The sequence below is a fragment of the Eretmochelys imbricata genome, chromosome 24 (genome assembly GCF_965152235.1).
Source record: "Eretmochelys imbricata isolate rEreImb1 chromosome 24, rEreImb1.hap1, whole genome shotgun sequence".
NCBI classification, from domain to species: Eukaryota; Metazoa; Chordata; order Testudines; family Cheloniidae; genus Eretmochelys; species Eretmochelys imbricata.
Window position 1 is genome coordinate 6,207,044 of NC_135595.1, and position 68,505 is coordinate 6,275,548.

General features: G+C 53.7%; 4 protein-coding genes across 5 annotated transcripts; 2 read left to right on the forward strand and 2 right to left on the reverse strand.

Moving 5' to 3' along the window:
• Positions 1 to 3,911: 3,911 nt before the first annotated feature.
• On the forward strand, positions 3,912 to 9,199 carry RBM8A (RNA binding motif protein 8A). Its single transcript, XM_077841399.1, has 6 exons — positions 3,912 to 4,059; positions 5,165 to 5,224; positions 5,840 to 5,917; positions 6,520 to 6,656; positions 7,649 to 7,785; positions 8,806 to 9,199. The coding sequence occupies exons 1-6, from the start codon at positions 3,993 to 3,995 to the stop codon at positions 8,849 to 8,851; spliced, it is 525 nt and encodes a 174-aa protein (XP_077697525.1). The 5' UTR covers positions 3,912 to 3,992; the 3' UTR covers positions 8,852 to 9,199.
• Positions 9,200 to 10,984: 1,785 nt separating this feature from the next.
• Positions 10,985 to 13,876, reverse strand: LOC144279698 (gonadotropin-releasing hormone II receptor-like). The gene is made up of 3 exons (XM_077841296.1): positions 13,301 to 13,876; positions 12,569 to 12,773; positions 10,985 to 11,475 (listed from the first exon to the last, which is right to left on the reverse strand). The coding sequence occupies exons 1-3, from the start codon at positions 13,874 to 13,876 to the stop codon at positions 10,985 to 10,987; spliced, it is 1,272 nt and encodes a 423-aa protein (XP_077697422.1).
• A 23,534-nt stretch (positions 13,877 to 37,410) lies between these two features.
• Positions 37,411 to 39,000, reverse strand: ANKRD34A (ankyrin repeat domain 34A). Its single transcript, XM_077841551.1, has one exon. The coding sequence runs from the start codon at positions 38,998 to 39,000 to the stop codon at positions 37,411 to 37,413; it is 1,590 nt and encodes a 529-aa protein (XP_077697677.1).
• Positions 39,001 to 56,676: 17,676 nt separating this feature from the next.
• Positions 56,677 to 64,109, forward strand: POLR3GL (RNA polymerase III subunit GL). 2 transcript variants are annotated; one of them, XM_077841394.1, is made up of 9 exons: positions 56,677 to 56,731; positions 57,341 to 57,454; positions 57,839 to 58,016; positions 59,251 to 59,380; positions 60,157 to 60,225; positions 60,848 to 60,904; positions 61,482 to 61,555; positions 62,035 to 62,148; positions 62,743 to 64,109. In XM_077841394.1, the coding sequence occupies exons 3-9, from the start codon at positions 57,894 to 57,896 to the stop codon at positions 62,827 to 62,829; spliced, it is 654 nt and encodes a 217-aa protein (XP_077697520.1). In that variant the 5' UTR covers positions 56,677 to 56,731; positions 57,341 to 57,454; positions 57,839 to 57,893; the 3' UTR covers positions 62,830 to 64,109. The 2 variants fall into 2 exon arrangements, with proteins under 2 accessions (XP_077697520.1, XP_077697521.1); XM_077841395.1 differs by lacking the exon at positions 56,677 to 56,731 and having other exon boundaries at positions 56,942 to 57,454.
• Positions 64,110 to 68,505: the final 4,396 nt, after the last annotated feature.

Sequence of the window (68,505 nt, forward strand, 5' to 3'; positions counted from 1 at the left end):
CTTACTACCTCATATCCCAGTCACTTGTAAATCAAAAGCAGCTGTCTTCTGGTTCTAGCACTCAGCTTGGACACAGTCAGTAGGGCTTGCATTGAAGGATGAAGGCCTGCTCTTGGTGTTGCTAAACCAGCCTTGGTGTAAATCTTTCTGAAAAGAGAATGTTTGCTTTGCATTGCCCTCACTGGCATTGTTCAGTTAGAATTGGGGAGTGGCGAGTTAGCTAGATATCTCCAGACCACTTCCTCTCTTCTTTCCCCTCACCCTGCTTCACAAGGACTTTCTGCACAGTACTATATTCTGTTTAAATGGACCAGAACAGGATCAGCTACCCTAATCAGTGGGTACATAAAACCAAATTTTGCAAAGGGTAACTTAACTTTTGTATTTCTATTGCTCTGACCATTCTCCATGAATTAGAAATAATTCTTGGTAAGGGCTGTCATGCTTGTTCCTACTCTGAGTATCTTCCAAGTGCTTTAAAAACACTAACCACCTGCATTGTGGGCTAGGCAGGTATTAGCCCAAGCTTTACAGATGGGGAAACTGAGGCATGGAGGCGTTAAGGGATGGATCTAAGAGAATTCAGATCTCCTAACTGCTCATGCAATGCCCTGTCTCCTGCCACATGCAGTGTAAAGGGAGAGCAGGCAAGAAGCTTTGGCTGAGGGAGGAAGCTTAAAAGAAAGCAACTCCTTGGCCTAAATTGAATAAGGAGAAATGGGTTTCTTCTTTATCTGTGACTGCATATGGGGGTAGCATATTTCATTCATGAGGGGAGCTGCAGGGCCTAGCCTTCAGAGGAGCTTCGTAGACAGTTAGCGACTATAGCGTGGGCTGGGAGTATCTATAGCAGACGCTGGAAACATTACCTTGGTTTAGTTTCCAAGTATGTGTTCTCTCTCCCAGTCTCATCGGCTGTTACTTTCTGCCTGTTGCTTCGCGCTGTGGCTGCATCATTTCAAGTCCACGGCCTTTGGGGATAACTTATTTAGAAAAACTTGAACAAAGCAGTTTTATGCTGCACTTTCTTGGGGGTGGGAAGGAGGTAAAGTACCTTATTCCCTGATAACCAGAAACTTCTATGCCTAAACTCTGTACTGTTTTCTTTTCACTTCAACATTATCTTAATAAAATTATTAAATCTGTCACAACGTGCCTGCCTGCTGAAAAGGCAGGTGACAAGCCGCTCCAAGTGAGACATATGGTAAACCTCCACTCTTTAAAATAGGTGAAGTGGCAGCGTTTGATTCCCTAATGAGGCTTTGTTTTTAATCTGGAAAAAGGGGACAAGGCTCATCCCACTGGCAGACAGCATCTGCTGCACGTCGAGCAGAAGCTGTCCAAAACCACTTGGCCTTTGTGAGCTGTTTGAGAAACGATTGCAACTTGGCAGTCCCCTGTGTTAGGGATCAGAGGAGATCTCCATACGTGCCCGTTTCAGACAAGAGTTGAGACATGAAACTGGGCTAATGTACAATAGTGGGTGAAGTTTGCTTCACCTGTAAATGGCTGGTTTGAATTTAGTGAATGGCAGTAGTGATGTCATTGGATGGCTGTTTGCTGGCTTCTGTGGAATCAGTTGGGGGGTCTCATCCTAGTTTCCCCCGAAAATGGTGTCCCTATCAACAAAACTCTACTGCAATTAGCACTTAGTTGTTACCTCTGCCCATGCAGTGAATGGCTGGGGGAGATTGGACTTGATCAGAGAGGGATCCTCCAGGCCAGTGGTTCTCAGCCAGGGGTACGTAGAGGTCTTGTAGGGCATACATCAACTCATCTACATAAAAAGCATCGGCAAAGTCAGTACAAACTAAAATTTCATGCAGATGATGACTTGTTTATACAGCTGTATACACTACACACTGAAATGTAAGTACAATACACCGCACCCTCGCTAGAACGCGTGTCTATATAGCACGAATTTGCATATAATGTGGTCGCAGCCATGGATCCCAAATTTAATTAATGGCAGTTCATTTTAACACGGTACCGCGCATGGATCCCAAATCCCTTATTCTAGCGAGGGTCTGGTATTTGTATTCCGATTGATTTATTTTATAATTACGTGGTAAAAAATTGAGGAAGTCGGCAATTTTTCAGTACTAGTGAGCTGTGACACTTTTGTGTTTTTATGTCTGATTTTGTAAGCAAGTCATTTTTAAGTAAGGTGAAACTTGGGAGTGTGCAAGACAAATCAGACTCCTGAAAGGGGTACAGTCGTCTGGAAAGGCTGAGAGTCACTGCTCCAGGGAACGGGGGATGCATGTTATGGTGAAATAGTGCATTGGGGAAGCTTGTCCTGATGTTGCCTTGACTGTCCTTGATCTGTGGATGGTGGGGAGACCTCCGTATCTGAGCTGCTATTTTAGGGATTCTCCCTCTGTTTGTATTTATTTGGTGGAGGGAGGGGATGTGAATTTAGTGTCGGGTGCCCCTTGCCCCACCAATGATTTTATTACAATTTTTGTTTTAAGTTGATGCTTTTTCTCAAAGCCCCACCTCCTGGAGTCATGTGACCAGGGGACAATCTCCGCTTTCATTTAAAAACAAACAAAAAAAATCACACTCTAAAAAGTAAGTTTCTAGCACACATGGCTACAGAAGTAAACTTGAAAATGTGACCTCCCCTCCTCCCCCCGGCTCAAAAAGGCAAATAAAAAGAATGCCCACATTTATAATTTTAAAAAACCCCTCTCCTGATGTGTAAGGCAGATTGAATTAGTGCAGCATCTTAGCAATTAGTTTTTAAGGCAGTTTCATGATTTGTTGGGGGCCTAGCTCCTGCTTTGTAATCAGGTGAGGATGGCAACACTGGAAAAGTGCCTGGAGATCCGCCAAGCAGGCTGGAGCTATGTGCTTTATGTGATGCAGATGGTTGGGGAATATAAATAATGTGGGGATAGGAAGTTAGTGTCTCCCACCACTATCCCCCCCCGACCCTACCCCATAGAGCCCCAGGTGCTACCCCACTGGGGAGGGAGTATCAATTTCAAGCCAGGAGGGTGGGAAGAGTCCCAGGGCCAGAAGTGTGTGTGGAAACCTAGGGCCCAGCCTCAGGAGTGAGGGGGGGATCCCGAGCCCCCGAAAGGGGGATGGGGTGCAGGACGCAGCACGGGGGGTAGGGTTACCACCTGGCTGGTATTTGACCAGCCTGGCTGGGTTTTTTTATGGAGTTGTCAGTTGCCAGAAAAATAATCTGCCCGTTTCTTTGTTTTAAGTGCATCTAAAGATTTGCATTATCACTATACAGTGGGATAATTATCCACTGTTAAAAGGGGGGTGTCCAGCTAAAGACACGGCCCTTTTCCCACTTCCCCAGCTAAGCGACAGCCGATCACAACTGGTGAAAATACAGCAGCTGTCTGCCCGTCCCCGCACACACGTGTGAGAGAGTCACGCGTGTGTGAGGAGAGGGGGATGCTATCAATCTTAGCAAAATGTGTTATCTTGCTAGCTACTATAAGTGATGTTGGGGGGCGGGTACGAGGGGGTGTGGCGGGCTTGCCGGGGTGGGGGCGAGGGAGTTAACATTTCAAAGGTGGTAACCCCAGTGGGGGTCGGTGGGAGGAGGGGAGTGGGGGAGAAGGAAGGACATAGTCTCATGGGGCAGGGAGGAGAATCCCAAGGCCCAGCTGAGGAGGAGGGAATTGGCTGGTTGCTCTGAGAAAGCAGCTGGCTGTAACTGGAGGTGGGGGGAACCTGGCGCCTGCCCTCCCCAAGAGGGCGACCGCAGAGGGACTAGGCAATATTGACCTTCTCAAGATGGCGGCCATCAGCGCACTGGGGCGAGGGCACGTGACTCTATCAAGATGGTGGCCGCCAGCGAGGAAAAACGCTTGCCCTTCCCAAGATGGCGGCGCCCGCGCTATTCACAGAGGATTGGAGAGGTACTTCCGCCCCACTTCCCGGCGTGCAGCGCGGTCCCCGACCCGGCAAGCTGCCCGTCCCCTCCTCAGCAGCAGCCGCGGCGCAGCCAGGCGCACAGGGGGAAGATGGCGGACGTGCTGGATCTTCACGAGGCGGGGGGCGAGGACTTCGCCATGGACGAGGATGGGGACGGTAAGGGGGGCCCGGGCCGAGCCCCGCCCCACGGCCCCCTCCCCGCTGGGCCTTGTCCGGTTCCGGAGCCCTAGACCGGGCTGGTTCTGGCCCGTCCTCCCCGCAGCCAGATGAGGTCGGAGCCCAGAATTGCTGCCCCCCCCCCCGGCTCTGACCACCCCCCGAACCGGGCTTAGTGCGGTTCTGACCCGGCCTCCCCCTGCGTGCGGCGCGCCCGGTCCCGCCCCCGAGTCCGGTCCCCACCCCCGACAGGTTCTGACCCGGCCTCCCCCTGTGCCCGGCTCGCCCGGTCCCGCCCCCCGAGTCCGGTCCCCGCCCCCGACAGGTTCTGACCCGGCTCCCCCTGTGCCCTGCTCGCCCGGTCCCGCCCCCTGTGTCCGGTCCCCGCCCCCGACAGGTTCTGACCCGGCCTCCCCCTGTGCCCTGCTCGCCCGGTCCCGCCCCCGAGTCCGGTCCCCGCCCCCGACAGGTTCTGACCCAGCTCCCCCTGTGCCCGGCTCGCCCGGTCCCGCCCCCTGAGTCCGGTCCCCGCCCCCGACAGGTTCTGACCCGGCCTCCCCCTGTGCCCGGCTCGCCCGGTCCCGCCCCCCGAGTCCGGTCCCCGCCCCCGCCAGGTTCTGACCCGGCTCCCCCTGTGCCCTGCTCGCCCGGTCCCGCCCCCCGAGTCCGGTCCCCGCCCCCGACAGGTTCTGACCCGGCTCCCCCTGTGCCCGGCTCGCCCGGTCCCGCCCCCTGAGTCCGGTCCCCGCCCCCGACAGGTTCTGACCGGGCCTCCCCCTGTGCCCGGCTCGCCCGGTCCCACCTCCGAGTCTGGTCCCCGCCCCCGACAGGTTCTGACCGGGCCTCCCCCTGTGCCCGGCTCGCCCGGTCCCGCCCCCGAGTCCGGTCCGCGCCCCCGCCAGGTTCTGACCCGGCCTCCCCCTGTGCCCGGCTCGCCCGGCTCTGACCCTGAGTTCCTCCCTGCCCTGGGGTTGTTCTGAGGCCTGCACCATCTAGGTCGAGCCTCGTTCTGATCCGATAACGTTGCCCCCCCTTCCCTTCTACCCCAAATGGCCTGCTTCAGACTTCCCTCCAGTTGAAATTAACACATTGAACTTCTCTGCAGAAAGCATCCACAAACTGAAGGAGAAAGCAAAGAAGAGGAAAGGCCGAGGATTTGGTTCAGGTGATAATCTTGTCGTGAATGATGGAGTTACCCTGTGTGTGAATCACGAGGGGTCTCCTGTGCCATGTAGCTAACTGGAATGGTCTGGCTACTTACTGGAGTCATCTGGCTGCTTCTAAACAGAAACTGCCCAATGGCTTACGCCGCAGGAGTGTGTTTTAGGATGGGAATCGGGACTCCAGGGTTCCATCTGGGATTCTGTCACTGACTTGCTCTGTCCTTTGGCAAGTCACTTCACCTCCCTTTGCCTCAGTTTCCCCAGTCTGTAAAATAGACCCCTCCAGCTTATATACATGGGTGACACAACTTGACCAAGGTCACCAGGAATCTGATGCTTATCACTGTTTTAACTACTAGGCTTGTGTCTCTCTACAGTATTTTATGTGCTGTAAAGCTTAAATGCAGGGACATATGTGTGTGCCCAGGAGTGCTTAGAACAGCTAGAATACATGTTTAAGAGTATTTAGACCGGAAACCCTTCAGGACAGGAATGGTCTGCCACTGTGTGTACAGTGCTTAGCACAATGGGGCTGCATTCTTGGCTGGTCCCTAAGCACTAGCATAATGTTTCAAGTCATCTCAAACAATCTTTGTCTCCCCCCATCGTGTGCCCAGAGGAAGGTTCGAGGGCCAGAGTACGTGAGGACTATGACAGCGTGGAACAAGATGGGGATGAACCTGGGCCTCAGAGATGTGAGTATCTGCTAGAGATGTTTGGTTTAGCATGTGTGGACACCCAGCCTTGGCCGCGTGGGGTTGCTTTAAAGATGGGGGGAAACCAATTCTATTCTGAGAGATCATGAGGTGTAGTGGATAGAGCACTGGACTGGGATTCAGGAGCCCTAGGTTCTATTTCCCAGCTCTGCCACTGGTCTGTGAGATGACCTTGGGCAAGTCACTTCAACTCTTTGCATTTCAGTTTCCTCATCCGTAAAAATTTTTTGAGATCAACTGATGAAAAGCAACATATATGAGCTAGGGATTATCATTATAATGACATGTACACTGTGCACAGACCATCCACACTGTGTGGATAACAGAGCGACTGTCTCCAGGGCTGTCAAGCTGCCTTTTTACCAGTGCTAGATTCAGTCCTCCATCCATTCCGCATCCGTTTTCACTTAGCCCCCTGCTGCCAACGGGTTCCAAGCTAAGCAGTGGGAGGATCCCTTTCCATCCTGCGTGTGTAGATGCAGGCGTTGTGTGTGGGCAGTGGGGTTTGCGTACCAAGCAGAGGAGCGCGTCTTGCCTTCTGTGTAACGAGCATTGTTTTTCCTTGCATGCCGTGGCTACAGCGGTGGAGGGCTGGATTCTCTTTGTCACCGGAGTTCATGAGGAGGCCACTGAAGAGGATATTCATGACAAGTTTGCAGAGTATGGCGAGATAAAGAACATCCACTTGAATCTAGACAGACGAACGGGCTACCTGAAGGTAGGACGGGGTGGAGAGTCTAGTGGTTAGGGCATTCCCCTTTAGCTCAATTTCCTGCTCTGCTGCAGACTTGGTATGTGACCTTGGACAGGTCACTTAGGCTCAGATCCACAAAAGTATGTAGGCTCTTAACTCCCATTGGTTTCAATAGGTGGAAGGCACCAGAACACCTTTGAGGATGTGAGCCTTAGTGTCTTTGTGCTTCATCTGCATAATGGGGATAGCAACACTGCCCTTCTTCGGGGTCGGGGGAGGGAAGTGTGAGGATAAATACCTTACAGATTGCATGGTGCTCAGATACTGTGGTAATGGGGACCAGGTAAGCTAGAGAGCTATGCCGATGAAATTGCCCCCATGCAGTTGGGAGAGGAAAAGAAACTGAGCACAGGGCTGGGAGCCAGGAGCTCTGGGGTTGTGTTCCCAGCTTTGAGGGGGGCAGTGTAATCTATTGGTTAGAGCAGGAAGGGACTGGAGATGGGATTCTTGAATCCAGCCTGGACACTGAATTGCTGTGTGATCTGGGGTAGGTCACTTCAGCTCTCTGGGCCTCTGTCTCTAAATTGAGAATACTGCTAACAAAGGCCTGTGAGGCAAATGAATCTGCTTAGTCTTAACTAATGTGCTTTGAGCTCGCCGGGGAGGCGAAGGGGCAAGGAACATATCAGTGTAATAGTTAATGCCCCCTTCTCTATTAAATCCTGTTAAAACTAACAGTTCAAGGCACGAGTTCAGGCAGCTTGTGTGTGTGTGTGTTTAATTGAAAATCTCTATTTATGGTAGGGCGCACTCTATTTACTCCACTTACTGCCAAGTCAGTATTTCTCCTGCCATTGTTGGCAGCATTCTTGATGCCAACAGTGGAGCCGAGTGTCCTGGCGGCGCTCAATGGTTTCTGTGATCTGCTCTCAAGGCTGGCCCAGTCTCTGGCGTGTTCGCTAAACTCCCCTACTGGGCCACTCACTGGCTGAGGATTGTCTCCTTGCACCCCACAGGGATACACACTAGTAGAATACGAAACGTACAAAGAAGCCCAGGCAGCGATGGAAGGTCTTAACGGACAGGATCTGATGGGGCAGCCGATCAGCGTGGACTGGTGCTTTGTCAGGGGGCCTCCAAAAGGAAAGAGAAGGTAAGATGCTGCCAGTGTTGAGGGCTGCATCCCAGCTGACACCAGGTTGGTCCTCAGCTTGGCATCTCATCAGAGATATTGAGGATTGAGTGAGTCATGGAGTCTGAGCTAGCCTCATGCTCTCTCACAAAGGGAGACCCTCCACAGCAGTGTGGAGAACACTTGCTTTCTAGTGTTGGTGGAACATGATGGATTGAGAGCCCTGAAGCCACTGAATAATGAACAGGATTTTAAGTTAGACCAACTGGAAATTCTTTCCCATGGAGTGACTCTCTCCCTCTTTTACCTGGAGCTGCTGCGTAAAACTCTTGAGTTCCTGCATTCAGTCCATGTGCATGTTCTAGGGGCTTTCACCTTAGCCTCTGTGCTTTTCATCCAGAGATGCTGGGAACTCCCAGAGGAAAATGGTCTTTGTCCTACAGACAAAGGAACTGCCTGAAGCAGGGCAGGAAATGTCACCAAGTCTGTGCTGCCTGCTTCCAGGAACAGCTCTCTGGAAAACACCCTGTAGTAAAACGATGCTTTAGAGCTCTTTTGTGGTTTAGGATGCTGCTGTTTCTGCTGAAGGGGTGAAACTGAAGGCCTGACCTCTTGAGATCATGAGAAGTTCAAGAGCAGGAATGTTAACCCTGGGCTAAATTTCTAGTGGATCATGAATAATTCTTGCCAGTTGGGAATGCTGTTGGATTGTGTTCTTCAGTTATTTAATGGTCTGAGCAGGAGGTTAGCAGTCAAGAGATCTTACTAGTCGGGACCCAGTCATTGACGCATGTAACTTTGAGCAAGTTGTTTAATGGCTCTGTGCCTCAGATTCTGTAAAACAGGGACCCGACATACCTAGCGTTAGTGAAGCGCACTGAGATCTGTTCATGAGTTTTAAGAGAATATTTTCCTGTTGCGCTGCATTTCTTTGGCAAGGAACGTGGTCCTTGTGCATAGAAGTCGTCGATAGCTTTCAAATCTTTCGAGATGTTAGCTCAGGCTAGCATATATATAACTCTGTCCCTGTCTGTGTTCCAGGGGCGGGCGTAGGCGGAGCAGGAGTCCGGACAGGAGACGACGCTGATCTCACATTTCTCCATTTCCTTTTGATGGTTCCTAGGTGTAAATTCTCCCTGCACAGCTCTGGAAGCAGGAAGCCTCTCGTAAGCTGGATGTGCAGACTCCTGCCTCAATCTCTTTCTGGGTTTTTAATTGTGCTGTATTTTTACCTATGAGTTTTTGGTCATATTTTTAACAGTATCTGTAAAGTTCTTGATTTGTGTTTAAGCTAGCATAAGACTCTGAATCTTCTTTTGTCCTCCGACACCTCAAATGAGAGAACTCATCCAGTGGTGCTGTAGGGGACTCTCATTTGGAAGGAGAAATGTTGCCCATAAATACTGAATAAAAGTCTGCTTTTTTTTTTTTTTTTTTTTAAAGTCCTCTTCCCTTGACATCTGCCTGTATCTGTAAGGGAGACTGTGTGTTCCAGTGGCCTGGGTTTCGTTCTCAAGCAGAGCTTAGTCTTTGGTCCAGCCTATGGGTAGAGCATATGGTTTTAGATTTTAACCAATAAGCACCCCCAATACAATCAAAATTGATGTTTATCTGGTAAACACTGGAAATGGTTTTCAGTATTGTCTGCACCCCTTGTCCAATGCAGTTTGTACAGGTAACATCCCTGCTCCCTGGCTTGTATCAAGGACTTGTCTAACAGAGCCGTAGTGTGGACTACAGCGAGTGTGATTTCCAAGGCACACTAACGTGTTACAAATTAATTGGTGGCGATCTTGCTGGTGTGCACTAAAGGGTCCCTGATTTGCTTTAATTTAATGCTCTTTGAAACAGTACTTTATATACCTACAGAGCGAGAACCCTGAAAAATCTACGTAGAGCTCAAAAATTGCTAAAAAAAAAATAACCCTCCAAAAATGAAATTAAGAAACCCCAAAAAAGAAAAGCCCAACCTCTAGGACATGGAGACTTATAGGTTCTATCTAAGGTCCTTATCTGGCTTCTATCACTATAACATCTAAAAACCTTCAATATGTGTCTTTTCACAACCCTCCTGGGAGGTAGGCTAGGACTATTAGTTCCTATGTACAGAAGGGCTAAGTGAGCTGCACAAGCACACACAGGAAGTCTGTGGCAGAACAAGGATATGAATCCTAGACTTGTGCCTTAACCACTAGACTATCCTGCTTGTCAGTTGCTGGGTTGCTCTGCCTGGGGCAAACAGTTTCTTTGCTACCATGAGCGCCCATCAGTTTCCTGCTGCATTAGACTTAAGAATGGGAAAAGACCGAGGCCGCACAGCCAGGGTACGTCTACACTACAGTGAAAGATGCATGCCACAGCTTGCGTGGGTCAGCTGACTTGGGCTCGCGGGGCTATAAAATTGCAGTGTAGACATCCATCTCTGTCACTAAGGGTGTCTAGAACCCAGGAGTCCTGTCGTCCTCCTGACCACTAGTTCACACTGACTGACGGGAGTTATTGGGTGGGGGAACCCCTTGGAAAAGTATCAAGACCCAAACCCACCTTCCCTGTTTCTGTTGGGGGAGCAGAGGCTTTCTGCACTCAGGGACCAACTGATGTATTTGGTGGGGGACAGTATCATGGAAGTGCAAACTTGGGGATCCCCTCTGGAGAACAGGAGCCCAGGTTCCTTCGTGCGTGTTTGAGTGGGGAGGTGGATCTGGAAAATAACAATACTCCCTAGCTCTTGTCTTCAGTAGATCTGAAAGTACTTTCCAAAGGAGGTCAGGATCCTTCTCCCCATTTCACAGATGGAGAAACTGAGGCACAGAGAGGGCAAAGTGACTTGCTCAAGGTCACCCAGCAGCCTAGCTGGGAATAAACCCTGGCTCTCCTGAGTTAGGGCTCTGTCCACTAGGCCATACTGCTAGCAGACTTTTAGTGGCGACCTTTCCAAACAGCCGAGGCCCATGGCAGCCTGCTCTCTGCGTCCACCTCCGCCCATGCCAGCTAGGGAGTGTGCAGCCTGGCGCAGCTCTGGGTAGTGAGAGACGGATGGGCACAAAGGGAGGAGATCAAGGAGAAGCCACTGGCTGAGAAAATAATTTGGATTTATTGGTGGGTGCTTGAGTGAAGGAACAACTGCCCAGTAGCCCCCACTGGACACATTATGGGGTTCCCATCGAGCTCTCCCCTTTGCTGGGAAGTGGAGGTGAGTCCAGGCGTGGCAAAGGTCCACTCATATGAAACTCTCCACTATTTTCTTCTTGCACAATTCGCACCTCCCAGCAGGCAGGGCCATGTTAGCCGTCACCTCCAGTTCGTACTTGCCCATGCCCCCCTGGTCCTCCCCAGCACTCCTGATGGGTGCAGCCGTGGTGGAGGCCCGGAAGGAGCTAATCAGCGCGGAGGCCTGCTCCTTCCTGCGGTGGGTGCAGCGGCAGACGCACCGGATCTCCCTGTGGAAGTGCATGGTGAAGAGGCCGTAGATGAGGGGGTCTAGGCACGCGTTGAAGAGGCCGAAGAGGAAGAGGATGTGGCTGAGGGATGGAGGCACCTTCTTCCGGCTCAGCATCTCCGGGGAGAACCAGTACCAGAGGCCCAGGAGGTAGTAGGGGGTCCAGCACAGGACGAAGGTCAGCACGATGACAATGGACATCTTCAGGGTGCGCATCCTGGCCCTGGGGATGTTGTTGTAGGAGCGGCGGAGGTGGACCTCCTTGGAGGAGACTGCAGGGCAGAAGGGGGAGAACAATGAGAGGGGAGACAGAGGGAGGGGAGAGGGAAGTTCTGCAGGGTGAAGCAGAGTGCTTGGAGGAGCATGAGGAAAGGGAGAGCAGGAGACTGAGAACAAGAAAGAAACTGAGCAGAGGGAGGAGGGGAAATAGAATTTGAAAGACAGGGGAAAAAAAGAGTGAGGGTCCCCATGTTTCAAGCCAGTGTATGTGAGCATTGGCACAGGTCCTCGCAGCCTTCCAGAGCTGAAGAAATGCCCATGGTGGAGGGCAGCTGGGGACTGGTTGCTGGCTGCCTGGGTTAATGGGCCGTGGCAAACCAGACATGGCAGCGGGTAGCACCCAGGGGGAGGCGGGGTGTTCTGCACGTGGCACCAAGCCAGGGCCTGCCACAGCCGGAGTGCGGGGGGACAAGAAGCGGACGGTTCTCTGCTGCTAGGGGCTGGGATTGATTTTCCAGTCAGGAGAGGCAGAGGAGGAAGATGGATGGAAAGATATGTGTGGGGTGGATGGATAGGTAGAGGTAGGAAGAGAGAGAAGAGACACAGAGGAAGAAAAGGAGGAGAGAGAGAGACCAAGGAAGGAAGGTGACAGAGTGGGAGAGAAATGGGGGAAAGAGGAGGGAAAAGAGTGCTGGTTGAGAGGAAGAGCGAGAGATTCAGGAGAAACAGAAAAAAAGGCAGAGAGGATGGAGAAAAAAAATCAAGGCAAGAAGGATGCAGAGAGAAAGGCAAAGGAGATACAAATGTATGCACACGCTCGCACCTATGTACACGCTTCCACGTACACACACATGCTCCCATGTACACACCTGCACGCATATGCTTACATACAGATGCTCATACAGGTACATGCATGTGCTCCCACATACATGCGTGCTCACAGGCATGCATTCCCACATATACACACACACGCACTTGCTCCCACACACACGCATGCGCTTCCACATACACATGCTCTCACACACCCCACACAGACTGGTCCCCCCATGCAGACCCCCTGCTGCAGTGAATGGGAGGGGTGGGGTCCATGCACTCTGGGAGCTCACGGGCGAGGGCCGGGGGACGCAAGAGGCGGGCCGGGCTCACCGCAAGCTCTCTTCATCTTGCCAGAGATCTCGATGAGGATGCGGGAGTAGCACAGCACCATGATGAGCAAGGGCAGCAGGAAGAGGCAGGAGAAGGTGAACATGTTGTAGAGGGTCTCCTGCCAGTGGGCTTGGAAGCTGCCCACCGTGGCGCACTGGATGAAGTAGATGGGCTGGGAGCGGCTCACTGCGTGGAAGACAAACATCTGGAAGAGACACCCCACCCCGGAGAAACAGTTAGATCTCGGCACCCCCACAGGAGCCACACCATGGACACAACACTGGCCATCCAGCCTCGTATTCCTACCCATTGTTCCAGTGCTCCAGCATCCCTGCTTCTGACCCATACCAGATCCATCTATTTAGGCCACTTCCAGTCCATGCTGTATCTGGCAACTGGTCCATCTAGCTCATCCTCTGCCCATCCCAGATCCATTGCCCGCAGGCTGGTGTCCTGGCTGTACAGCATCAAACCATTGGCCTGTCTCGACTTGTATCCCTATAGCTGGTCCATCTAGTTTAGTACCCCTGTATCCTGCTCATACTACATCAGGTCATTGGCCCATCCAGTCTATTACCCCCACACCACAGTGCATCAGAGGCCTGTTCTACCTAAACTAGACCCTGGCAGTATCAGAAATGCCATGGCAAAAGGAGGCTGTGCCATGGGAAGCCTGCCCAGGGGTCCATTCCACAGTCCCTCCCTACCTGCACCATTGCCATGATGACTTACCTGAGGTAGTGCCAGAAGCACGCTCAGGGCCCAGGCCACGCACAGCATGGCCTTGTTCTTCTTCTTGGCGTCACCCATGCTCAGTGGGTGCAAGATGGCTGCCTGGCGGTCCAGGCTGATCACCACAGTGATGAAGGCTGAGGCATACATGGCCACCAGCTTGAGGAACATGAGGGCCCGGCAGGCCAGGTCACCCGCATACCACTGCACCGTGATGTTCCAGGCTGCATCCAAGGGCATCACCACAAAGGTCACCAGCAGATCGGCCGCAGCCAGGTTAACAATGAGGATGCGGACATGCGGCCTCTTGCGGTACTTCTGGGTGACGGTCCACAGCACGGCGATGTTGAAGCAGGCCGAGGAGAGGAAGAGGAAGAAGGTGATGGCCACCCGGACCTTGGCGGCGGTGGAGAACGTGGGCAGCAGGAAGACCTCCTCGCTAGGCAGACTGGCGTTGGCTCCACCACCAGGCGAGACCTCTACCTCCTCCCAGGGCTGCCCACGGCTCTGGTTGCCCACGGCGGGCGACCCCGGCTCGAGCAGCTCACTGTCCTTCATGCGAAAAGTGGCATTCATATCGGAGGCTTGGGTATTCCTACCCGGAATCTGCACAGCCTTACAGAGACGTGAGCAGCCGGGATCCAGGAGGCTGAATCCAGCTCGTTCCCGGGAAGCCAAGCTCCTCCTAGACTGTGGCAGGGCTCGGAGACCCTGAGCATGTTTTGCTGCTTGGATGGAGACTCCACTAAACTGGAGCTGCCCGGCTTCTGCTCTGGATTTAACGAGAACCAACTTCTTCTGGCTCAGGGAACTTTATTCCTTCTTTGCAGAGCAGCAGTTAACTCCCTCGTGGCTTGTGCTGCTGAGACTCAATAGGGAAGGCTCCTCTGGTTCCACTAGCCCCAGAGGTGGGCCAGATTCACAGGCGTGAACAGGCACCTGTGAATCTTTGATCGGCCAATCAGGATTGGTTCTGACGAGGTAACAACTCTAGCTTGCATCTCATTGGCCGGCTCAATTTGGTGGCCGTCACCTCCCCAGATGGGAGAAGTGCTCCTCTAGTTGAATTCAGCTCTTAAGGACAATCCGTTGCTGGGGTGGGTGGAAGTTTAATACGGAGCCGCCAAGCTCTTCCGGGCCGTGCCTCCGAACGCAGGTGCTCTCTGGGGTGCAGATTAGGCCTTAGCCACGGCTGTTACAGGGTAAGAGTCCCCCCGAGCGCTTTTCACTCCCTGGCAGCCAGCAACATCTAAGGATACTGCCTCTCTTGCATAGTATCAGTGTCGTCTCGGGTGGATGCGCGTGGGCGAATTCCAGCCCACCCTGGCGCTTGCAGAGCAATGTGTAGACACACCTGTGCGGGGCGAGCTGTGCTTTACATGGTGTGTGTCAGTCTCTCGCTCCCACCCCTGGGATGTGACAGAACAGCCAGTGGCCTGAAGATCTGGCCTCTGTTTCCAGGAATCTGTGAATGGACCAAAAGAGACCAGTGTGTTAGATAGCTGCTATTTTTCTACCTGCCACAAAGGGGCAAAAGTCCCCAAAGCCCATTCGATTGGGCCCTCTGCAGAGGGTACCAACCACTGAGTCATAAGCTGGCCCCCAGGCAGTCAACGCTCCTGTTGGGTACGGGGTCAGAGCATGAGCGCCCTGTGGCAGAGCTCTGTGCCCGGGACCAGCCCTCTGGGACTGACGGGAACAGGGGCCGGTGGTGGCTTTGGTGAGGTGGGAACTGGTGTGGGATCAGTGTCCCCAAGGCTGAGCAACCCTGGGCTAGGGACTGGAGTGCCAGAGAGAACCACAGGGCGAGGCTAAGGCCAGACCCTGCTCTGGTATGGGTCCATCTCAGCCCCGGCTTGTCTCTTTCCTACCCTGAGGGATACTTCAGGCACCTGGGCACAGGTCTGAGACCCACCAAACTCCTCTCATGCGGCCCGCCCGATGGGTTCATCCTCCAGCCACTGCTAACCTGGATGGGAATGGGTGCTCTAAGGACAAAAGGCTCCAGACCCTAGAGTGGTTTTCGGAGCATGGGCCTGTTCCCTGAGGACTGCTCTTCTGATGGCTGAGAAGTCACTGACCACCCTACCGCGTCCAGATCCTGGTGATCTATAGGTGAGATCAATCCAGCATCCATCGGAGCCGAGAGACTGTCTCAGAGTGACAAAGATTCCTGTTATGCCCTGGCTGTTGCTGGCTCATTAATCAATTATTGCCCTGTGCTGGGGATCTTCTGTGGCTCCCAGGGAACACGGCTCCTCTAACACTCTCGCTCTGTGCCCATCCACGGCTCCTCATGCCTGCCAGCAGCACCCTAATATCTTGTGCCCCATCCTCTGCTCCCCGGCTGCCAGCAGCTCCCCATCTCTCATGGCCCAGGGTTCTCGCATGGGTGCAGCTCCTCAGAGATTGCCAAACAGATGGCACTGCTCAGTGTTGGCAGGAGGTGCCAGCCTGAGCCTCGAAGACCGCAGGTCAGCCCGGGCAGCAGCAGGACAAGACATATCGTGTGGGAACGGTGCCCACATGGACTGAGAATCGGACAAACCCTGAGCTACGCTAGCCATGCAGGCAGCAGTGTCGGGCCTGGCTGTCTCATGGGGCTTGAAGCCTGCCTCACCCAGAGCTAGGGGAGCAGCAGCAGGGTCGATCCGAGCCCAGATGGGATGCCCGTCTCCTGGCAGATTCCAAGCCGGACCCCGGTGCAGGCCCTGTGCATGCCAGCCTGCTTCCGAGCATGTCCCAATATGCCTACCACAGCCACCTCACTGTGACCTGTCCTAGCCACTTTATTTTTAGTTCAGCTGCTGGGAGGCTTTGCTGGCAGCTGATTTATTAGTTGCTGGCAGGGAAGAATAAAGAGGAGCCAGTGATAAGAGGCAGAGGGCTGCAGCTATTTTCAGCAGCCTGGAGAAGGGAATGCAGCTGCCTACCAGGGGCCTGGCACAGAGATCTGTCCCACATTCTCATGGCTGCGCTGTCGCCAGGGGGTTTCCCCAGTGGAATCCCCTGGGATTTCCCTTGGAATTAGAGCCACTAACTAGGGCATGTTTCAGAGTAACAGCCGTGTTAGTCTGTATTCGCAAAAAGAAAAGGAGTACTTGTGGCACCTTAGAGACTAACCAATTTATTTGAGCATGAGCTTTCGTGAGCTACAGCATCCGATGAAGTGAGCTGTAGCTCACGAAAGCTCATGCTCAAATAAATTGGTTAGTCTCTAAGGTGCCACAAGTACTCCTTTTCTTTTTAACTAGGGCATGTGTCAAGATGGGGGAGAGGGGCTGATTCTCCATTACACTCAGGCCCCTTGGGATGATGCTGGAGTAGAGCGGGGGGGGGTGATATTTCTGATGCCAGGATGCCCCCCACCCCCCAAAATTTAGCTGGGCAGCTCGGTCTTCTCAGGGAGCCCGACCTGTGGTGTGGATTCAGGCTACGTTTCATCTGTAGATCTCAAAGCGCTTGACAAAGGAGGGCAAGATTATTATCCCCATTTCACACATGGGGAAACTGAGGCACAGGGAGGGGAAATGACTTGCCCACGGTCATCCAGCAGGCCATGGGCAGGGCTGGGAATTAATCCGGGTCTCCTGAGTCCCACTTTGGTGCCCTATCCGCTAGGTTACACTGCCCCACAGGGTGAGGGTGTAAACCACAACCCCATCCACCACCTCAGCTTGTAGCTTGCATTCACATTGATTTGCTGGTGTGCATCTTAGACCTGGTCTGTTTGAGGCAGCTGCGCCGGTAAACTACAATTGTTCCTTAAACCTGAGTCAGACCAGTGCAGGCCTCTCTCTGGATGCTCTTATTTTAAGTTAACAGTCGCTTATTTCAGTTTAGCTTCAACCTGTTCCTCAATCGAGTTAGCTAACCTGATACCGTCCTGCACTGGGACCTCAGCAGATGCCACCCCACCGAGGACACCTGTCATGGTAGCTCTGCCTACCTAGTTCCTGCCTCCCCTGTGTCTCCTTCTGGTGTTTAGAAGAAGGAATTGCCGTGGACTCACTGCTGCTCTGTTCAGCAGGCATCAGACTCCAGCAAAATTTATAGCCCTTTCCCAGGGCTGCCACCTGTCCGGGTTGTCTCAGGATCATCCCTTGTTTGAGGTCGCTGTCCCAGGAAATCTGGAAGGTGGCCTGCTACCTTGCCAGCTGGCCCGTTTTATGGGCTCAGGGTCACCCCAGCTGTCCTGGGGGTCTTTTGTACCTCAGAGGGAGCAGATCCTGAGCCTCCTGATTGGGATTTGGTTCTCCTGGGAGCCCCCCACCTCCCCTGATGGGAGTGCAGCCGAGGCCCAGGAAAGCAGGGCAAGCATTTGGTTCCACCCTCCCAGCGGTTATATATCTAACACCCAGCTCCTCCCCCGTACCTCGCTACAGCCATTGAATAATGCTGGGATTAGGGGGAAACAGCTGCAATCTTGGAGGGAAGGCAGTGTTGCCTAGCGGAAAGCGCAGTGGTCTGGGTCTTGGGGGACCTGGGTTCTAGTCCTGACTTTGCTAGTGACCTTGGGGAAGTCACTGCCCCTCTCTGTGCCTCGGTTTCCCTTGTATATATAGACGGTAAGCTCTTTGGGGCAGGGGCTATCTCCTGCTATGTGTACATACAGCACCTAGCACCATGGGGCCCTGATCTTGGTATGAAGCCTCTAGGTGCCACTCCAATATAAATAATAGCAACCACGGACCAATTTGGGAGGCTAATACTTTAAGCCACTAGTCAGGTGCAAAATTGTCTGTAGCTTCTCTTTGGCTCTTGGTGTTGGCCCCGAGGGGCAGAGCCCAGGAGGGCTGCTGAGTAATTCGGCTCCAAAGGGTGTTTGGGGTTGGTTTTATTTTTACTGGTACCTGGTGCATTTTTTTTGCCTCATCCGGTCTTGGGAGGAGGAGAACATGACAGCTGGCAAGCCTGGCTTTCTCAGAGCTGGACAAACTTCCCCTCCAGCCCCTGTCCTGCTCTGAACCTCCCGCTGCTTTACAGAGTGGGTGGGTGGGGGGGGGGGGGCTGGGAGTCTGGGCTCTTGGAGCTTCTACTCCAAGCTGTAGGGGAGGGGAGTGGGATCTCGAACAAAGGGGACTGGGGCATCAGGACTCCTGGGTTCTGTGCCCAGCCCTGGGAGGGGAGTGGGATGGACCGCACTGACTCCCCTCCCTTGGGCGGGGGGGGGGCATGTCCTCAGCTCCCCCCGCCCCACTCTGCCCTGAGCCACGGCCCCCCTGTGGCACTTCAGGAGGGGAGCCCAATTCCTTGATTCCTGGGGGGCGGGGGCTGCCACTGAGAATAAGGGAAGTTGGCAGCTGGGGTTGGGGATCTGCCCTGGGTCCCCCCTCTCTGCTCCGGGAGGAAGGTACCAGCGGCAAAGCAAGGAAGTCATTAAACAGCGAGGGCGCCCAGCGGACAGCCGAGCGAGGTCCGCCGTTTAACCCCTTCCCCTCCGGCAGCATCGCTGCACCCCCTTGCCTCTCCCCCCCCCCACCCCCAGGCCCAGATCTAGCCCTGTGGGTCGCACCTGCTGGAGAACCCAGCCCGGACGTGGCCAGGCTAACGCACACACGGCCACGGCCCCCGATCGCAGCCCGGTCCCCTCCATCCCACTGCCGTCCGTCTGTGTTATACGAGGAGGGGGTCAGACTAGGTGGCCCCCATGGGCCCGTCTGGCACTGGATTCAATAACCCCATGGATCCATTACCCCTGTCCCGTCTCCTGCCCCCCCCCCCCCGGGATGACGGGCTCAATCCATCACAGAGGGAACGGTGGGGTCTTTGCCGGAGAGGTCTCTGCACCCCCCCTCCTTGCTGTCTTTCGCTGCCACACACTAACCCACTGGCCGGTCCCAGGAGCTAGTCTGGACCTGGCTTTAGCCGGCTTTTGGAAGACCCAAGGGCCATTTCCCAGGGGCCGAGTCTCTGCCATCTGGCACCTGAGGCGGTGGGTCAGGAGGGGGGGAGCTGGTCCCGTGCTGGCCTGGCCTGATGGTGTTTCACCCCCCCGCCCCTTGCTGCGGTGATGTAGAGGAAGGCACAGGGCAAGCCGGAGGGGACCAGTCCCCAAGGGCTTGTCCTGGGCTAATTTGAAAAGTCCCATCAGGTGATGGGGGCTCTGACGGGGACATAAGGCCACATCCTCGGAAACAGATCTCTCCATTCAAATGTGCAGCTTGCCTCTAACCCCTCCCCCCCCCCCAAACACCTGCTCCCGCTTCCCCCGGGCTCGGAGCACAGCGCGATCCATTTGTGCCTCCTTCCTTTGCCCGGCTTCCCTCTGCCCTGTCTCGGAGCCGCCCTGCACCCCCCCCCCCCCCCGGCGCGGGTGGCGCTTCCCTTACCATCCCTGGGCGCTTGCCGCCCCTGCAGCCCCCGGCACGCTGCAGAAAGATCCTTCCAGCGGGGGCGGGGGAAGAGAGTTCCCCGCGCTGCTTGGCTCCTTCCCAGCGCCGCCCCCCGGCTCCTTGGCAAAGCCCTGCGCCGCGAGGCTGGACCTCCCCTCTCCGGATAATGGCCCAGCGCTCCGGACCCGCTCCTGCGGCTCCTGGAGGTCACTGCGGTGCCAGGTTGTCTTCCGTCGCTGCTTCACCCCTCCCCTCCTCCACCTTCCCCTCTCCCGGCTATTTAAAGGTGCACCGCTCCCCAGCCGGCTACGCGGGGCGGGAGGCTGTTACCCCCCGAGAGATGCCCGCTGAGCGGCGCTTGGGTGGATGGAAATCGCAGGGCCCGGGCCCGCTGCAGAGGCTGAGCTGGAAAGCGGCGCTCGGGACGTTATTTATCGATGGGCTGGCAGGGCCCCGTGCAATGGGGACGTGCTTCTTGGCTCAAGGAGTCTGGAGCTAAGGGGGGGCATCCAAGCACCAAAGGAATTCCCAGACTGGACCCACTGCTTCAGAGGCAGGTGCAAGAAATGCCCCCGGGGGATAGTTATGGGGCAACAGCCCCTCGGTTAGTGAGTTATAAACGAGAGGGAATTCAGCAGGGCTCTAAATCCATCTACTTCAGAAAATAAACTAACCTCTAGGGTAGAGAGCACTAGGCTATGATTCAAGAGAGATGGGTTCTATTCCTGGCTCTGCTGCTGGGGTAAGTCACTTCCCTGTTCTGTGCCTCAGTTTCCCCATCTGTAAAGTGGAGGTAAGAATGCTGCCCTCCTTTGTAAAGTGCTTTGACAAATGCTAGATCAGGGCTCTTCACTTCCTCCCAGAGAGATTTTTCTGCAACAGCTACATTTGTTGTGCAGGATCATTGTTAACATTTGGACTTTTCCATACATCCCCAGCTCCTGGAGTCATGTGATGATGTGAGACTGTGATGTGACGTGCAGCATGAGCTTTTGCTAAAACATAAACATTTCTAGTTGTGAGAGTTGCAGAGAAACGCTTGCAAACCTGACCCCTAAATGCTCCAAATCCAGAAGGCGAATTAAAAAAAACCAAGAAGGTTAGTGAAAATGAATGATTTTTTTTTAAGGGTCCTGAATCATGATGTTGGAATGTCTGAAGCTGGTGATGCGAATGCAGCATTCTCTTCACCTGTCTCTGCTGGTCTAAAAATGGGTAATGTATTGCTGGGGGGAAGGTTTTGAAAATTTCAAAATCTGCCTGTTGTTTTAAAAAGACAGAGTTGTTCGTCTGGTGGAAATCTGGCACCAAAAGTGCAGTTGACATTTCAGGCATATCTTTTTCTAGGACATTTTCAGTTTCAAAAAGGGGCGAGGAGGTTAGATTTTATTCTTTCCTGTCTCTCTGCCCCGCTCCATCCTGCACCTCCATTTTGGCACTGAGAAATGAAGGCGGAGGAAGAAAAAAATGATTTTTTTAAATTTGTTCCGGGGATTTGCCCAAAAAAATTTGAGAAGTTAAAAAAAAAAAATGAAAAAAACCCAGCACAGTTTCACTTCTGTAAAAAGGCCATTTTTAAAAAATGAAAATTTGGTTTTGCTTGTAAAATTGCAACCAGCGCTCCTCAGAAGCAGCTGGCCCCAGGCCCCGGGTGTTGGGCCAGATGCACCATTGATCTGACAGCATCTCCCTTCCTAGTATTTCTGCCTTATTTTCCACTGGCTTTTTAAAAAGTGTTTTTATTATTAATACTAAAAAAAATAATAATAATTAATAGTTGGGTGCTGCACAGCCACATAGGCGGGCGATTTTATTATTATTTATTATTTGTCTTACTGTAGCACCTAGGAGTCATGGGCCGGGCCCCTTTACGCTAGGCACTGTACAATCACAGAACAAAAAGACGGCCCCTGCTTAGGAGCTGCCAATTCTTGCATGGGGCGAGCCTGAGGCCATGCTAAGGGGTCATGTTAGTGGCTGACGCAGCAAGTTCGCTCCCCGTAGGCCCGATGCTGCTGGTCGTGCTGGCTAATTCGTCGGCTGAGCGCCACCGCAGCCCAGGGAGGGGTTTGCAGAACAATTCAAGCTCAGAGATGCTGCGTATTTGTCAGAGGGAGGGTAACTCGCGGCTGGATTCCCAAAAGACACGGTGGATGGGCCAGCACTTGGAGGCTTTAACTCAGGACCAGGTGACTGTCAGTAAGAAACCCGTGAGCCAGGGGCTTGATGCAGGAATCGCTGGGCGAGGTTCTCAGGCAGCAGGTCAGACGGAGGATCTGCTGAGCCCGGCTGGCCTTAAAGCCAGAACGGTTCAAAGGGGACACAGCCAGCAGCAGCCTGCCTCCGAGCCCAGCTTGCCAGATTGGGGCTCCTGCTAAAAGCAGCTGCCTAGCCAGTGCTTTGAAGGCACAGCTCATGCTCCAAAGCGGGACCTCAAGCTGCAGCATCTGCATGGCCGTGTGAGCCCGTTGGCTTGCTGCCATGGGCTGAGGAGATGCACCCTTAGAGCTCAAGGTCAGAAGGGCCTGTTAGCTCACTTAGTCTGATCTGCATAGCACAGGCTTTGAATTGCACCCAGTTACCCCTTTGGGGAACCCATCAGGAGGGTTAGACTGAAGCATTTCGGTCCTTGGGAGGCTAAACAGTTACATGCCAAAAATAATCTTTCGACTTCACCCGCATTTGAACCAGCAACCGACAGGATCCCAATCCCCTGAGGTACCAAACACAGCTCGCCATAGCCTGCTGCTCACCCTGGGTTCTCCCTGGTGGTGCTCAGTGCTGTCTTAATTAGCAGGATTGATTTTTTTTTGTCTCTGCCCTTCGGCCCCTGTTTCTGGCAGATTAAACCTCCCGTGTTAGCATCGGCAGCCAGTCTTCCTGTCCACAAGCATCGTGGGACACGGGACGCTATCCGATCAGCTGTCGGGAAGAGGCCAGAGAACCTGCATGTGCTAAGACAAATGGTTCATGACTCTTTGCCCTTCAGTACAGCAGTCTCAAAGTACTTTACAAACACTGAGGAATTAAGCCTCATGGTTTGAGCATCATCCCTGTTCTTAAATCTGGGGAAACTGAGGCACAGACAGGCAGCGTCCCATTCACATAGCACATCAGTGGCAGATCTGAGACCAGAACTCAGGACTCCTCGGCTCCTGCTCAAACCAGCTGATCTTACGCACTTGTGGTAAAACTCAGGACTCCTGGCTCCCAATCCAGCTTTTTTGCCCCTTTCCTAGAACCTGACCTTGGAGCATCAAAGCACTTAACAAAATGCTACGTAATCAGGATTTTCATCTCAGCCACCTGGTGAGGTGTGTAAGGGACAGCTTCACCCACCCTTGAAATGCAGCCACCTCTGGGGTGGGGTGTGGCAGCTATTTAATGTCACTCAGCAACACTACACAATCATTTAGGACTGAAAGGAAGAGGAAGGCTGTGTCCAGCTGAAAGGTGTAGGGAGGAGGAATGGAACGTGGCCAGGATAATGGGGGTTAACACCCCCTGTGACGATGTGACGCAGCAGGGAGGGGGGAGTGTTGACCTGGGAATGTGGTGGGGGGGGGTGTTTAGTTTTAGTTTGGTGCTGGGTGGTGGAATGCAGGGAACCCCAGGGCTGGGGTCTAAGCTCCCTGCTCCCCCAGAAGGACTTGACTGAGGGGTCCTGGTTGTACCCACAAGCTCTGTTTTAGCCTGTGTTCCTGTTGTCCAATAAACCTTCTGTTTTACTGGCTGACTGAGAGTCTTAGTGAATCCCAGGAAGAGGAATGCAGGGCCTGGACTCCCCCACACTCTGTGACACCCCCTATTGCGGGATGAGCTGTGGGAGCTTGAATAAGCAAGAACTTGGTGCACTGAAATGGACATCTCTTCCTCAGCTCTTCTCTGAAAGGATCCACAGAAGGGCAAAGTCTTTGTATTAGTTTGCTATTGATTTGAAAGCCGGTGGCATGACTGGCACAGGCCCTGCAGCCATAATGAAATGAATCGGCCATTGATAGCACGAAAAACACTGCCAATCGGTTCTAACTTGGCACTGGCATCTCCAGCGGCATTCTAGACAATGTATTCAGAGCCGGGGGAAGGGAGATCGTACGGGTGGGCGCGTTGGGTCCTGCTCTCTGAGCTAGACTGCCTGGGTACTATTCCTAGCTCTGGGACAAGTTCCTTTTTGTTTCCCCTGTGACTGTCTTCTTTGCTTAGATTGTAGGCACTTTGCGGCAGGGACTGTCTCTCGCCAGGTGTCTGTACAGGGCCTGGATCTTGATTGAGGCAGGGCTGTAATAATGTCTGGCGTGTGCCCCCTGCTAATGCACGTATCACTCGTTCGTAACATCGAAGGCCAGACGGGACTCTCCTGATCACCTCGTCTGACTTCCTGCTTAATCCAGGCCAGAGAACCTCCCCTGCTGATTCCTGCACCAAGCCCATGGCGTCGGCTTCAAACGAGATGCCCAGTCGTGATTTAAAGACATGCCGTGACGGGAGAAGCCACCACATCCCTTGCCGAGCCATCCGATGGTTAAATGTTAACCATTTGTAGGTGCCCTGTGATCTCATAGCACTTTACAAAGCTGGCTGAATAGCATTACCCCCCTTGTCCAGATGGGGAAACTGAGGCATAGACTGGACACAGTCGGGCGCAGCTCACTAGTGTTGCGAGTTTGGTGGGTCTCTCTCGCCCAGTCCCACTCCTGCACATGCCCCAAACTGCTGCGCCTATCGCTCCAGCTGTGCAATCTCTCCTCAGAGAGCCCAGGAGCGAAGGAGGCTGCAGGCTGGGAATGAGGCTGCATCAGCACAGTGAGGGGGTCAGGGGAGGAAATCCCAGGACTGGATTAAGAGAGAGACAGCAGGTCAGGAAAGCCTAGGAGCGAAAGGCGGGGGCGGCTGTGAGTCAGGATTTGAGGAGCAGAGGCAGAGCTGCGTACAGGGGGATCCCAGGGCTGGAATAGCAGAGGGTGTGGAGCCTCTGGGCCAGGACTGAGGGGTATCAACAGAGCTGTGTACGGAGGGAGTAAATGGGAGCTGGCCCCAGTACCGTCCCTTTACTATGGCGACAGCGCTTGGCCCAGTGCAGGGGATGCCGCGGACAGACATGCGAGAGGAACGGCGCAGAACAGGTGCTGGGAGTGAGTTCTCCTCCCTGCCCCTGCCTCAGGGACCCTGAGCCACCTGGATCGTCAGCCAGCCGGGCCAGGCTCCATCAAGGCACAACAAGAGCATGGGCCCCGGGACTGGAGTCAGCATCAGTGCCTGGACTGAGTGACCCGCCCTGGAGCCCCCGGCCCAGTCTGCCGTGGGCCTGGTACAATGCCAGGGTTCTGATCTCCAGGGCCTGGCCTTCCTGTTGGATTAAAGTATGAAGGAAGCCACTTGACCATGATCACCTGGCAAACCAGCATCAGAACTGGGAATAGGACCCAGGAGTCCTGACTCCTGGTTGTTTGCAGCCAGTGCTAGACCATGCCGCTTCCTAGAGATACATGTAGAAGCCCTGAAGTCTTGCCTCCCAGTACCCCTCACTCTAACCACTGGACAACTCTGTCTCTTTTGCAGCACACTCCTCAGAGGAGGCACAGTGACGAGGGGTTGCACTGGACCATAAGCGCTGGAGTCTGGATTCAGCCGTGATGGTAGCCAAGGGGCCGTCTGATCAGCAAGCCAGTGGAGGGTGGTTTTTTTGCAAAGAGCGAAGCTGAATGCAGGTTCCGCTGGGCAAGTGAAACGTTATTAAACCCCATGCACTGCTCTGTCCATTGGGGTGAGCTGCTCCCAGCCTAACCCCCCGGCGTCCCCCGTTTTATTGATGGGCCAGCAATACCAGTCCCCTGATTCCATGCTCACTGATCAGGGGCATCATCAACCCTGTCCCCATCTCATCCTACGCTTTCCCAGCCCCGAACACCAGCCCAGCTGCAGAATAACGCCTCCCTGTAAGATCCAATTTACCGTGCGCTGCGGCCACCGGGCAGAGACACTGCGAGAAGAGAATCCCGTTCATTTCTCTGTCGCTTCTGGCTCGGGCTTGTCACAGGCCCATTGGGCTCAGTGCAGCACTGGGCGGCTGGTTGGATCAGCAGGTTGGGCTGGCTCTCGCAAGGTCTATATCCAGTTTGGGGGGGTCACAGGGGCAGACGAGAGCAGACACTTGCTGCTTCTTTGACACATGCTGCTATTTATCTCCTGTGCGGATGCTCATCAGGCCTCATAAGCAGAGGACACACACGGTCCAGCCTGTTCAGGTGTTTCCCCACTGGCAGCCGCATGCTTTTGAAGTATGCTCCCGTTGTAGCAGCTGGGATGGTTTTCAAGACGGGTTGTTTTTCCTAAAAGATCTGTTCCCCCCAAGAATGATTTCAGGGCATGTTATCCAGGAGGTCAGACTAGATTACAGTGGTCCCTCCCAGCCTGGGAATCTACGACACTCGGAGGCCAGGGGGAAGGAGAATCAGGCCCCGGTGCAGTGAGAGAACAAGCTGTATTTCTCCCCCTCACCCCAGCAGCGATCTGCCCTGTGACCCTGGAAAGAGAGAGATGGGCCGGCGCAAAGGGAATTGCAGCCGTGTTCCCCAAACCGGTGAGCGGCGCTTTGGAAGATACAAGGTCGAGTGCAATGGGCATGGGATTGGGAGTCCGCTCCCAGATCGGGCAGGGAGCGGAGCGGTGAGATAGCTGAGCAAAGGGTTCACGCCTCTGTCCCGGCAGCTGTTCCTGGGCAGAACAGAACAGCTCAGGGAAAATGGCTTATGCGTGGAACATAAAGGAGGCTGGGAGTGCAGAGGTGAGGGCCACCCCTGCTGTCTCTGGGCTTTCCCCCCAGCTCCGTTCTGGTGCCTCCCCTGTTAGCAATGTCCGTAGCTTCACGGCGGAGCTCAGAGAGCCTGAATCTCGGGGCTGGGGTTGCCAGCTCTGCTCCGCAGGCCCCAGGGGGCTGGAACAATTTTTATAGTGGAGGGGGGGGGCTGAGAGCCATTGAACCAAACTGTAAATCCTCTATGTAGTGGAAACCATTTCAAGTCAGGGGGTGCTACAGCACCCCCGGCACCCCTAGTTCCAGCACCTCTGGCAGGCCCAGCAGAACTTTCTACCGGCAGGGGAAAGCTCTGTGTGGAAGATGGAGCTTTCCCAGGGGCCAGTCCCAGGCTGTGGGATGTACCCCTCTGGGGAAGAAAGATTGTCCCAAATCTCATCCCCCAGCTCCAACAGCCCCGGGGCACTCCTCAGACTGGCCTTTGATAATATAAACACAGAGCAGTGCACTGAAAACAAGAGAGACCCTACCAAAACCACTCCACTGCATGCATCATTCTTCCCCTGCCTCAATTTCCCCAGGGATAATTCTCCCCTCCCTTCCTCTGTTTACACCAGACCATGGTCTATTGGCCCAAGCAGGGGGCTGGGAGCCAGGACCCCTCCTGGTTTTTATTCTGGCTCTGTCACAGACTCACTGTGTGGCCCTGGGGAAGCCCCCTCATTACTCTGGGACCACAGAAGTGTTATCCCAGGGGTGGATTTAGCCTAAGAGGCCTCAGTTTCCCCATCTACAAAATGGAGATGAAATTTAGCCACCTTCCCACACTACAGCAAAGTGTTGACTTCCAGGTATCGACGTCCAGGCACACACATATTCGTTATGGAAACAGCCCCTCCAGATAAGCCAGGGCCAGCCTGGAGGCCAGTCCCCAATCTCCATAACAGGCAGAACTGAACCCCTGGATCCACGCAGCCCCCAGATGTGGGGAAGCTCCAATCTCAGCCCTCTGAGTCAGTCTCTGCCCCTGAACCAATTCATTCTGTGTCAGGTCATTCGTATGAGTCCCATTTCCTGCTGGATCCCACATCGATGGCTGTTCATAGTGAGGGTTAAAATCCCCTTCCATCTCCAAGCCGTGTCGACACCAGGTTCTTGGCAAGAGCTAACGGACTGAGTTGGGGGTGGGGGAGGGAGGCGTTTGTGTGGCTGCTAAGCTGTATTGACGAGATGAAATAGCGGTGGATTTCAGTGTAACATCAATATTCACATGAATGGATCCACCCCTAGGGACAACTTAGAGCAGGCCAGAGCCAGCGTCCTAGATTCGGACATCATGACCTACAGGAAAGCTCCGATCCCCATCTAAGCCCCAAGAACTTGTGACACTCCTTGGCAACTAACGTCCTTTCTGCTGCTGCTCAGCTGCTGTCTGCGAGCCCCTCTTCGTGGCCATGGCTGGTGGAGTCCCTCCCAAACGGGCCTGACTTCAAATAGCGGGGGGGGGGGAATAGAAAATTTGAGATGCAAACAATAGGGTTGCATTGAAACCATGCACGGTGTTCGGGATGTAGCAACCTCAGTTAGAGCCACCAGATGGCAGCATGACTCCAAGAGAGAGGAATGGCGTGTCCCATGCTGGAGGCGGCAGATAAGGGCCTTATTGGTCCTGGAAGGGACATGCAGTGATGGGAGGGGTGGGTACGGATTTTAGTCATTATATGTGGGTGCGTTTGTCTCCCCGTTCCCACCCGAATCCTTTCTGGATAATGCAAAGAGCCAGTCAGGGCTTCCTGTAGGAGCCCCAGATGGACGATACCAATCAATGCGGACTTTCGTGCGGTACCATCTGTTCCAAAGGGCTTGGCAGACACTGAAACGCAGCCACCTCTGGGGTGGAACGCTGCAGCTCTTTAACAGCCTCCCAGGCATGCGGCCCAGGGATCGCTCACCCAGTGTTGAAATGCAGCCGCCCCTGGGGTGGAATGCCTCAGGCGCTCAGTCGTGCTCACCAGCGAGAGGTGAGGATTTAGGGCAGAAAACGAAAAAGAATCCTGCATACAAATGAAACAGCAGGAGGGGCTTTTGAGAGTCCGAATGGAATTATTCAAGTTGGAATCAGGACAGGGCACCAGGCTTCCCAGTAACCTACCGCTCAGGAAATAGTGCCTTGGGTTTATTAGCCTCAGGCAATCCAGGCCTTAGCTTTGTGCCTCACCCTAGGGGTATGTGCGACTATTTTACAGCTATGCTGCTGCCATGTCGACACTTCTTACATCCACAGAAGGGGGGTTCCTGTCGGCGTAGTTAATCCCCCTCTCCATGAGGCCGATAGATTCCTGGGTCTCCCAGCCAAGCACGAGAACCCCTGCCTAGCAGAGTGCAGTGGGGCAGCTGCCCCACTCCAGTAGAACAAGGGCTAAAAGCAGCCCTGGGGAGGGCTGCGGCTGTGAAAGGCTGATTGGGGAAGCAGCCACAGCTGGGGCCACACGCCAATCAGGCCACAGCTGGCCCTATAAAAGGGCTGTGAGCCAGGAACTGAGTCTCTCTCTAGCTTTGGAGAGAGGTGGACTTAGCTGCCTGAAGGAGCAAAGGGTACGGCGGACAGAGCTGTGCTGGGGAGCTCAGGCCTGGTGACCTCTCAGGCTGCGGCCTGACAGGAAGGCCCAGAGAGGTACTGGGCTGCAGGGAAAGGCAGTGGGTCCAAAACCCCCTTGCCAGTGATGAGTGGTTTATAGACTGCAGTCTGCCCCAGTGAGTGGGGGCTAGATGATGACTGGCAGTAGCCACTGAGGCAAGGTGGGGATAGAGGGTTGGGGTTCCCCTGGGAGGGGAGGCTCAGAGTGGGGGTACTGCGGAGGGCAGAACCCTGAGGAAAAGGGGCACCAGAGTCCGGGAGGGACGTGGGGGCCCAAGGCAGGCAAGCCACTGGCAGAAGGAGGCGCTCCATCTGCTGGAAAGCTAATTCCCAGGATGACCAGCAGGAGGTGCCACACCAGTGAGGCTTCGCTTCGCTACACAGAGGCAATGAGCTTGCAGCCCAAGGAGGTCCAGCTATAGGCCACAGCACGTGGGAATGCCACTGCTAGGCAGGCGAAAGGGAGCAGGGATCCAGGTGGAGACAGAAGCCCTGGATTTTCCACTTCTTAGCATTCCCTTTCCTCTCTGCCTCTTGCTCCAGATGAGTGGGTTGAGCCGAGGACAAACAGCTGTGTGGGAGGGAAGCGGGACAAAGACGCTGGCCCAGCAATCGGGACACCCTGGTGGGGAGCGAAAGCAGCGTGGCAGGTGGGTTGTGCATTAGGGAGTAGCATCGCAGGCATGGACGAGGCAAGAGAGGCACTATTCCATCTACATCTCGCGTGGCAGGCCTCCTGCCAGGAGCGGAGACTTTCCCATGAGGGCTGGATCGTTCTAGGATGGGGTTATTTTTCTGGGGGGTTTGTTTGTTTCCCAGAGCTGTGCTGTGCAGAGTTGCCCACGGTTGCTGCAGCATGTTGCAGAGGAGACACACACGCTGCGTGCTCCTCCTCCCGCAGACGTTTGGAGACCTAGTACACAGGGATCCCACGTCTAGCCATGCCAGCTGTGCTAATGGCTTGGGGAACCAGTGTGCTTCAGGACCTAAGTAGGACACATGCTGGGGTCAGCCAGGATTTGCCTCTTATCCCCATGTATATAGCTGTGTACGGTAGGCCCAGGGCAATTTAAACCTTCCTCTGAAACACTGGATGTTGGCTGCTGCTGGAGCAGGGACACTGGCCTGGATGCACCAGTGATGGGGGTCTGGCGTGGCAGGTGGAGGGATGCTTGACTAGAGGGAGCAGTGCTCTGATTTGGTGCAGCATGAGAGAGGATACGGGAATCAATGGACCAGTTATCTAAGCCAGCATAGGGAGGAGATCATAGAATCCTAGACTATCAGGGTTGGAAGGGACCTCAGGAGGTCATCTAGTCCAACCCCCTGCTCAAAGCAGGACCAATCCCCAATTTTTGCCCCAGATCCCTAAATGGCCCCCTCAAGGATTGAGCTCACAACCGTGGGTTTAGCAGGCCACTGCTCAAACCACTGAGCTATCCCTCCCCCCAGTGGGGTCTAAGGATTGGATGGGTTTGATCTGGTGCAGCGGGAGGAGGGATACAGGAAGAGATGGACCGGTTATTGTATCTGGCATAGGGAAGAAGCAGGAGGATACTGATGGACCAGTGGCCTTTCCCCAAGACCTTCTGTTCCAATGCAAGGCCACTAGGTGGCAGAATAACCCCCACCCCCATCCCCAAGAAGACTCAGGTGCGAGCCAGGCTGAGCTATGTTGGGCTTTTATTCACTGCTATGTGAAGACCAAGAGATTCCCCTGACACCCCCAGCTGGGAGGCTGGAATTATTTCCCCCAACCGAGTTCTTCTCCGTTCCCGTCTCTCTGCCTCGCCCGCCACCCCCGAGTGGAGACAGGAGCACCCTGGCCAGCAGAAAGGCAGAGCTCGGCAGAGAGGGGTGTGGACCGGGGGTGGAGGGAGGAGATCAGACGCTGCCCAAGGCAGAGACAGCCAGTGGCCTTGCCAATACCAGTCTCGCCACCTTTGGGGTGGAATGGTGACCACACTCACGAACATGACTCACTTCGGCTCAGAGTGGTTCCACCCCCCATCCCCTCGTTCGCTAAATTGGGGAGGGTCTTGTGATCTAGAGCAGAGCTGGTAGGTGTTCACACATTAGCTACTCAGTCCTATGGATGGGTCAGGGCCATTAGCCCTATGGTGCAGGTGGGGAAACCGAGGCACTGAGCAGGGCCGCAGCTCTCCAAAGGCTATGCAGTAAGTCAGTGGCAGAGCCAGGTGTCTTGACACCCAGTTCCCTGCTCTAGCCATTAGACAGCGCTCCCCTTGCGGCATTGGGATAATAACTTGGGCATCCTGATGCTGAGTTCCTCTGCTCTAACCATTAGACAGCATTCCCTCGTGGGATGGGGAGGTGGACCCAGGAATCCTGCCTAGCTCAGAGACGGGTCTGAGGTGCGAGGGATCGGCAGAGCATATGAATATGCACGGCGGAGCGTGTGAGTCCTCTGCCTGCCTTTGGCAATATTGTCCAGCAATCAGCTGATCAGAAGGCTGGACCATGCCCTAACCTAACACACAGCCCATCTCCGCTGCAGTAAATACACCCAGCTCCATTTCTAACAGGGAGCACTCGCTCTACGCTTCACCTATGGGCTTTCAGCCCGCTGGGCCCCTGAAGCTCCTACACGAGCTCTATGCAGAGGAGTCACTTCCCCCAGCCCTGAAAGGGGACGCTGCACAGGGGGAAGGCCTGACGCTGCAGCCCAATTCCTAGTATTCATCAATGAGCCCCGGTCACTTTTGTCCTGCCCACCTTTTTGAGCTGCGTTGATCACATGCTTCCTCTTTGCGTCCTGCCCTAAATGGCTGCGCAGGGGTGCTGCCGCACTCCTCCCCAGAACTGGCAGCATTTCCGCCCTGGGTGGGATGGGGGAAGGGGATTCCTGTCTAGGCCGCAAATAGCGTTGAGCTCTGGGGCACTGCATTATTTCCGATTGTCCCTTGCACGGCGGGTCAGGAGCTCTGGTGGCGACTGCATAGAGTCTGCTGAGATAATAACCCCACATATGCTAGGGAGAGGGGTATTTTCAAAGGGCCTCGGTGCTGAGTTAGGGACCTAATTCCCCTTGAAAGACAATGGGAATTAGGTGCCTTGTCAGGAACTTCTGGAAATCTCACCCTTAGTGGAAAGGATTTAAAGCTGGACTGAAACGTCTGTTTGGATCCAAGCTTCCGCCTGAGTCGGCGGCTGCCTGGATCCGTTTTGTTAGCTCCCCTCTGAAGAGGATGGAGACCGTGTGCCCGGATGCCTGCCTGGGGCTGGAATGGTCCCTGGAAGCAGCAGCTGGTGCCTGGACTCTCGCCCTGGTTGGTTTCTCTGGCAAGTCACCAGCGCTTGGATGGAATGAGTGAGCTGCCTCGCCACCCCCAGCGGTGCTCTGAGGCCTGGCCTGCCCGACACAATTCTCGGGCTAGCTCTGTACTTATAGGCCCCCATCACCACTGTGTCGGGGCAGCAGCAGAAACCAGCTTGCGTTAAGCAGGTTCTGATCCGCAACAGCACCCACGCTGCAGCTTCTCTCCCCTACCTGTGGCACAAGGGGATCTCACTCTGGTCTCATGCCTCCTGCTCTAAGCACTGGAGCTGGGATGAGAACCCTGGCGTCCTGCCTCCTCTTCGTCGGCTCTAACCGTCGGCCTACATTTCCTCCTAGGACTGGGAATGGACCGCAGGAGTCTTGACTCCCAGCCTCCAGACATAGGGGAACAGAGCCCCAGGAGGGCATGAAGGCAGAGGGCGACTCCTAGAATGGAGTTGGGTCAGTGCTCCTGCAGAGACAGCTGGGAATCAGGAGGACTGGTGGGCACAGTTACACACATCTGTCTGTGGACTGCAAGGCCCTGGATACCCCAAAGACAACCAGGGGAGGGTCATGACCTACCTGCCCTTCCCACATTGCTAAATGCAGAACCTGGCTACATAGATCTATGACCACCATCACCCTGGCATCTGGGCAGCCCCAGAACCAAGCCCGGGCTCCCCCTAGGGAACGATATGTGTGGGGAGGGTCCTGCTATGGAAACGATTGAGAACCTCTGAGCTACAGCCTGGATTGTCAGGGAGGATGCAGCTCAGACACATGCAGGAACTGGGTTACGTGAAGGAGGGAAACTGATCGCGTCACAATATGCATAGGGTGTAGAGACCTCCTGCTTGGCCACAGTGGATGAGATGCCACCCAATGCTCAGGAATATTCCGCACTGGCTAATTGATAAAGGGGTAGAAGTTGTTTCAGTCAAATGTCCCCTCGTCCATCGGCTTTTGATTGAGCAAAACCCAAAGGGACTGGCGGCCTGGTTTCATCCAGAACTCTGCAGGTGGGGGAGCGAGCTGAGAAACTGACCCTGGTCTACTTCATGATCTGCAACTGATTTAAAGCAAAACATTCCCTGTGGCTGCCTTTAATACACCCAAGGTGGGGATGGAGGGGTAATACACTCACCCACCCACCCACCCACCCACCCACCCATGCACGCAATATGCCCACGGGGGGGATGGAGGGGTCACACACACACACACACACACCCACACACCCCCAGTAATCAGTTCCTTTTGTGCATGTTTTTTGTCCCTGTAGCCCAGTGATGCTCAGACTGAGGCTTGGGAACCGCAAGTGGCTCTTTAATGTGTCTCTTGCAGCACATGATAGTAAAACCCTGGGTGATTTAATTATTAACCCGTCATGGTGACTTTACATTGTCATTAACCAATTGTATTCTTATTTTATTGACTACTTAGTCATTTTGCGGTGCGAATAAAATATATATATAGTAAATGGATCAATGAATTCACACTCCTGTGGCTCTGTTGGGTGCTGCTGGTCGCTAATTTGGCTCCTGAACCCTGGAGGTCTGAGTATCACTGAGCTAGAACTTACTAAGACAACCCCCTGTCGAGGAAACCACAGCCCAGCAGTTTGTGCATTTGGCCAGCACTCTGCTTGTGCGGCCATAGGCACAGGGAGCAGGGTGTGGTACTGGCTGGGAGACCCTAGGGACTTCCAGAGCTAAAAGCAGGAGCAGCCTGGGCTAAAGATGACCCCTGGGGGTCTACAGCTGATGGGGATTTCCCATCCTCAGGGAAAACTTGCAGTTTCAAACTTTTCTTGTCCCGAATGGGAACCAAATCCCCAAATCTCAACAATTATTTGCAAACCCAGTTCTCCCCCCCCCTTCCCCCTCCCCCGAAATCTTCTTGGCGGATATTTTGTTTTGGTAAATTTGAAACATTTTTTTTCAATGTTGACCTTTTAAATGTTAAAACTAGACAATAAGCTTAGCGGCCAAAGGAAACGTCCTTTTGAGCTGAAAGCCGGAAGCGTTCCGTTCCGAGGCTGGCGAAAAGGGGCGCTTTGACATTTTCAAAACGTTTTCATCTCTATTTTTTCTAAATGGAAAAATTCGGCGGACTTGACACCTTCCTGTGGGACGTTTCGGTTCTGACGAATCAACGCTCTCCGACGGCAAATCATTTTGTGGAATAAGTCCCACCCAAGCTAGAACTTAGCTGGGGCAGTAGCAGACAGGTCCTCTGTGGATCAGACACAGATGGAGACCTGTACTGGAGGCTCACCAGTGGCTTCTAGCCACACATATACTGGAGACAGACGTGCTCAAAACAGTTTTGATGGCCTCTGAAATCTCAATGTGAATTTGTTTCCAAATTTCGCAGTTGAGCTCCATCCTTCTAACCTGCTGACTGAAAACCCCAGATCCAATCCCTACAGGTGTCCCAGATACAGACTTGAAACCATACTCACATGCTGTATGTTCTCTGACATACACAGGCAGAGAGGGCATTCGCCCTAGTCGAGAAAGGCCCCATGTAGCTGCAGCAAACTAGCCCCCAAATCCTGTAGCAAAAGGCCCTAAATCCTGCAGGAAACTGGAAATCCCAGAGCAACATCGGATACACTGAAATAATAAGGTTTCTATTAAACTAAACATGGCACAGGCTAACGCAATCAGCACAGGATAAAGTGTGCTAGCTAATCCTCTGGCCAATTTAATTAAATGCTGCCCCTATAATTTTAAGCCCAAATTCTCAGCTGATGTCAGTCAAGAGAGGCACCGATTTACACTAGCCAAGAATATGGCCCTTCATTTTCAGTGTGCTGCAGAATTTTGTAACAAAAAAGGCATAAGTGTTTAGCAGGAGCAATCGGGAGAGGGGGTGGCATGGGGTGGAGCATGTTAGCAGTTGAACTGGGGGCAGTTGGGGGCTTTTGGTATCTGAGGATTTAATTGGGAGTTGTGAGATACGCACATTACAATGCAACATTTCTGCTCAAATCAGCAGTGGACTAGTTAACAATGTTGTTGTCAGTTTGGTAGTCAGTAGGCTTCAGAGTCAACACCCAGTTGGCATCAACGGGTTCACATCTCTTAGAGTGATCATTGTAGGCTGTCTAAAGACTACGTCAGGCCAATTGGCATCAGATACATGCCAATCAGGGAAGGTTGGCTTAGCTGCCACAAGGGCTACAAGCGTATTTCTGCAAACAGAAAAGGGAGCAAGGCACGGGGGCGAGTTCTGCAGAGTAGCAGATACACAGGGCCCTGATTACAGTCTCCTTGTGCTTATAGGGAGACCTGTGCAAGTGTTAACTCCCTTAGTTAACTCAGACTTTGCAGCATCACTTAGGGAAGTGCGGGGAAACCTGAACACTCTGCAGCATCATAGCTTCGTAACTAGGGGCCAGATCTTCCCACTGGGAGTCAGGCACCTAAATACCTTTGAGGACTTGGGCCTAAAGCCGTGTCTGCAATGGGATTTGTTTGCACCACTGCAGTTACGCTAGTGCAAACCTCTTGTGCTGACAATCCACGGCTGTGCCGCACGGCCACAGAAGCACAGCGCCTCCTGGTGGAAAAGCAGGGTAACCCATGCCAGTGCACTGGGTCTGCACTATGGGGTTGGCATTGGGTGTCTATTTGCCTATTTACACGGACTCAGTCCCCTCCCTCCCCCTGAAATGGTTTCCCTTCTCGATCGGTGACGCTCTGCTCAATCCCTCATTCTGTGCCTAAAGGGTTTATTCCAGCCCTCCCACCAGTGTTTGGGGGTAACTTCTTGTGCGTCCCCAGTCATATTGCTTTGTCTAGGGGGGCGGCTCTGCCAGAGACTGAATGCTAAATAACTAACAAATAGGATGTAGCATTTCCAGAGCACCTCTGAGCCAGGGATCTCAAAGTGCTTTACATTCCCTCCATTTGACAGGTGGGGGAAACTGAGGCATGGAGCAGGAGCGTCACTAGGCCAGAGTCACCCAGTGAGTCAGTGGCAGAGACAGGTAGAGAACCCGAGTGTCGTTAGCGCCCAGTCCTCTGACCACTAGACAACACTCCCCCTCCTGGAGCTGGGAAACAGTGCCCCGTGCCTAAAGTGCTTCCATTTTTGAGTGCTCCAGCCTGAGATGCCTCAAAGGGGCCTGGTTTCCAGTAGGCACGCGCTCAGCGCAGTTGGGCGTCCCAAATCTCTAGCATTTTTGCAAATGCAGCCCTAGGTCTCCCTTTGCTGTGCCCGCCAGACAATGTTGCCCCCTCAGAGATGGGGAGAGAACCCAGGAGTCCTGACGGCATTCACGCTAATAAATAGGATATTGCAGGGAGCAGCAGGTGGGGTGCAAGGCCACCGGGGGTGGGGGGTGTCTGTCTCTAGGATCACTGCCGCTTCCTTCCAGGTCGGAGAGCCGTGCAAACCGAGCGAGGCTGCCTTTGGCTTTGAACCTGGATCAGGTACAAACTGCTGCTGAAAACTGGAAGAGGCTCCGGCTGGCCACGTTCCTGATCTTGAACCCAAATCGACCCTTTCATTCCCTTTTTCTTTCTGCTCCTCTGCATCTCCAGGCCGTGCCCGGCAGGATCCGGAGGGACGGGACCCACGTACCTCCCCTTTGTATTCCTGACTGGCGCGTGGGAGCAGCCATTAGAAGCTGTCATCGTCCCACTCTCAATGTAGGCCAGCTTTCCCAGCGGGCTCCGGCCGCTCTGTGGCCACATGGCACAGTCATGGGCGGTGATGCTTGGGGGCATTCCGCTGCCCGGCTGTGGCCTCAGGGCCTCCACCGAAGGGGCACAGCGCCATCCCGAAGTTGGTCGCACGGGGATCCTGGCCCAATTGGGCCACGGCCCAGCACTGGAGTGCTCCTGTTCCGGTCACATTTCCTGCACCCTGGGCGTGGCCCGGGGCTAGGATAGATACATGAGTGCACAGCAGGGTGGGGGATACACAGCAACCCAGACACAATGGGCTCGCCACCCAGGATGGGGTTGGAGAGATGGGATGGGTGGGGGGGTGTCTCCAGCTCCTCCCCACTGCAGGAGCAGCAAATGGGATGGGGGATAGAATAAATCTAGGCCTCTTCTCCTCCTTTCCCTTGTTGGGGCTTCTGTCCCTTTAACTGGCTGAGTTGCCCTGGGCCAGCATGTTCTGGAAATTGACCAGCTGCTTGATCTGTTCCGTTTGCATAGAGTGCCGTCTGAACAGCTTCTTCTTTGCCTTGGGGGAGCTGGGGGCCATGGGGATGAGGCCCCTGTGCACAGGCGAGGGGGGCCGGCCGTTGGCCCGGATGTCAGGGATGGGAGGGTGGGGGTTGATGTTGAGCCGGGGCAGGAAGCCAGGCCGGGTGTGGGCAATGTGATCCAGGAGGAGGGTCCCCGATCCCCTCCTCTCCAGCAGCCCCGGGGAGCGGCGCCGTCCCGTCATGGGGGACACGGCGCTGGGGATGCTCTCTAGGGACTCCCGGGAAGAGCTGGCCGGCAGGGTCAGCGGGGAGGCGTTGTATTTCCTCCTCTCCAGGGAGAGGCGGCCTGAATCCGGGGAGCCGGGGATGGAGTCCGGGCAGAGGTGCGCGTCTGACTCGCAGTGCTCCATGCGGGCCAGCTTAGGGTGCGCCATGCCCCGCAGGCTGGGCGCCGGGGCCCCCCCACTCTCCTGGGCCTCGGGGGCCGTGTTGCGCCGCGACAGAGGCTGGTGGAGGTGGCTGAAATGAACCTTCTCGGCCCAGGGTGCCTCCGGGCCCGGGGCCTCTTCCCCAGAGCCCTGCGGGGCCACCGTCTTGAAACCGGGGGGCTCCTGGCCCTCGATGCTGTGCCTCCGTGACAGCACGGGCCTCTTGGTGATGCTCAAGCCGTTCATCTCGGCCGTGATCCTCTCCTCTGGCGTCCGGGCCTTCTCCAGATGGGAGGCAGCCAAGACGGAAGGCGCCACCAGCCCCCACGGCTCTGAGTTGAGTCTCTTGAGTTGCCTCGCCCGGCCCTTGGGTGGCGGGGCCGCTGGTGGCTGCTCCGCGGAGGCCTCGGCCTCCAGCCCCTTGGGAGGAGGCGGCGGGGGGCAGGTCAGCCGGGTGGCCATGGTGAAGTTGAAGACGTCCCTTGCCTCCTCCTTCTCGCTGGCCCCGGGCGACTGGGTGGTCTTGACTTCGATGTCGGAGGGCGACATGCACAGGGCCGGTGACTTCTCCTCCAGACCCGGGGACGGGGGCGAGTTCAAGTACTGTTTGGTCTTCTTGGTGCCCAAGGGGGACGTGTCGGTGGTGATGATGATCACCTCCTTGCCCTTGGCCTTGCAGGCGTCCAGCAGCACCTGCAAGGTCTCCCGGTCGTCCCGGTTGATGGCATACACCAGGGCCGATGCCCCCGCGTAGTCCCGGGCGCTGGGGTCGGCCCCGTGCTCCAGCAGGACCGAAGCTACCGAGGGCCCGGCCCGGTCGGCGCAGGCGTGCATCAGGGCCGTCTTGCCCGTCTTGTCAGGGATGTTGGGGTCAGCGCCGTTCTCCAGCAGGTAGCGCACCATGCGGGGCTTGTGGTGCGGGTCGTCATAGCGGGCCAGGCAGGCGGCGATCAGCGGGGTCTCGCCCTGGGCGTTGCCCTCGTTGATATAGGCCCCGCCTTCCAGCAAGAGGCGGGTGAGGCGAAACTTGCCCTGCCAGACAGCCTTCAGCAGGGCATTCCCCTCCGCGTGCGGCATGGCGGCTGGGTCGCTCATCGCCAGGCGGGGCCTGGGGCCGGGCGGTCTCGTGGGGGCAAGCCGGGGTTGTGGGAAGCGGGATGGGGCATTGCACAGGCAGCGCACCTCCCTGGACAGAGAAAGAGAGAGAGAGGGAGAGCACATCGTGAAATCTTACATTGCTACAGCATCGTTCGTCACCAAGCAACCCCTTCACCACTGAGATGCCACCTCTGGGCTGCAACGCAGCAGCTGGTTAATCGCCGCAAAGCTGGGCTTCACAGTGACTACGCAGCTGGTGCTGAAATGTAGCCTGCTCTGGGGTGGAACGTGGCAGCTGTTTAACAGCCACACAGCAATGCTGCAGAGAGATCACACTACCACTGCTGACATAGCCCACAGCCATGCTGCAAAAGGATCACTCACCCAGCACTGAAATGCAGCCAGCTCTGGAGTGGAAGAAGGCAGTTGTTTAACAGCTGCGTAGCAATGCTGCACAGGGAACACGCACCCAATACTGAAATGCAGCAAGTTCTGGGGTGCAGCATGGCAGCTGCTTAAAAGCCACAGCAACGCTTCACAGGGATTACTCACCCAGCACTGGAATGCGGCCACCTCTGAGGTGGAGGAGAACCATAGCAGTGTTACACAGGGATCACTCACCCAGCACTGAAGCACAGCCAATTCTGGGGCAGGGGAGCTGTTTAATGGTGTACCGCAAGGCTGCACACCACTTTAGGACAGGAAGTGAGGGCTCCAACAGGTGAAGCTAGGCAGACAGAATCTCCTTACTCATACTGAAATTGGGCCTGGCTAAGAAGTGCCCTGGGATTTTTAAGGCCTCTGTGGGACATGGCCTCAGTTTCACACCCACGTGTCTGGCTGGCAGGCCCCCTCCTTCCACATCACCTCTGCGCCCATATTCAGACTTCCCAGAGAACAAAGGCAAAACCAGTTGGGAATTCAGCAGCTCCTGCTGCAGAAAAACCCACCTTCGTCCCACTCTGTTGTCAACGATGGAGCAATCCAGACAAGATTAATCTCTAACTCTTCTCACTGGTGGGTCTCAAAGGAGGGGAGGCTTATTACCCCCATTTTACAGATGGGGAAACTGAGGCACGGGGCATTCCCCAGGGTCGCCCAGCAGCAGAGCTGGGGATAGAATCCAGGTTTGCCTGAGTCTCACTCACCCTGCATTCATGGCACATGGGACAGCTCTGGGGCATTATCCCATTCATCTCTGGTATAGCTTAATGCACTGTCCATGAAGCCAAACCAGGACCTAAGCAGGTGGTGGTGCTAGGTTATTTCTTCACGCCATGCACAGCCAACCTGTGGAACTCATTGCCAGGGGATCGTGTGAAGGCCAAAACTAGAATGGGCTTCAAAATGCATTAGACACATTCATGGAGGGAAAGGTCCATCGATGGCTATTTGCCAAGACAGGCAAGGAGGCAACCCCATGGTTTGGGGGTCCCTAGCCTCTGACTGCCAGGAGCTCGGTGTGGACGACAGGGGATGGATCACTCGATGATTGCCTCTTCCGGTCATTTCCTCCGAAGCACCTGGCAGCGGAAGACAGGATGCCGAGCTAGGTGGACCATTGGTCTGACCCAGGATACCTGTTCTTATGCAGCACGGCCCTCCTCCCTTTCGCTTCACTGCAGCCCAGGGTAGGTTCTTGCCTACCGTGAGGGATGCTCCCCACCAGCCATTAGCAGGTCTCCAGAGAGTTAAACTCTCAACTCACATGCACGTGCCGTCACCAAGTGCTGGCAGAGCCCCCTGGCTTCCCATCCCAACCTGCCTGCCTGACTCAAAATCCTACCAGCTGGCGCCCGCGTGGAAAAGGGTAATTAATTCAATGTTGGAAAAAAACAAGTGAACTAATCAAAAGAAGTTTGGCTGGTGAGCGCGTTCCCCTCCCCCCCGCCCCCCCCCACAGCCGCCCCCAGCCCCTTCTGCCCTGGCAGCTGGTGAGCTGGTTGGCTGGAGGGGCATTGGAGAAGGGCTGCTGGTCCTGCCTAATTCACCAGAAATATCTCGCTTGGGGGTGTAGGTGACACCGTGTCTATTGGTGCCAGCTTGCGGAGTCCGATGCAAACAGGGCCAGCTTGCCCGAAGAACTGCAGGCTGGATTGCCGAGGGCTCAGACACGCCCCCCTCCCCGGCCCCAATCAGGGCAAGCGGCCAGTGTAGGCACCTGAATAAAATCCAGATTTCCCAAAGGCCCCTGGGCGGGTCCCGCTGGGACACAGATGGGCAGCAGCTTTTCAGAAGGGCCCGGCTTCTGGTGTGCACAGCTCTTTGGAAAAACCCGGCCACGTGTTCTGCCGGATTGATTCACGCTGCCTCCCACCTGGGCCCACGTTGGGAGGCAAAGGAGAGGCAAGAGGGGTGAAGCAGGGAACAGGGCGGGGAGGAGAGCATGGAAGAGTGCCGGAGAGGAAGAATGAGATAGATGGAAAGAATAAGTGGTGAGGGAAGGTAAAGAAAGGGGGAAGGAACAAAAAGGCCAGGAGGAGGTAAAGAGGGAAGGAGCGATGGAGGAAAGGCAGGGGAGGAAGAGAGAAAAAGGGGCCTGGAAGACGGAAGGTGAATAGAGGGGATGCAGAGGAGAGCCGATGAGCAAAATAGAAGAGAATAAAAGAGGTGGGGAAAGAGAAGAGGAAGACAAGGAAAGCTAATTAGCAGGGCTAACGAGCAAGCAGCATCCTACAAATCATCAGAGGCTGGCGCCATCCACTGACCCGGTGCCCCGGGGACCAGGACCTGATTGAATCACGGATGTTGAGCGCTGCGGATTAATGGCACCAAATGGGCCTGCTCAGAGCTCTTCCAGTAAGAGGCAGCAGGCTGCCTGTGGTTATAGCCCATGGCACTGGGTGGCAAGCTAAGCAGCGCTGGCTGGGGTTATGACTTAGATGAGAGACCCCTGCCCCCGGTGGTGTTGGTGACTCAATGGGGGGTGTCCTTCTCAGAAGGCCTCACCACATGTGGTCATTAGCAGGCCCCTTCTTGCTAAAGCTGGTGGCCTGATCGCAGCACGACCGGGGTAGTCACTGGCCACAATGATCTTTGCTTCCTATCCTAAAGCGCTCGGGAGTATTCTGTCCTGGAAGGAGTGTTGTCCAGTGGTTAGAGCAGGAGACTGCGAGCCAGGACTCCTGGGTTCTGTGCACAGCGCTGGGAGAGAGGGGTTAGAGTAGCTACACTGGGAGCTTGGAAATCTGATCCAATGAGACAGAGCTGGGCACTGAATCCCTGTCTCCTGGGGGGGTGGGAGGGGGTGAGAAGGCGCAGTGTGACCAAGCATAGGGCTGTGTGTAACAAATGAGCAAGGGAAAGAAGATGTGAATGTGTAACATGGTGAGCGTTTGTGAATGTGTGAGAGGTGGAAGACGTTTCTGTAGGTACAGAAGCAAAAGATTTACTCTCAATATTTGTCTCCTGAGCCCACTTTTGGGCCGGGTCAGATCCTGGGAAATGAACTGTCATTCTCATGTAGCCTTCTCAACCCCCACCAAAAAGCGCAGCCCCACCCTGAAATAGCTCACCTCTCTCTGCAAGGATTGGACGGGTCATTAATTCTGCCCAGGATAATTAGTTTGTGCGGCTGGCTGGACCGGGAGAGAAGTTGGAGGAGGCCAGTTCAGGCCGGCAGCCCCAGCTGATGGAGGGGAAAAGGGGGAAGATTGAAAATAGATGGACTGGCGTTTTCTGTGGGATTTAGATGGTCAATTCCCAGTGAAACTAATAGGAAGCGGGCATCCAAATACTCTCAGCAACTTGAAACATCTCAGCCTTCTTCTCTAATCTTCATATCTATCTATCTACCTAATCTTCATCTGCATCTCTCTCTCTCACTGCATCTCCAGATCTAGCTGTCGCATGAAACATTTCCTATAGTCTTTCAAATTAAGCATATTAGAAAGGCTTGCACGTCCCTCTGAGCCAGTGGAGCGTTCATTTTGAGAAAACACTGGATTAACTCGCAATGACTAGCTCTGTTAAAGTGTCATTTCAAAACCCATCCATGTGCTGCAATACAAAGCCGGGGGAGGGCCCTGGAATCATTTGTCATTTGTCAGACAACGAGTGAGCTGCCAGCTAACCCACACTGAGTGACCTGCTTTATCTGTTTTGTTATTAGCACCCACTAATTTCCTCATTACTTCTAGATTTAACTCAGCTTTAGTCCCCAGAGCTTTCACTGGTGTGGAGAGAGGGAGGAAGGAATCTAGGTTTGAGCATGGGCCCGGGCATCAGTGTTCCTGGGCTTTATTACCAGCTTTCACAGGCAGTGCACACTAGTGGTTAAAGCGGGCAGAGGCGGTCTGATGATCAGAACTCCCTGAGGGTTTTTTGTTGTTGTTGTTTTGTTTTTTTACTATCTGTAGCAGGGCATGTTGTATAGCAGTTGGGCTGGGAATCAGGACTCCTGGGTTCGATTGCCAGTTGTAGGCCAGAGTGCAGTCTAGTGGTTAAAGCAGGGGACTGGGAACTCCTGGGTTCTCTTCTTGGCTATACCAAATCATGTCCTTGCTCCGTGCCTCGGTTTCCCCAGCTATAGACTGGGGCTCACAGCTACTCACCCACCTTTTTCAAAACACTTTTGAGATCTCTAGCGGGAGGCGAGGGATTTTCAAAGAAATCTAAAGGAGTTAGGTGCCCATTGAAAAGCCCAACTGAAAAGTGCCAAATAAGGGCCCGATCCAAACTCCACTGAAGAAAGCAACAGCCTTTCTATTGATCCTAGCATGCTGCGGCTCAGAACTGAAGCGCGATGCACTATGATGAGGGTTTTATTTCTGACGGATTTTATCCTGAGCAGCCGCCAACATTTCAGTGACACCAAAAGGCACGCGGGAGAAAACGAGTCGATCGATAAGAGGCCGCAAGCACTGTAATTTCTGCACATCTTCCCTTACAGAGAAGCATCCGGCCCCCAAGATGTCAGAGGAGATATTGACCAGCAAGACGCTTCAAAAATGAGGCATCGTCCTCGTGCGTCAGTTTCTCTCCTCTGGACCTCACCGTCACAAGTCTGGAAGCAAGAGAACGCAGCAACTGTGGGATGCTTTTGCTCCTCTTTGGAACAACCCCCGCTCCCCCCACACCCGGTGTTGAGGCCTCCAGGAATAGACCCAGAGCTGTCAGTTTCACCATTTAAGGCTCAAATCTGCCCCTTTTTTCTCTTATTTTTTGTCTTATCGCTACTTTCTGGGGGCTTTTTCGAGGGGCTGGTGCTGGCAGGGCCTCTTGGGTGGTTGGTTGTTATTATTTAGAAATAAAAGGAAGTGATTGTGTCAGATCCCCAGCTGGTGTAAATCAACATAGCTCTGTTGGAGTCAGTGGGTCAGATTCCCAACTGGTGTCACTGGGCCAGAGCTCTGTGGAAATCAGTGGGCCGAAGGCTCAGCTGTTGTCAATTAGCATTGCTCAAGTGACTTTCCCAGAGCTGTGCTGATTTGCACCTGCTCAGGATCTGGCCCCTGGTGTCGCTAGCCTGGGATGTTCCCCCTGCCCCCCACCCTTTGCCAAAGGAAACCCAAACCGACCTTTGGGCCCAATCCTGCACAGCCTACCTGAGCCAACCCTGATGGGAGCTTGGCTCCAGCAAGGCAGGCAAAGTTGGGCTCTTACAGGCTGAACCTGCTACCCTTGATCCCACAAGTAATCCTTACTCACCTGAGTAGCCTCAGTCACTTCTATGGATTCACCCAGATCGCTCACCAGAGTGAGGGTTGTGGCAGTAGGAGCTTTGGGCCTTGATCCAAAGGCAGGGCCTTTCGACTGACTTCACTGGACTTGGGCCCACTTCAGTGTGAGTCTCCCCTTCTCCCCTGGGGTTAATGGAACTGTTCAGGGTTCATGGATTTTTAAGACCACAATGGGCCATTTACCACCACCATAGGATTGAACCCCTTCTGACTTAAACATCCTAAACAATGCCCCTCCCCTCTATCTATGTAGTTTGCCCTCGTCAGCATCCCAGCCGTGCTCTTCACAATCACAAATGGGTTTTAGCCTCTCCTAGGGATTATCGCCATTTTGTAGGTGGGGAACTAAAGGCCCAGGAGAGATGAAGCAACTTGACCAAGGTCACACAGAGAATCTGTAGCAGAGCCAGGAATTAAACCCAGATCGTCTGGGTCCTACTCGAGTGCCCTTCCTGTGAGACCATCACCTCTTCCACCCCATCTACTGTCTCAGTTTCAAGTCAGTGTTGATACATTGTCTTCCACACTGCTTGGGGAATGAATGAGAAATTACCTCTCTCATTCCTACGGATTCTTTCCTGAGCTCCACCATAGGAAATCTATGAGAGCCCTATATCATATCAGGAAAATCCATCTGTCATGCTGGGGTGTAATAAAGCAGGCAATTTCATCTCGGGAATCCTGTAAACCCTTCATCATTTATTGTCCAGGAATGCAGGCTAAATAAGCTATGGTCTGGTAAGATCTCACTCTGCTTGTCCCCATAGGACCTCTAAGTAGAAAAAGCCATTTTACCTTTGGAATCTTTCAAAGACAAGTCCTGTGCTTTTGGGTGAAAAAACCACAGCCTTTTCCAGATGAAGCAGCCCTTTTTTTCATTTAAAAAAACCCAACCCAAATCCCTGCAGAGCAATAAGGCTTTAGGAAACAAAGGTTTAAAGCTCTGACAGCGACGTTGAATATCAAGGCATGCAATGGATGAAAAACAGAGAAAACAAAGAGGGAAAAGCCAGATAGATTCTTTGCCTCATCTTTGCATTTGTGGGTTGCAACTGGAAAAGGAAGAGATTCGGTTTTCGGCAAATTGCTACCGAGGTGAACTGGGAATGCCTGGTGGATTTCAGTGTAGAAATGGTCTGATTTATTGGAATCAAATTTATTGGAATCAAAAGTCTTCCAGGGATCCTTTTTTCCATTTCAGAGGTAAAGGGATTTTCTTGGGGGTTATGAGAGGAACCTAAAGAAAATATTCTGGTCTAAATTAGCAAGAGCTTTCACCCACATTTGCTTACATAACCACATAAGAATGAAGGCAATCTACTGAATGGAGTGAGAGAAATTATCTCTCTCTCTCTATCTATCTATATCTGGAATTTAAAGGAACTTGTGATGCTGAATATTACAGTTCAGGGTGAGTACAGCCAGTGAAATACATTTAAATCAAAGGCTAATTCTATTACTGTTCTAATTCTATTAAACAGGTGGATTTAAAGCAATACACCAGCTAGTGGCAATAAAACGTGATTAGATTTTAATATAAACCAGATTTCTGGCTTGGTTTGGATCAGCAGAATAAAACACCAAAGGGACCAGATGGGTAAGAGCAGAAAGACACCTGCGTGGACATATAGCCACAGAGACATTCATGATTAGTCTGATGAAAAAGAAACACATTTAATAAGAATGACTAATTAATCATTCATTAAATAAGTGCAGCCAAAGAATCCCAGAGTTCCAATGCAAGCTGGGTTGTTCTGGAAACCAGTAGCCATTGAGGAATGGGATTTTAGGACAAACGGACAGTGCATGTGACAGACAAGATCTTCATACTGTCCAGGAGGCTTTCTCTCCCATCCCTGTCTGCATTTTAGCCTAAGCGCAGGACCCATGCGCTGATCCCCGACCAGAAGCAACGCTGGTGCTTGCTGCTTTCAGCACCCGCTAGCCCGCTCTCCAGAGGTGCTGGAACTAGGGGGGCTGCTGCACCCCCTGGCTTGAAGTGGTTTCCATCATATACAGGGTTTGCAGTTTGGTTCAATGGCTCTCAGCACCCCCACTACACACATTGTTCCAGCCCCCCTGCTGCTTTCTTCTTTTTTAAAAGCGGGATCGTACCTGGCGTGGTTGGACCCTCTCCCGTCACCTGCTGCCGGCTCTTCTGGGCCACATGCTTCCTCCTCACCCCCGGGAAAGCGGAGCAGAAGCCTGCAGAGTTTTCATGTCTTGAGACCTTTGCTCCCCTTTTGTGCATTGGGTGCGTGCGGGTGTTTAAAGGAAATCGACCCCATTCAGCTTGAGACAGGGGGATAGACAAAGCGAAGCCAAATAATTCAGTCCATCAAAGCCCTTCTCTGCATTTTTTTTAGCAGCATTTTTCCCCTCCCCACTCCGGTTGCAGCCCTGCCGATAGGTGACTGAGCGCTGGTGTTTTCCACTTACTGCCACAGCCTGACCGGCTCTTTGCAGAGACACAGCCGGGCTGCTATTTTTAGCTCCATTCCCATAGACCAGAAGTAGCTATTCCATTCAACTACACAGAGCGATCACACTGCACCAATATACATGGGAAAGGGGCCCGCCTCTTCCACTCCCCTCTCCCCCCCCCCCCCCGCCAGTGCTTAGGAATTTTGCTCAGCCCTGGTCTAATCCCTTGATCTCACTCTGTAGCAATTTGGTGGTACTCTCCATGTGCACAGTGGGGGGGTGATGAGAGCCACCGAACCAAACTGTAAACCCTGCATATGATGGAAACCACTTCAAGCCAGGGGGGTGAGGCCGCACCCCTACTTCCAGCACCTACGGCATTGTCTCCTTAGGATGCTGGGGATGAGTCCAGTGCATGCCACTGTACTATAAATGCCAGCCCCTGGCCACGGCAGTGCTGGGCGCGATGAACCCTCGATCCTTCGCTGCCCTGCTCCTTTGTGTTCCCACGGACACCCTCGCCAAGTCACCTCATTCTAGGAATATTAGGGCCCTGCATGGTAGCACCGCCTCCAGGCCTCAGCGGGGATCAGGGCCCCATTCAGTGTCCGTGTGAGGGCCTCTGCAATGCCCAAGCAGCAAGGGGCCCCCACTCGCCTGGTGATTCAGTTACTTGGCCTTGGTGGCAAAGCAAAGCCAAGGTGAAGCGCAATCCCTTCCCCCCCAGTGTGATGATGCAGGGGTGCAAACCCTGTCTAGTGTGTTGGACAGCAACACCGGTAGCCCCCCCCACAACTGAACTTTGCAGGGGGGCTGCTGGAAACCAGGGGTGCTGGAACAATGTGTGTAGTGGGGGTGCTGAGAGCCATTGGACCAAATTGTAAACCCTGTATATGATGGAAACCACTTCAAGTCAGGAGGTGTTCCCGCACCCCCCCCCCGCACCCTTAATTCCAGCACCTCTGGGATAAACGCCACCACTGGCCCCATTGTGCCGGGTGCTGCACTGACCCAGAGCGAGAGATGGTCTTTGCCCCATAGTGGCTTACAAACCAACTAGACCAGACAGACAATGGGGGGGGGGGGAGGGGAAACTGAGGCACAGAGCTGGGAAGTGACTTGCTCAACATGACCCAAGCAGGGCAGTGGCAGAACCAAGAAAAGAGCCCTGGTCTCCCCCAGTCTCAGACCATTGCCCTACCCACTAGCCCACACTACCTCTCACGGGACAGGGCTGTAAATGCCTTCGCAAGTTGCAGAGCAAGGGAGGGGTAGATACTCAGGGTCCTCCCAGGATCTGTCGCCACTGCATTGTAAAACTGGTTCTATGGCATCCGGGCTTGTGGACTCGGTGTGTTCAAGCTCACACTCGAGCATCCATGGTGCACTGTCAACCTGGGCTAACAGTTGCTAGACCCATGACTCACAACTGTGGCGATGGCTCCATACTGCGCTACACAGACCTTCTGACCTGGGTCTGCGGCTTGAGTTGTGTCCACACTGCAAAATGATGGGGCTTGGACTGGAGTCTCAGTGGAACTTGAACTCAGACCCAGCCCTGCCAGGTGGGTCCTAGGCTTCAGATCCTGAATGATTGCTGACCCATCCCATACAGTTTTGTGTATAGACAGTATGGGGTGGCGGGAGGTTGGGCTCAAACCTGAGCCTAAGCCCAGGTTTATGGTTCAGTGTGGACATACCCCCAGTTTCCCCACCCCCATCCTTGCCTCAAAGATTCATTTTGGATCCCATCAAGGATGGAGGTGGGAAGTGTTGGCTAATGGTTAGAGCAGGGGACTGGAAAGCTGGACTTCTGGTTTCTACCTCCAGCTCGCCATGGGCTCCTCTACATGCTCTTGGGCAAGCCCATCCCTTTCTCCATGCCTCAGTTTCCCCATCTGTAAAATGGAGAGACTGGCATAGGCCAGCTTGCACGAAGCACTTTGCGGCTGTAACATGCTACATGTCTGCATGGTGAACACAGTCTCGGGGATTTGCATGAGTGATAGCTCGCAGCCACGGCCAGATTCTTGCTGCCTATGCCGGGAGATTCAACTGTGCTAAGGGAAGAGACGAAAAGCGGCCAAGGTGGAGGCCACCAGGTATAATGGCCAGATGTGTGGGTGCGCGTGTATGGCTCTCCGTGCGGGGGCTGCGGCTTTCATAGGCACCTCTTCGGAAGCTTTTGTAATCCCTGGTGCCTACCCTGCACTGTTGCCATGGTTACCGTGACTAATTGTATTCCTATCGCTCCCTGCCCGGTTCCGAATGCGCTCGGTGTTTGTGGGGAAAAGTCAGTTTCCTTCATAATTCTTCAGCCCCAGAAGACCTTTGACCTCAGCCAAACCCAGGCGGTGGATGGGTTAAAATTGAGTTGATGGTGTTAGTGCAATAATGCCAACTAAGATCATGGCACAGTTGCGCTAGGCGCTGTACAGACATTCAAGCCGGGAATGCTAGGGGCTGGACAGGCACAGGCCTGGGCGTACACACAGATTTTGGACCAGTATAACTGTGTTGGCTACAGGAGTGATTGTTTACCAATATAGTTAGTACAGCCCCTACTGTGTTCACAATTATACTGTATAAAGGGGTCTTATATTGGTACAGGTTATTCCCCTTCCCAGACAGGAATAAGTGATATTCAGATTTGCAATTATTGTGTTTTAACGGTCATAAAGTTCTAACTTTTTGAATCTCAAGGTCGACTGTCATGAAATAATTATTGTCTGACACCCGCTGTTGTCTGACCTCCCTGCCCGAAATTTCCTCCAACTGTAAAAATTTAAATCGATACAAATCAACCAAAAATGCTTAGAAACAAATGTTGATATTATCCATCAAAATTATAAGAACATAAGAACGGCCCTACTGGGTCAAACCAAGGGTCCATCTAGCCCAGTATCCTGTCTTCCGACAGTGGCCAATGCCAGGTGCCCCAAAGGGAATGAACAGAACAGGGAATCATCAAGTGATCCATCCCCTGTCGCCCATTCCCAGCTTCTGGCAAACAGAGGCTAGGGACACCATCCGTGCCCATCCTGGCTAATAGCCATTGATGAACCTATCCTCCATGAACTTACCTCGCTCTTTTTTGAATGCTGTTATAGTCTTGGCCTTCACAACATCCTCTGGCAAGGAGTTCCATAAGTTGACTGTGCGTCGTGTGAAGAAATACTTCCTTTTATTTGTTTTAAAATAACAAAAAATGAGTTCTGACTAGCCTAGCTATACTGGTGTAAGCAGATTTATACAGGTATAACTCCACCCACAGTCAGGGAATTGTACTGCTTTAACCGTACTGATACTGTATAGTTAAAGCACGACAACTCTGGTATGGAGAAGGCCTTTGATTATGGGTTTAAAACCAAGTTATTCTTATGGGAGTAATGCCAGCAGAGATTAGAGCACCATTGTGCTAGCTGCTGTAGACACAGTGCCTGCCCTGCAGAATTTATAGTCACAGGAGAAGTGATTTGCCCAAGGTCACACAGCCAGTCAGTAGCAGAGCTAGGCATCAAACCCAGGTCTTCTGACTTCTGCTGTTGTGTCCAGCAAACAAGTCAATAGGCAGGCATTTGAGAAAGAGGAGGCCCTGACTTTATAGGCTCGCAGCTGGAAAACTCATTTCCCATCCATTTCTTGGCTTCATTCACCCTGCCTTTGCTGTGTGATTTAGCAGGTTTAGTCAGTGTTATTTGGTTCCCATGGCTTGATGCAGGATGGGCGGACACCCACATCAGTGACCATAGCCCTAAGCCTGTCTGCAAAGCGGAGTGACACTTTGGAACACATATGGCCAAGTTGGGCCAGCAGGACTTGCGCTAATGGGATGCTATGTATTAACTGATTGCCCTGGTAAGTTACTCAGGGGGGTCAGGAGAGCTGGCTTAGTGGAGAGTGGGATTCAGGAGACCTGAGCTCAAATCCCAGGGCTGCCATAGACCTCCTGTGTCATCAAGTTATCTTGCACCATCTGTAAAATGGGCATAATCCTTCCCTGCCTCCCAGGGATGTTGTAAAACAGAAGCCTGTTAATGCCTGGGGGATGCTCAGCTGCCATGGCGAAGAGGGACACAGGAATGCCTCGTGGACTTTTTCTGCCGGGCTGTACACCTGGAGCTCAGCCCCACGTCGTCTAACTGCCGGCGTGGCCCAGAACTCAGCCACAACCCAGACTGGATCACCGGCGGCATAGGTAACACTGCCTCTTGGTAAGTTTCCATTATAAGACTCTGTTTTCAGTGGCTCCTTATAACTTTGCCAAACTCTAACCATCTGGGCTGGAATTTCCCAGCCCCCAGTTTCTGCCTCCAGCTGATTCTGTGGTGAGAGACGTTACTGGCTAAGTTTCAGAGGAGCAGCCCTGTTAGTCTGTATTCGGAAAAAGAAAAGGAGGACTTGTGGCACCTTTGAGACTAACCAATTTATTTGAGCATAAGCTTTCGTGAGCTACAGCTCATTTCAGCTGCCTGGCTCTTTCAGGGAACAAGATTATTTACAGAATGTCTACACTGCTTTTTTTAGCCCCAGCACGTGAACCCCAGGGGCCCGAGTCAGTTGATCCGGGTGCTGAGACTTGCTGCCCCGGGGGTATTTTTTTTGCAGTGTAGATGTCAAGGGCTGATCCCCACCCTTCTCGCTAACAGCGGATGGGCTCCGGAGCGATTTCCACGGGGGCGGATGGCATCGCACTGGAGCGAGAGCAGCACGGGGGACTGCCGAGTCCGGCCTGGTGCCTACTCGTTGTGAGAGCTAAGATCTAGTGTAAGTAGACCCTCAGCCTATGAAAGGCCACGATCAAGGGTCTCGATGTGTTTGGTCTTTTGGCCTGAGACGAAAACCTCGTCTGTGTCTCTTGGACCGTGAAGTACAAACATTATCTCCTAAGCTAATATCTGTTATCAGTTTAATATCTGATTTGTCCTTTATTTGAGGACTGTATATTAAATTGATTTTTGTGAGGACTTCCCAGAGCTCACAAAACCCCCCGAACCCTCGAGCTCCCCCCACCCCCCAGCTCTTCCATGGCTATTTTCATAAGGATCCAGGTGTCTGCCTGCCAGTGAAATTCAATGGTGGTGAGGTTCCTAAGTCCCTTGGGCCCCTTTCGCAGCAGACATTCAGCCAGGTGGAGAGAGGAATGATTTGTTCCAGGACCATAGAAAGGAAATGAACTATGAAACTGGGACAGCTGGTCGGGGGAAGTTGACTCTCTTTCTAGATGTTGGTCACTTTCTTTCTTTCTTTCTTTCTTTCTTTCTTTCTTTCTTTCTTTCTTTCTTTCTTTCTTTCTTTCTTTCTTTCTTTCTTTCTTTCCCCCTCATCTATCTTGGTTGCTAAGGCAACTTCACAGCTGGGCCTGCACCGCACAGGCTCCCAGAGCCCCGCTTCTGCTGCGGATTGAGACTAGAATCCCGGCTCCCTGGGAGCAGGAGCCAAGCGCATCTTCTCTCTGCTTCTCATCCCGGCACCAGCCAGGTGCTGGCAGCTATTTTGGGTTTCCCCCTCCCCCCCTCGTTGCTATTTTCGGCCGCTCTGTCGGAATCGGGGTGGAGGGGAGGGGGAGATGAGTCACCCCATCCGCAGCGCAGCCAAGGAGCCGCTCGGAAGAAAGCATCCTCCGGGCGGGGGGCTGGAGTCAGAGGTAGCGGGGATGCTTCATCATGCTGCAAAGAGCAGGGCGGCTGGGATCTTTCAAAGGGGCACCCACACCCAGGCCTGGATCCTCCAGAGGAGTCAGCACCCAGCAGCTCTCCCTGGGGCAGATTTTCCAGCCCGTGTACACACCGCTCTTTGGAAAATCCAGCAATTTAATTCAGTGTCCAAATGGGAGCCGAGCTCTTGTGAAAATTTGGTCCTAAAGCAGAGCTTTTAGAAAACCCTCCCATCTTAATATTCTAGACACACACACACACACTCTCGCACGTGTGTGTGAATAGATGGTAGGCCAACGCTGTTGTGTGGGCTGGAATCAAGCTACATGGCTGGAGTCGGGAAGCCCTGATTTCATGCTCTAGTCTGTCACAGGCACCATTTCAGAAAAATTCAGGGGCGAGGGGAATTGTTACAGCCTCTAGAATATTATATCAAGGTTGGAGGGGTTTCTAAAAGCTCTGCTCTAGGAATTATTTTGGAGTCAGTCTCTGGCCTGTGCTCTACAGGAGGGTCAGACAAGAAGATCAAAGTGGCCTTGCAATCAATGAATATGTGATTATATGATAACCTGCAATATTGGGGGTGGTGGGGGAACTGGAGGACACAATGGAGCATATAGACCTATGAAAAGTCGGGGGGGGGGAGCAAGGTCTGGGGGCCTCCCTCATAGCAAAGGACACCCCTATAGTCTAGGCAAGGCTGACAGACCACACAAGCACACATCTGTGTACACACATACATCTGTACACACACAGCTGTACACACACACACAGAGCTGTGTATACACAGAGCATCAGGAGAGTCTCAGCTCAAAGACCCCAAGTCAGCTTAGCTGTAAGGGGCTCCCCACCCAGGCCCCCGCCTCTGCTTCTCAGGACCCATGTAAAGGACGGAGCAGCCCTGGCCCAGGGGAAGGGAGATCTGGATCGTGTAGAGGTGTGAAAGCTTTAGCCAAGCAGTCGCGGTCCCTGCAGCTACCCTGCTCTGCGCGCCATCTGCCTTAGCTGCAAGGGGCTTGGTGGTGCGCTTGTCAGAGCAGCGATCCACGAGGGGTGGGTCTGGCTGGGGCAGAATGGGAGCAGCCAAAGGCTCCCGCAGCTCCCCCTCCAGCATGGAGTCCCCTTCCTTCATGCCGTGAAACCTTTAGCAGCAGCAGCCAAAGCACCTTGTGCCTGGCGTGAGGAGGCCGCAGCATGAGATGATTTGCTCCCTCCAGCAGCTTCCCTGTTGGGTCTGACATTTACACCCCCGCCCCCGGCTGCCTGGGGACAGAAGCTGCAGCAGAGAGAGTGGCTGGGGGCTGGGGGCGGGGAGAACAGTGTATGTCTGCAAGCAGCAAGCCAAGGGGGGTTTAGCCTCTCCTTGATTCCCCAGAGAAAAACAGCTGCAACCTTTCTGGGCTGGCCCACTGGGGTTGCCAGCTGTGCGGCCACCAGCCCATTAACCCTTCCTCGGAGTCAGCAGGACCCCCTAGGTGTAGCTGGAGCTTCCCACTAAATGGACCCTGTTATTCCAGCCCTAGGCTAATCCCCCACAATCCTGACCCATGCCTCCCTGGCTAATCCATCCCGGGCTTCCCACTCCCCCAGAGCTCTGCCAATGCACCTCCATCCTGACCTGCAGACGCTGTCCTAGTCCAGTTTAGCGTCGGCCCCTCTCCCCGGAGCCCCGTTTATGCCCCTCAATCCCAACCTCCATATTAATTCAGCCTTGGCCTCCCTCCCCCACCAGCTCTGCCAATGCACCTCAATCCTGACGAGCAGCCCCACCGTAGTCCAGCCCTGCCCTGGGATCCCCGCCCCACAGCACTTCTCAATCCCAACCTGCAGCCCCCTGCTCTCCCAGTCCTAGGCCCCCTCTCTAACCTCTTTCTCCTGATTTGGGAGCACTTTCCCAGTTCTGGTATATCCGAGTGCCAAGCCCCACTACAGCAGAGACAGTTGATTTGTGTTATGTGGCTAAACGTCCCCAAAAGGTCAGCTAGAGAACCACACAATCCCATCCCAGCCTGCAACCTGAGCAGGATTTAAACCAACAGCAGCCATACGAAAGCACTAATCTCCTATTAGAAAATGGGTCCAGCCTGACTCGGCTGATGGTGTTGCAATAAACTCCTCTATCTGAGATATTTATTCAGCCCCAATCATCGTAGTATCAGCACATCTCACAACCTTTAACACATTTATCCTCACAACTCTGCCTGTGAGGCAGGGCAGGGCTGTTATCCCCACTATGCAGATGGGGAAACTGAGGCACATAGCACCTAAATGACTTGCATAAGGCCAGAACTGAACCCAGGTCTTTTAAGTTGGAAGCCAGCCTCCTAACCATCGCTCCAGCCTTCCTCTATCAGCCTCAAAATCATTCTTTAAAAGTCAGAGAGATCAGTGGCCTGTTTATTGTGAGGGACTCATTTGCATGCAGAAGCAAAACAGCAAGGTGCTGAATAATCAGAGGAAGAGGGAGAGCGAAATTTCATCTTAGAACAAGGAGTACAGAAAAGCTGTTCCTGAAAGCAGCCAGTTCTTTGCTATTTATATCTGTGCAACTTGGAGCAGATCTGATTCCTGAGATAAAGTAGACGGGGAAAATCCTTTATAGAGCTCCGTATTGTCAGGAAACGGATGTTTTTGTTCCTATTGTAGAGGCAACTTCAGGAAAGGCTGAAGAGGGGAGCAAGGGAAAGCAATGGAAGAGATACATCTCAGGTCCTACAAGGTTGGGTCTAGCTAATGCTTGGATGGGAGATCTCCCATGGGGGCTTGTGCCAATGCTCCACACACTGGTATCTCTCTAGTTCTGACGACCTGTGTAGTTGGCAGTTTTGCACGGCCCCATGACATGTACTGTAATAGTTATTTGTCCCCGTGGAAGGGGGCAGTAGCTGCCTTAGCTCTGAAGCCCTTTGTTTTACTGTCAGAGGTCATCACTGGGAACCAATGCCCTTGGATTCAACTCTGGCTGGCTGGGCAGTAGCCTTGAGGCAGAGTTGAGGATCTAGGCTACACAGGGAGCTTTGCATGAAGCTCAGCTGTTAAGGGTGACGAGCAGGGTAGAAATGCCTAGAGCGATGGCTCTAGGTCAGACCATGCTGTCAAACCTGCCACCACAGGGAACCCCAGTTCTAGAGGCCCAACCTCCGGGGGCAGGTTTAACAAGGACAGTAGTAACGTAACTCCCCTGCCAATAGGGAATCAGGGGGGTTCCCCACTTGTGGCAGTCCCAGCGAGGGTGACCAGATGTCCCGATTTTATGGGGACAGTCCCAATTTTTGGGTCTTTTTCTTATATAGGCTCCTATTACCCCCCACCCCGTCCCGATTTTTCACACTTGCTGTCTGGTCACCCTAGTCCCAGCCCAGCACATGGCAGGTCCCTCCATCCACCCTAACCCTCTCCCCATGCACGTGTAACCCTATGCTCCCCCCTCTCCCCAGGGGGTTACTGTGCCCCTGGGTGGCAGGGCAGAGCAGTGTGGGGGAAGAAGGCAGGGCAGAAAGAGTGCTGGGGGGCTTGAAGACCCTCCTGGGCAGGGCTCCACCTTCCTCTGCCCCTTCCACACACTCCCTACACTTCTCTCTCTTTCTCCTTCATCCATCCATCTTTTTCTTTCCCATCCCTTTTTCTTTCTTTCTTTCTTTCTTTCTTTCTTTCTTTCTTTCTTTCTTTCTTTCTTTCTTTCTTTCTTTACTCCATCTATCCATCTTTCTTTATCTCTTTCTTTCTCCTCCATCCATCCATCCTTCTTTCTTCCTTATCCATCTTTGTCGCTTTCTCTCGCCTCCAGCAACAGTCTCGCCCCTTACGCCCGCCTCCTCCTTTGATTGGCCGCGGCGCGCACCAACGAGCGGCCGCCTTTGGGCCCCGCCCCTTCGGAACGTTGTGTATCCGATTCGCTTCCGGGCGGAACCCACGTGGAGTCGACGGGAGCGGGCGGCGCGAGACCGACTCAGTTGCGCGACCCGGGTAAAGCGCCGGTTCGGTTCGGTTTGGTCCGGTCCGGTCCGGTCCGGTCCGCGGCGGCCCAATGGGAGGCGGGGAGCGGCTGGCAGCTGGGTCCTGCGCCCTGGGGCCCGGCCCTGGGGCCTGCTGGGCATTGGGGCCTGCACTGCAGATCCTGCACCGTGCACTGTGCAGCCTGGGGCCTGGCACTGCACCCTCTGTCCTGCTCTGGATGCTGCGCATGGGGTCCTGCACTGTGCAGCCTGGGGCCTGGTACGGTGCACCATGGGACCCCGACCCTGCACCACACACCCTCACTTCTCAGCCGGGTATCACACTCTCTGGGCGCTCTGTTATTTACTGAGCCGCAGGAGCACTGGGCTTGCACTGTCCGCTATAAGCCATTCACCGTGCGTCGTGCACTCTGGGTCTTGCACCCTCAGCTCTGAGCCGTGCACTGTGGGTCCAACACCCTCAGCTCTGAGTCATGCCCTATATACCATACGTGCTGATTTATAAATCCAGCTCCACCTACTCTGGTTCGTGCCCCATCCACCCTCAGCTCTGAGCCGTGCACCCTCGGTCCTGCATTGCGCACCCTTGTCCTCTTACATGTTTGGCTTATCACATCAGGGCAACTTGCGTGGTTGGCTAATGCACAGGTTGGACGCTGCGAGATATTAAGTGGACGTGCTGCGAGATATTAAGAGGACGGCGGCAGTGGGTTGTAGGCCTACCTGCAAAAGGGTGAGTACACGGGACAAAATGGAAGTTGTGTTTCCGTGTTAGTGTTGGAAGGAGCACAGTGTAGTGGCTAGCTTACTAACCAAGGCTGCTGGAGATCTGGGTTTAAGGCTTTATTCCACAGTGGCTGTCTGTGTCTCCATCTGTTAGTCCCCAAACTAGGGTCAAGCACTGTTCTAGGGGTGCAGAGAATAAATCAGTTGAAGATTTTTGAGGTGCTGAGATGAAACAGTATCTTTCTCTGAGCGAGGTGGCTCTCATGTTATTAAGTGCACGGGGTTCCTATCATGGAGATCTGTCCCACGGCTTTGCGGGGCTGTGGCTTTGGGAAGATGCCATTCTCTAGATTCCTGAGGATCATAAAAGGCTCTCTCCTCCCCTGTGCAGGCCTTGGCTGCGTTGGATCCCGGCTCTATGTCCGCCTCTCCTCGCAGAGCAAGCCATGGCTGGAAGAGGAGGCAGAGGGAGGGGTCGGAGCCAGATGACCTTCAACGTGGAAGCTGTGGGCATTGGGAAAGGCGACTCGCTGCCCCCGTCTACCCTCCAGCCCTCGCCGCTCTTCCCTGTGAGTCCGTCACGTCGGGGTCCCCTTCTTAAACTAAACACACAGTCACTATGGCGTGGGAGAAAGGTGCTGGATTGGCCGCACTGGGGCAGGAAGGCCCCTGTGCACAGAGCAGGGAGAGCAGCGGGGCAAACATCCCCTGCCCGCTGCCCTGCCAGTGCCCCTCCCTTGACCTGGGGGGAGTCTACGTGGCCTTTCGGCGTCCCGCCAGCAAGGTGGCCGACTGGTGTCAAAGGGGGATGTGGAAGTGTGTCCTCTGAGAGCCGAGACCCACAAACTCATGGCTCTTTCCAAGCCATCAGGAGGGAGCAGCTTCTGGGTGCTGCCAGCCTCGAATTTAAGTGAATCCAGACTGTAGATCAGGGGTTCTCAATCTTTTTCCTTCTGAGTTGTGTGTGTGGTCTCCTCCCTCCCCCCACCCCCCTCAACATTGCTATACAAACTGCATGGCTCACAGCTACTGTTTCTCTGCATATAAGAGCCAGGGCCAGCGTTTGGGGGTAGCAAGCAGGGCAGTTGTCCAGGCCCCACACCACAGGGGGCCCTGCGAAGCTAAGTTGCTCAGGCTTCAGGTGGCGGGCCTTGGGTCACCGGGCTTCAGCCCCATGCGGTGGGGCTTTGGCTTTCTGCCTTTGGCCCCAACCAGTCTAATGCCAGCCATGCTTGGCTGGGCCCCTGAAACCTGCTTGCGGCTCCCCAGACTCCTGGCTGAGAACCACTGCTGTAGAGGACTCCATAATGCACTTTATAAAGTCTCCATAGCCCCATCCCCCTCACATCTATGTACACAAACACACACGCATCTGTGCCTACACTCACATACAGACACACACACACCAATGCATGTGTATGTACACACCCATTCATACGTATGTACATATTCACACCCATGCTTGTGTGTACACACGTGTACGTATATAGTTACCCATGCATATGTATGTTCATAAACACACCCATGCATACATCTCTATACACATATGTACACTTGTACATATGTACATACGCACACACAAAGGTACATACACACCAGTGTGTTTATACGGCAGAGCTGGGCTCAAACCAAAGCCCCGGATCCTAATTCCCTTCCCTAACTTTAGGGGGTTTGAAATCCAGGTCGATTTCACAGCTGAGCCCCCTTCTCTCTCATGATGCTGTACCCCTGCATACATATCATCAGCTTGGCAGCCCCAGGTTTGAAGTTGATACTTGCTTTTCTCCCGTCCTGTCTCTGTAGCCCATGGAGTACAAGCCAGTCCCTCTGCAGACGGGTGAGGAGGTGGAATACATGCTGGCACTAAAGCAAGAGCTGAGGGGAGCCATGAAGAATCTGCCATATTATGTCAAGCCGGCCGCCCCCAAGAAAGGTACTGGGGGCTGCTCCAGTTGATTTAGGACCAACATTTTAACTGTATTCCTACCTCCTTCCCCTCCCACCCAAAAAAAAAAAAAATAGGACTTTAGACAACTTAATGCAAATGAAAACACTGGGCCTGAATTCTCGGTGTTACTAAAGTCCTTTCCCACATGAGGCAGTGGGACGTAGTGGCTGGTGCACATCGCTAGGACAAACGAGACCTGAGTTCTATTCCTGGCTTTGCCACTGACCTGCTGGGTTACCTTGGGCAACTCACTTTCCCGCCTCATGCTTCAGTTTCCCCATCTGTAAAATGGACTTACTGATGATAAGAGAGAGGATTTTTTATTATTATTATACCAGTCAGCAAGCATAAAGCAGCCTTAAATATAAGTTATACCCATTTTAAGGCCCCTTTGCACTGCCAGACTGGTATAAAGGGGCTTTAACGTGGTCTGTGCTTAAAAATTGTATTGGTATAATTATGTTGGTCAGTGGTGAGATTTATTTACCAATATCTTTATACCAGTTCAATTCCTAGTGCAGACACAGTTTTATCGATGTAAAGGTGCCTTCTACTGGGCTATCTTATTCTGGTATAGCTGTACTAGTCTAAGCATTTTTATACCCGTATGACTGCGTCCACACTACAGGGGTTGTATGGCTTTACTGCACCGGGCTAGTTAAACGTGTAGACAAGGTCTGAGTTTGATTGAGAATTCAAGCCCATTTATATGCTGATTATAAAACTGCAGTTTTGACCCCTGTTTGTATGTTTCTTTTCAGATGTTGAGCGCTACTCAGATAAATATCAGATGTCCGGCCCCATTGATAATGCTATTGATTGGAACCCAGGTATGCATGGGAATATTTTACAGTCTAACCCTTGCTCACCTTTCTCTTCAGAGTTTTATTCTAGGAAGACTGATTCACAGCTGTGGAGAATCGCAAAAGACACGGCTAGCTATTACCTTTATAATAATACTGGAGACCCAACAATATGGTAGGACAGGAGATCCGGTGAAACTGAAAGGCAACACATAGAGAAGTGGTGAAAGAATTTTTTTTACATAGTCTATGGAACTCTTGTGCCACAGGATATTGCCAGAGTAAAAAGCATAGAGGATTTAAAAGAAGTTTAGACATGTGGATAAGAACATCCACAGTTACATTAGATGGATGGATAAATAAGAACAAATGATGATAGGTAGATAGATAAATGTATATGGGAATGGATAGATGAGTGCAGGTGGGGATGCAGAGATACATAGATTATAAACCCTCATGCTTCAGGGCACAAACCAATCACTAACTAGTAGGGGGTCAGGAAGAAACTTCTGTTATTCCTCATTGTCCACTCAAGGGTTTATTGCACCTTCTGAAATAGCTGGTTCTGGCCACTCTCAGAGATGGGCTATTGGAGTAGACGAACCAGGAGTCTGACTCAGTCTGGTGATTTCCTTATTTGTCTTTGCAGATTGGCGGCGCTTACCGCGGGAGCTAAAGATCCGAGTTCGAAAGCTCCGGAAGGAGAGTGAGTATTAAAGAAAACAATGATTAATGCAGGGTCACCCACTAGAGCAGGGATTAGGACCACAGCTCCTGAGTGCCTGGCCAGTGCCTTATTTACTAGGCTACATAGATTTGATAGGGGCTGCATTTTATTCCTAACAGAAGAAAAGAAACATAATCCTTAGCCTGTGCTTGCTGTTCCCACAAGAGCTCGTATCTGGCTTCCTCCTACTCCCTTCTGGCCCTCTCATGCCCAGGATTGGACGCAATGAGCCCCACCTGGTCTGGTTTCTAGCCTGAGTCAGCAGAATAGCCCAACCTCCTGCCAAACCCCAGCAGGGTTACCTATCATGTAACCCAGAAATGCAGCCCAATAATTAACGAGGTGTGTGTGTCAGCATCAGGCCAAGCCCTTATCCCAGCAACACGAGCTTGGCCTGATGACATGTGGCAGGGCTTGGAGCATGTCAGTCGACTGCAGCTGGACCGTGATGCATGAAGGAAATGAAACCAGCTCTCCCACTGCCCATCGCATGGAGTCCCCCAGGAATGCCCCATTTTCTGGCTGTGTTCTGATCTTCTCTCTTCCTCTGGGATAGGAACCACCATTCTGATCCCCAAGCACAAACAGCGGCTCCCGGTGGACAAGGAGGAAGCTATTAAGAAACTGGAGGTAACGACGGTTTCCCTCTGATTTCCCTGGGTGGGGAATCCTTCGGCTCCATGGCATGTCAAAAGGGTATTATTTCTATCCTGGATTGCTGAACTCCCGCTCTGGTCCCGTCCGCCTCCCCACCCCTATTCTGTGGCAAACTCATTCAGGTAGCCATGTGGGGCAGCTACGCAAAGTGCGCTGCTTCGGGGATATCCTGCATGCCATTACTCGCTGGGGTATGCGATACCCCAGGATATACCTTGCAGGTGGCTGTGCGTGCCTGGCTGTGCTGTGGGTATTTGGCCAGAAGTGGCTGCATTACAGCGTGGGTTGCCGGGGAGTTGAAGTGGGAAGTGTCAGACTCTCGCTGATGGCTCCGCAGGGTGGGATGCCGGGGTGGTGTTTCTCTCCAGCAGCCTGGCTTGACGCAGGGAACTGCACAGGAGCATCGCCGCTGCTGATCGTCCTCTGGGCTTTTCTTTCTTATTAAACCCCAGACCCTTGAGAAGAAGGAGGAGGAAGTGACGTCGGAGGAAGAAGGGGACAAAGAGGAGGAGGAAGAGGGCAAGGAGGAGGAGGAAGAGGAGTATGACGAGGAGGAACATGAAGAGGTAAAGTGCCTCCGGAGAGGCCGGCCAGCCGCGCTCTCTGCAGACCTGTTGTTTCTCGCCCATCCCGCACGCGCTGATCTCAGTGGGAGCTTTGGCTGTGCAAGGCACTGCAGGATCAGGGCCTTTTATTCCCGTGGGAAGCAGCTGGCTGGTGGGTGGAGTTGGGCAGGTCTGATCCCAGTTCCCAGTGGGCGAGTGTCCATGTTGCAAATGTCACCGTCCTGGTTGGCCCCAGTCTCGGCAGAACGAGCTGCTTCTTGGCCCCTAGTGTGGGTCCCTCCAGGGCAGGGTGAGGCACAGGGGCAGCCTGGGGAAGCCAGGGCCTGTTCTGTGGATGAACCAGTCTCGGGTTCTGTTCCCGAGCATTGCACTGCAGCGTCTCAGCCAGACCAGCTAATTCCATCCTGGCTCCCCACCCTCGTGGCTTCCATGGGACGTGCCCATCCCTTCCACTTCCTGTCCCAAACTGCAGCAATGCTGGGCGCAGTGACCCAGTGTGTCAGCCCTTGGGCCTGGCAGGGCAGTTGACCAGCTGGGGCCGTCGACCTTTGCCCTCCCCAGAACTTAGCCTCCTTCTCCCGGCTGGTTCCCTAGGAGACGGATTACATCATGTCCTACTTCGACAACGGGGAGGAGTTTGGGGCCGACAGTGATGACAACATGGACGAGGCGATATACTGAGGGAAGCTGGGTTGCTCGGATACCAGACTGGCGCAGACGGTGCTCGGACGCCTGGGGCCCCGGATCCCAGCCATCTGCTCGCAGCAGGGACGGGCGTGCCACGTTGGTGACGGCCGATCCCTCAGGGAAGCGGGGGCCGTGTCTGGGCTCGCTGGGGACACCCCCATCCTTCCTCCAGCTCGGCCACCGTTTCTGTCACCACAGTGGGAGGCTTAGATTCAGATCAGCCGCTGAGGCCTGGCCCTTTGCTTCCTGCCTGGCTGCCACCCCTCTCCGAGTGGGCCAGCTGGGGGCGCGGATGGGTCCCCACCTTGGAACCCTCCAGAGGAAGATCTCTCGCTTCACCCCTAGGTGGTGCTCTTGATCCACTTTCCCAGCAGCTGCTTTTTGGAGGCGGATGGAAAATTCTGCCAGGATGGAGAGAGAACTGAACTAAAGCTGACATAACCAGCCTGTCCGAGTGACAGACATCCTCTGCCTTCGGACACCCGTCCCCCACCTCCCCCAGGCAGTCCTGCCTAGCTCAGCTGTGGGAGAAACTGACCAGAACACACCCTCCTGGGATCTGCCCCAAAGGAGGAGGTGAAACCAGCATTGAAACACAGCAGGGAGTGGTGAGCGGCTCCCTCCCGCCCCCCAGCATCTGGTCCACTTCGCTCCCACCTGCCTCCCCCTGCAATCTGGAGCTGAACTCTGGTCCAGCTGTTCGATCTGGGAACACAGAGTAGGGGTGTGTGTCAATTTCCGGGTTAGTCAACGGTTTTAATGGGAAACCCCATTGCACCAGCAGGCTCTTAGAGCTACAAGGGGGAACATGAATGGAGCTGTTCTCCAGTCCCATGCCCCTTCCCGGTCCTGGGCCTGATTCTCCAGGGCCTGACCCCTCGTGCAGCCAGCCGCTTTGCACCAATGTGAACGGCCTGGTGGGGTGCGAAGCAGGAGGTTGCACCGTTTTGCACGGGGGAAAACAACCGCACCAGATGTAGGGCCATGAAGAATCATGCCCTTGTGGGGGGCGGGGGTCACAGAGGATTTTAATCCCATTTCAGACCCCAGGCAGCCACCCGCTTCCCTGCCTCCCCTTGCCCCAAGGAGTCACCAGCTGACTTTGAGGGATCCCCCCAATCTTGGAGGTGCCCTATGCAGGTTTTCCGTGTGGCTGGTGCCCTGACATGCTCCTGAGGCTTGTCTCAGAATGGGATCCATCCTGTTTCACATCAGCCTGGCAGTGACTCGGATCTCACCAGTCTGCAAAGTTTTAATAAATGAGGGTGTTTTTACTGTCACTTTAAAATATTTTAGGGCGGGTGGGTTAATAAATGAGGGAGTGTCTCCCTCCCCCACAATGATTTTATGCTGCTCAGTGGTTGATGGTTGTAATGTACTCTCCCCTGCCACATCCTGCCTAGCTTATAACCCCCATGCCCTGCAGCCCCCCCCTTTCCGGAACTGAGCCAGGCTGCAGGGGCTGGGTGTCTGGGGGAGGGGTGACTCCCTGGTTTGACCCCCTATTGAAAGAAACTGGTGAGTGCCCCCAAAATGTATTTGGATGAGTTTTAAAGAGAGATTCTGCACGCAGAAGTGTGTGTGTGTGTGTATCCCGGGGTGTTTACACATGTGTTGTGTTTTGTTGTGTATGCAGGTATTGGTTGTGTGCTGCAAGTGCGTTTCTGCATGTGGTGCTTTTGCCTGTTTGTAAGGGTGGGTGTTTGTTGGGGGCAGAAGCTGTGTTGTGTGTGTCTGCGTAGGGTGTGCTCCATGGGTTTGCCTGTGGGTGTTTCTTTGTTGTGTTGGTGTATGCTGTGTGTACATGGTGTATGTTTTTGCATTTCTGCATGTTGTGTTGTGCTGTGCATGTCTCTGGTGTGCGTGTGTGTGCGCACGGGGATGTGTATTGGGTGTGTGTGGATGTGTATAGGGTGTGTATGGGGTGAGCATGTCTGGTGCGTATGTGGCACGGGGGATGTGCGTGTCTGGTGCGTGTGTGTACAGGGATATGCATGGGTGTGCATGTCTGGTGTGTGTATGGCACGGGTGTGTGTATGGTGTGTGCGTGCATGGGGGATGTGTGTGTGCGTGTCTCTGGTGTGTGCGTGTCTCTGGTGTGTGCGTGTCTCTGGTGTGTGCGTGCATGGGGGATGTGTGTCGGTGTGTGTATGGTGTGTGCGTGTCTCTGGTGTGTGCGTGCATGGGGGATGTGTGTCGGTGTGTCTCTGGTGTGTGTATGGTGTGTGCATGTCTCTGGTGTGTGCGTGCATGGGGGATGTGTGTATGGTGTGTGCGTGTCTCTGGTGTGGGTGTGCATGGGGGATGTGTGTATGGTGTGTGCATGTCTCTGGTGTGGGTGTGCATGGGGGATGTGTGTATGGTGTGTGCATGTCTCTGGTGTGTGCGTGCATGGGGGATGTGTGTCGGTGTGTCTCTGGTGTGTGTATGGTGTGTGCGTGTCTCTGGTGTGGGTGTGCATGGGGGATGTGTGTATGGTGTGTGCATGTCTCTGGTGTGTGCGTGCATGGGGGATGTGTGTATGGTGTGTGCGTGTCTCTGGTGTGTGTGTGCATGGGGGATGTGTGCATGGTGTGTGCGTGTCTCTGGTGTGTGTGTGCATGGGGGATGTGTGCATGGTGTGTGCGTGTCTCTGGTGTGGGTGTGCATGGGGGATGTGTGTATGGTGTGTGCGTGTCTCTGGTGTGTGCGTGCATGGGGGATGTGTGTATGGTGTGTGCGTGTCTCTGGTGTGGGTGTGCATGGGGGATGTGTGTATGGTGTGTGCGTGTCTCTGGTGTGGGTGTGCATGGGGGATGTGTGTATGGTGTGTGCGTGTCTCTGGTGTGGGTGTGCATGGGGGATGTGTGTATGGTGTGTGCGTGTCTCTGGTGTGTGCGTGCATGGGGGATGTGTGTATGGTGTGTGCGTGTCTCTGGTGTGGGTGTGCATGGGGGATGTGTGTATGGTGTGTGCGTGTCTCTGGTGTGGGTGTGCATGGGGGATGTGTGTCTGTGTGTATGGTGTGTGTGTGTCTCTGGTGTGGGTGTGCATGGGGGATGTGTGTATGGTGTGTGCGTGTCTCTGGTGTGGGTGTGCATGGGGGATGTGTGTATGGTGTGTGCGTGTCTCTGGTGTGTGCGTGCATGGGGGATGTGTGTATGGTGTGTGCGTGTCTCTGGTGTGTGCGTGCATGGGGGATGTGTCTCTGGTGTGTGCGTGTCTCTGGTGTGTGTGTGCATGGGGGATGTGTGTATGGTGTGTGCGTGTCTCTGGTGTGTGTGTGCATGGGGGATGTGTGTATGGTGTGTGCGTGTCTCTGGTGTGTGCGTGCATGGGGGATGTGTGTATGGTGTGTGCGTGTCTCTGGTGTGTGCGTGCATGGGGGATGTGTGTATGGTGTGTGCGTGTCTCTGGTGTGGGTGTGGCACGGGGGACGTGCGTGTCTGCATGGGCGATGTGCAGGGATGTGTATGGTGCGCGGCCATTCCAGGTTTAGACCAATGGCTGGCCTGCCGGGATTCGTTCACCCTCGTTCCCTTCAGTGCCCTCACAGATGACACTCCCTGGGCATCTGATTCCACAGGGTGGGCCGGTGGCTTTAGGCTGGTCATTCCTGAAGGAGCCTGCAGCATACGGTCAATGCCTCCAACACTGAAGCCCTCACCAGGGGGCATATGAGCTGCTCCCCACCTCACCTGCAGTACTCCTGCAACTGGGCCAGAGAAACTGGTTTTACTGGGAGCTTGGGAGCTAGGATCAGGCAGCGGGAGGCGCTCTATGTTTTATTATTTCCAGAGCCCTGAGATCCAGATTCTCCTTTCGGAGCCATCAATGCAAGTCCATTGAGTTGAAGTGAACAGAATTTGAACCGCAGGGTTAATTCGAGGGAAAGGGATGGGTTTGGAATGGAAAAGACATAAAATGAATGTACCTAGATTGGAAGCTCTTTGGGGCAGGGCCTATCTCTTTGTTCTGTGTTTGTCCAGCACCTGGCGCCATGGGGTCCTGGTCCATGACTCCAGGGCTCGTAGGCACTGTGCGTTACAGATAGTGGAAATAACAGGGCCTGATTCTGAGCCTACTTATTCCGGTGTAAATCAGGAGTCAGTGAAGTCACGTAGGTGTCAGTCCAGTGTGAAATCACAATCTAAATCTTGAAGAAAACAGAGTCCCCCAAGAGACTAAACTCTTGCCAAGTCTGATCTGAAGCCCTTTGAAGTCAATTGAAAGGTTACCACTGATTCCACTGGGCTTCAGATCGGGCCCCAGAACAGCAGAGCAGCTAGAGGTCGGAGGAAATCATTTGGATTCCTCTCTATGAATCTGTCATTGAGAAATTTGAAAGCAGGGCTGCTCCTTTGTGTTCTGAGCAGAGCTGTCTGTGTCAGAGACTCTGTGTGTGTGTGTGTGTGAGAGAGAGAGAGAGACTGTTAGGTGTCGATAGTTGCAAAAGCAAAACCCACCTACGTCCACAACAAAACGAAACGCACCAGTTGGAAAAAAGCTTTTATGGTACAGGCTCTGCCAGGTGTTTGTAAAGAAGCAGCCTGTGTTGTCTGTACTTGGCCAGTAGGTGGCATCAGTTTGGTTGACTTGTTGCAGCTTTTTAACATTCTCTTTTTAAACACGTCTGTTGGAATAAAAGGATTTGTCTGTTCCTAGCCCGTCTCGTTCTTTGTAGTCCGAGCTGGTGGGATCTTCCCCCAACCTCTACTGAGTGGGATTTGAATGATGCCTAATCCTATTCCTGGCTCGTGCTGCGGACCTTGGGCAACTGCTCTCGCTCTGTGCCTCGGTTTCCTCTTGCACCTTCAGTCTGTCTGTCTTTATGGGCGTGTCTCCACAGAAAAGGTGTGCTGCTTTAACGAGTCTAGTTTAACGGGGTAGTGAAAGCAGCCCAGTCCCCCTCAGTGTGGGTGTAATTACACCAGGATAAAGGTGCTCACACCATCCCAAAAAGGGGAGAAGCTATAGTGGTGTAAGGCACCACGGGTGGTTGTGCCCCTTTTAACTATCCCAGGATAGCTAAAGTGGGACAGTTTTGTGTGTAGTCCAGGCCCTAGACTGAGCGCTTCAGGACGGGGATTGTCTCCATCAACGTCTGCTTCTTCCGCAAGCCCATTCGCAAGGGTTTGACAGTGGAGCGTTCCTGGTAGCAGAGACCCAGCTTCGGCTCTTGCAGGTATTGCTCGTACCAACTCCTGGATCGAAAGCAGCTGCGTTTACACTGGGGCTTTGCCCAGCACACCTACTTTGGTCTGGGGTGTGTGTGTGTGTGTGTATTTTTCACACTAACCAGCTGATCTATGCAGGCAAAACTTGTAAGTGTAGACCGGGTTTAGGAATAACTGTGTGTTCCTAACTTATGGTAGAATGCTCGGGAAGACGAGGCAGTTTGCTGTTGTCACGTGGTTGGCGGGACGAGGGAAAACCTATGTTCCCGTGTAGTCTTTAACTCGACCTGCTAACTGGTGGGACAGCTCCAAACTGCCTTGTCTTCCCTCGGGCTGTAACTGGCGTTGAGAGCGCATCTTTGTCGCTAGGGGATGTCTGCGTTCAGAGGGGGGATGTAATTTCCAGTGCTAGCTGAGCGTGGCCGCGGCAGCCTGACTACGTACCGAGGGGCTCACGGCAGCTACACTGCTGCGGTTACCGTGCTAGCTAGATTCCAGCTCCGTGCGGCTACGT

What these genes read in the sequence shown, in the direction of transcription:
- LOC144279698 (XM_077841296.1), bottom strand. Translation starts at nt 13,876, where the DNA reads ATGAATGCCACTTTTCGCATGAAGGACAGTGAGCTGCTCGAGCCGGGG. An exon ending in TGCTTCTGGCACTACCTCAG is followed by an intron (nt 12,774 to 13,300) that starts GTAAGTCATCAT and finishes TGTCTCTTCCAG; the next exon opens with ATGTTTGTCTTCCACGCAGT. An exon ending in CAAGATGAAGAGAGCTTGCG is followed by an intron (nt 11,476 to 12,568) that starts GTGAGCCCGGCC and finishes TCTGCCCTGCAG; the next exon opens with TCTCCTCCAAGGAGGTCCAC.
- RBM8A (XM_077841399.1), top strand. Translation starts at nt 3,993, where the DNA reads ATGGCGGACGTGCTGGATCTTCACGAGGCGGGGGGCGAGGACTTCGCC. An exon ending in AGGCCGAGGATTTGGTTCAG is followed by an intron (nt 5,225 to 5,839) that starts GTGATAATCTTG and finishes TCGTGTGCCCAG; the next exon opens with AGGAAGGTTCGAGGGCCAGA. An exon ending in GACGAACGGGCTACCTGAAG is followed by an intron (nt 6,657 to 7,648) that starts GTAGGACGGGGT and finishes TGCACCCCACAG; the next exon opens with GGATACACACTAGTAGAATA.
- POLR3GL (XM_077841394.1), top strand. Translation starts at nt 57,894, where the DNA reads ATGGCTGGAAGAGGAGGCAGAGGGAGGGGTCGGAGCCAGATGACCTTC. An exon ending in AGCCCTCGCCGCTCTTCCCT is followed by an intron (nt 58,017 to 59,250) that starts GTGAGTCCGTCA and finishes CTGTCTCTGTAG; the next exon opens with CCCATGGAGTACAAGCCAGT. An exon ending in ACGAGGAGGAACATGAAGAG is followed by an intron (nt 62,149 to 62,742) that starts GTAAAGTGCCTC and finishes CTGGTTCCCTAG; the next exon opens with GAGACGGATTACATCATGTC.
- ANKRD34A (XM_077841551.1), bottom strand. Translation starts at nt 39,000, where the DNA reads ATGAGCGACCCAGCCGCCATGCCGCACGCGGAGGGGAATGCCCTGCTG.